The sequence below is a fragment of the Lissotriton vulgaris genome, chromosome 9, assembly GCF_964263255.1.
Source record: "Lissotriton vulgaris chromosome 9, aLisVul1.2, whole genome shotgun sequence".
NCBI lineage: Eukaryota > Metazoa > Chordata > Amphibia > Caudata > Salamandridae > Lissotriton > Lissotriton vulgaris.
This window is the reverse complement of record NC_141697.1, coordinates 295,401,596-295,473,684: the sequence shown is the minus strand read 5'-3', so window position 1 is coordinate 295,473,684 and position 72,089 is coordinate 295,401,596.

The window sequence follows — 72,089 nt, the reverse complement described above, 5'->3', positions numbered from 1 at the left end:
ACACCTGGTAAATCCCACAGGGTCCCCAAAGTTCTCCTCGGTGCCAACGAGGTTATCTAATTGACAATGATACCCGGTGTTGGTTGTTGTTGGCGTTACTGCACCACAGAAAACAGAAGCTGAATAAACAAGCCATTACGGGACATAGAAACACGAAAGAAAAGTAGTCTCCTTTGATGCAATAGCATTTATACGCACACCTTTTCCGGATCGGTGCCTCCCCCAAGCCTCAGAACAGTTTGGTGGCACCGACGGAGAGGTGAGAGAGCAGGCTAGATGGCTAGTCATTATAGCTGTTACATGAAGTGGTCAATTGACTTTGATTATTGTAAGGGATGATTTGGACTGAAGAACTAACTTTAGATTAAAGGAGTGAATATAACAGTACCTTTCACTACCTATAAGTGAGACAATTTTGTTGATTTAAGATGTAGTATGTGTTGTTGAGATGAAAAACAGGCGTTTCTGTAATGCTAGTCTATGGGGTATCAACCAGTTACTGGGGGTTTACTCTGTCATTGAGTTTAGTTGTGGACAAAAATGATGAATCCAGCAGGGAATGTAGATAGGCACCGTCAGATTCTACATAAAGAGTGGAGTTTTGATGCCTTCCCCTGTTTGCATATATTTGATCTCTAGTCCGGGGCCTCGTATACCTGAGCACGGTCCAGGTGAGGTGAGGTCCAGTCCCCTGTCATTTTGGGTGAGCAATAATTATAATTATTTTAATACATATAAGAGATGATGAGAGCACCCGTGTTTGTGAATTATGCAAGATTTTGGCACTAATATGAGTAACATATATACATTTTCCCTAGATCACGTTGAGTATCCATTGACAAGGAGGATGAGTACATAACTGTAGGTACAGGTTGTATTGTTCCTACAATTATTATATATACTCTTTTCACTTATTAGGTTGGCGTTTTATTTGCTTTACACTTTCAGAACAGTAGTAACTATTTAAGAGCCGTGGCCCTGATGAAAGCCAAGGGACGTTTTGCCCGGTAGGCAGAAACATGTTGGCCCAAATTGCGACAGTCATTTGTTCCATACTGTCGTTTGTGCTGTTCCTGTTTTTTAATTAGGGGTTGTGCCTTGTTCCCATCAAAGAGTCTGTTTAGACATATCACCCTATTTTATATTCACCACTTTTTGGTATGTTGCACTGTGTTTTCCCAATTTCTCTTCAACCATCATAAACTGGCCAACAATTGGTGGTTCATAGCTCACTGTGGACTTGATACAGTACCAACAACTTACTGTGTGGTATGGGGTCTAGATGATCTAAGGACCTGCCGGGTCACAGTGTGGACAGCCAAATGATAGGACTGATCACTTGGTTTGTTTGATGGTATTCCACAAATAAGATGTTCTGGATTTTTTTGACCAGTTTTTGAGTGAGCTCTAGATATTAGAGCTCGTGTTTCCTGCACACGTGTTTCTTGCTCTTTTTCCTCGCTTCTTAGTATTTGTTTCATGGTGACTGTAGTACCCACTGACATAGTGAAATACATGCCAGTTTGGCCTATATACTTGGCCCATAGACCTCCTAGGTTCTTGTTTGTAATTCATATTATGTAGCTGGGGAAGTGAACCCATAGTAGATCTTAATCTCTTTTTCCCTATGACACTTGTCCCTCTGTTTGTTGTGATCTTCTATGGGAATTAACAAGGGCGTATTATCAAGAGTATTTTTGCCATTTTATCGACAGTTTCCTGCCCATAAAATGTTGATAATTTAACACCGGTCCTTGATAATATACCCCTCAGTGCCATATTATCAGTAAAGGGCGATACATTATCTCCGCTTTTATCGGCAGGAAACTGCAGCTAAAGCAGCGATAATGGGCTTGATAATAGGCCCTTGTAAATTCCCATAGCAGCCTAGGTTCTAGTGTTGACCTGGGCTTCTATGGAAATTCACAAGGATAAATTATCAAGACCATTATCACCGCTTTACCGGCAGTTTCTGCCGATAAAAGCGGCGATAATGTATTGCTCTTTATTTATAATATGGCCCATAATCCCTTAACCCTTTCGATGCTCATGACGAGCTCAGCTCGTCATGATGCACGGGTGAGCTGTGCTGATGACGAGCTGAGCTCGTCATGAAACAATGGGAGTCACAAAACCACAGCACAGGACGGGAAAACGCCTAGCAGCCAAGGTGTTAATGTACAGAGATGCACAAACTGATATTAAACAAAAAAACATAACAGCATGCATTATATCAAAACACATTTACTACTATAAAACGTTTAACAACTGACAAATATAGTGGCATATTATCAAGACAGGCGATAACATTATCACCGCATTATTGGCAGTTTTCTACCCATAAAGCTGCAATAATATTATCGCCTGTCTTGATATACCCCATAATTCCTTAATGTACAAAAATGCACCACACACACTCCCACACAACTTATCAACTTACCTTTAAATTGATTTGTAGATTAAGAAGAATACCACTCACACAGTGGATATTCTTGTACAAAATCTCTTTAGTTCCGAGTTTGCAGCAGAACTGTCAAATGGAACATTTTCCCTCTCATTTTACACATACATACATATAAATAACCAATTAAAATCCTGCACACATTCATTTAAAACAAAACACACTTTTCTATTGATTCAACATTCCAAACCTTTCCAACTGACATAACTTTCCACCCTACCCCCAACAGATCATGCAAAAGTCAACTGTCAACAGAGGTCAAAAGTTCAGCACTGTATAAAACACTGCTCCTCAACAAATTTAGACTATGCCTAAGCACTTACTTATAAGTACCAATAAAGCAAAAACGTCTCATTACAAGCAACAAAGATAAAAACACATAAACTTAATAAATATCTGTAAAAGATTTATTTTTAATTAATTTTTCTTGCTTGCGTACACTTATGGAACAACTTTCAAAATTCGCACTGTACCTGCACAATAAATATACCATAAAAAAAAATAGCATACATCACTCATTTTTTACAATCACCGGACTCCCCATCCACCAAGCCTCAAATATAACGTTCAAGACCGTAGGTAGAGCCCCAAATCCACCACGGTACCAGCCAGGCTCCCTGCATCATTGGGGAACCGGCATTGTTATTCCTCACAGAGAGCAGCTTACATGCTTACATTCTAATTTCAAACATGATTTCAACAGTTTGTTATATATACTTCTACACTCAACAAACCAGAGTACACAGTTTAATTTAAAAAACACCCTACCACAACTAGTTTTTCAAATGCATTGTACAATAAAATGCGTCACAAAATAGGTTACATAAATGGGGACTCTATAACGTCACATAGAAAACAGAAGACCACTCTTACGCTACCAGGAAAACACAACAAAAGTACAAGGCCCAAACTCCCAATTTCTTAGTTGCAGGTCTAGTTGTCAGATCGATACACACACTCCCTCATGGCTGGTATACACCCACACCACACCCATTCAGCGCATCCGTCACTACACATGTGACCCTATCTATAAAAAAGACGGAGCGCACGTGTTGTACTCCATTTTATAGTTGTTCCCAAAGCACAGAACAAAGGGCCCACTACCACATGCGTGGCCTCTTTGGTCACTGAGTTAGTGGTGCCCGAAGCACTGAACGGGTGAAGAACCTGCGATGATGATGATGATGGGAGCACGAATATGTCGTGAGCCATAGAGGTATCAAGACTGGGCAACATGTATGAGACTTCTTTGTTGGAGATCGTGACTACATCATGAAGAAACTCGTTTCCACAAAAGATGAGCAGTGACACTTGAATACGCATCAGAAGGAGTCAAAGGGTTATAGCTGACTACATACAAAAAAGCTACTTAATATTTTAGACGAAAGCACTCCTATATAATGTATTAATTTACATATTACATTTTTTTCCGCAATAGCAGTCATCTAACATGAGCTTCGATTGGAATTCCATAGAGCATATTATCAAACCCATTATCGCCACTTTCGTGGCACTTTCCTGCCGATAAAGTGGCGATAATTTTGTACCCCAGGCTTGATAATATGGCCCACAGTACGTAGTGTACAGCAGCTTCTCTGTAAAATCAGATACTTTACAACAGATCCACTACGTTATTACGCCATTTTTGAGTCACTTTTAACATGGGTAAAGTGACGCAAGGAGCTTATAAATCTACGTCTGACTTTTCAAGAATAAATCTCAACTCCAGACTCTGCGACACAGTTTTAATGATGTTTTCTCTCTCTTTCTCGCTCTCACTCTTTGTGACATCATTTATCTTTCTCTTTTAAACTTATAGACACTGCTGTCTACTTGGACGTGTAGAAGAACAGCCCAACTGAAGTTGTGAATTCGACTGTTTGAAGTGTTTGGCCGCAGTCTTTATACAACGGTGAGCACAGAGGCCTAGATCTACAAAGCCTTCATAGCAATGCATTAGAAATAAGTCGGCATAAAGGGCGTCAGTAACGCAGTAGGCACTTCCATATAGACACCACTTGAACGCGGCACTATAACAAGTGAAATGTACCAGGTACACTGCACTAGTAAAAATGTAGTGTTACCTTTATTTGTGAAAGGAGAGAGGGCCATAATATCAAGCCTGGGCGACAAAATTATCGCCACTTTATCGACAGGAAAGTGCCGCTAAAGTGGCGATAATGGGTTTGATAATATACTCTATGGAATTCCAATCGAAGCTCATGTTAGTTGAGAAGGACATCTAACATGAGCTGCGATTGGAATTCCATAGAGCATATTATCAAACCCATTATGGCCACTTTAGCGGCACATTGAGATATTTTATTGACCGCTTGTACGTCATGCCTGTCTTCTCAAAATTGTTTGATTGTTTTGGACCGGACCGTTTGTTAGAGAACAGTCATCCAGCAGCGCCGGAAGGCACCCCTAAAAAGGACATGTATGTTAAATATGGAGTAGCCATTGTTGCTTATAGCAAACTGTGGCACAAATAGACTAGGAAGGACCGGGTAAATCAGTGGCCAGTGACGGGATCTTTTGATCTCGCTAAAATAGAAATATTAGAAAAAGCACTCCACAAAAAGAAAGCTACACCAGCCATGCTTGACAACTGTGGCCTCTGGCGAAAAGAAGCAACCCAACGAAAGAAAAGAGACAAAGCCAGGCAGGATAAAGAAATATGAAAGTCAGCTTACCAGACCTGTAAAAAGCTAGAAGATGAAATAAAAGAAGAGGAAAGTGATAAAAATGAACAAGAATCAAAAATATCAGGCCAGTACCCTGTTAGAATGCCTTCAACTCTTTACCCTGAGTTACCGGCAAACAGAGAATAAATGATGAACTCTTGTTGGGTCCCCCGATCATCTACATACCACCTCCTTATGCCCCTACTCATCCCGTAGTACAGCACCAAGAACAGCCAGGTACCAACGGAGACACTACAACTGTTTCCGCTCCAGTCGAGCCACTTGCACCTAGTGCCTCATCAACAAACGCATTAGTAGAAATAGGATCAATAGAAAAAGGGTTGCCCAGGGTTCCACGATTAAGTACGCATGAGCGGGCAAACATTGACAAAATAGTCAAAACCCTCATGAAGAGAAGAGAAACGGAAGAGTATGTGACTGACATATGCAATTCTTATGTCGAGAGCAACAAACAATTCTTCATTGTGCGCTTCTGCTACTACACACTTACTGCCTATGAAGAGAAATATCAGGATGTATATAGAAAAGTTGACATAGGAGATTGAAACTACAACAATGTAGCAGAACTCTTTTCGTCCACGTTAGAAGTATTCCGCCACCTCATAGAACTAGGGCGGATAGAGACAGACAGAGCATTGAAGCTAGTAACACCCCCAATAGAGAAGCTAGATAGCATGATGCTCATAAAGGAAGCCGCCCCGTATTGGGTTCCCCCTAGGGGACGAGGGACTAATGACAACATAAACCATCAGGACGCTAAAGGGAGGGTGGTCTACAATTGGGTGTATCAGCCATGGGACAGACAGGACATCCTGACGTTCCATAAGTCTCTGCCAGATTTACGAAATAATCCCACCGCCTTTTACACAGAACTAAGTACCACTCTGGGGTCCACAATAATGACACTTGCTGACATCGACTTGTTCTTCGGGTTATGTTTGCCAGCCGATGTGTGGAAGCAGATTAGGAGGACAGACCACACAGAATTGCTCGGTCATACCTGGGAACAACTCAGCACATTAGACAAACAGCGGAATCCTGGCCAAAAACAAGAAAAAGATAGATTGGTCCATAGTAACAGCGTGCCGCCAGAAACCCCAAGAGGATGTCTCCGAGTATTTCTCAAGATTCGAAACAGTGTTCTCCAATTACAGTGGGCAGGACATGTCCACTGCAACTGGACACCTCTTATTCGTGCAAAATTACGTCAAAGGACTGCTGCCGGAGGTATCCCAGAAACTTCAAACTAGCGAAAGTAGTTGGGCAGCATCTAAACCAGCGGCTATTCTCCAATCGCCCAGTATTATAAACATCAGAAAAACGAGAATGACAGGGCTACAGAAAAGAAAAAAGAAGGACTTGAAGGAAAGAGTAATGATAGCCCAACTCTAAGGGGTGAATACAGGGTGGGAACAATATAAGGGAGGATACCAACAGAATGTTCCCAGAGTACAGCTACCTAGAAATGACTTGTTGACACCATATGTACGACGCCAGGACTTAGGACAGGATTAATGCGCATTTTGCAAGGAATATGGACATTGGATATCCCAATGCCCAGCCTTATCAGGAGCTAGTAGGGGTAGAGAGATAAGGGAAATAGCATATGAACAGAGAGGAAGAGGACGTGGGAGAGGGTACGCAAGTGAAGCAAGCGAAGGAAGGCCAGGAAGAGTAAACGCATTTGACCGCCCTAGACCGAACCAGTGTCAACAGACAGATTACGACAACATGTATGACTTTGCATAGGACAGCCAGGGGCAAGGGAGGGATCCAGTCGAGCTCTATGTTGATCAGCGAAGCCCTTATGTTACCGCAAAGGTCCTGGGCACAAAGTCGCCATTTTTGGTAGACATAGGAGCAACCCGTAGTGCACTATCCAAACGACTAATTCCAAGAGTACCCTTGCCTGGCTCACATGTGACCTCAATAGGATTTGATGGTACTCCCTCCACCAACCCTTTGTCCAGACCAATCCCTTTCAACCTTGACAACAATATTGTTGAAACAACATTTCTCCTCTCTTCAAACATCCCAGACGCCATTGTTGGTCTCGACCTTTTGAAGCACTTCCATGCGACAATCAGGTGCTCGCCAGATGGAGTGCGTGTCATCCTATATGACAACTGCCAGCACCATAGAGATAGCCCTTCCCAGCACATGTATCCCATCTCTGAGACTGACACATCCCTACTGGACACTTTGCCATCACACTTATGGGCTAGAGCTGATTCGGACGTAGGGGAATGATGATTGACCCAGTACACGTGACGATACAACCAGATGCAATCCTACCAAAGGTACCACAGTACAAAATCTCACCAGAGGGTGAGAAGGCACTGACGGACATCATACACTCTTTGATGGAGGCAGGGGTGGTAGAGGAAGTAATGAGCAACATTTGTAACAGCCCCATACTACCGATAATAAAGAGACAGGGAGAGGGAGATGGATTAGCCTACCGCTTCATCATTGACCTGTGGGAAGTAAACTAAATTGTAGTACCACAGTACCCAGTAGTTTCCGACATCACTACCATTCTGACCTTAATTCCCTCAACTGCTACCACCTTTACCGCAATCAACCTCAAAAATGCGTTTTTCTCCATACCTATTTACCAAGACAGCCGCTATCTATTTGGATTTACCCTAAATTCTCGCTTATAATGATTTTGTAGAGCACCCCAGGGGTACACAGAAAGCCCGATCATCTATAGCCAAGCACTCAAAAGACAGTTGGACGCCATACAATTACCAGACGGCGTGACTCTAATACAATATGTAGATGACATCCTTCTAGCGGCAGACACCACACCATTAGCTGTCACAGCCACCATCAAACTGCTTCATTTTCTTTCCGAGAATAGTCAAAAGGTCTCCCGAAAGAAATTGCAATTTTGTGAATCACAAGTAACCTATCTAGGCTACCTCTTATCCAAAGTAGGGAGAAAACTCACACCCGACAGAATACAGACAATCCTAGACACTCCTGTCCCCAGAAGTCAGAAGAAGGTCCGTTCCTTTTGCCGACAGTGGTTGCCAAACTTCAGCCTCATCGTCAAACCCCATCTCTCCCTCCTAGCTAAAGACATCCCCTCACCTCTCCCCTGGACCCTTGAATATCAAACTCCCTTTAAAGAGCTACGTGATGCACTCTGTTCGGCCCCTGTCCTAGGAAACCCAGATTACTCCAAACCATTCTCCCTCTACACACACGAGAAGGAGGGATGTGCATTGTCTTTCCTAACGTAATCAATTGGTAACAAGCAGCGCCCTTGCGCATATTTCTCTGCCACCCTCGACCCAGTAGCCAGAGCTCTGCCAGCGTGTTTGCGTGCTGTAGCAGCCGCAGCAGTATCAATACAACAAAGCAAAGGAATAGTGCTCTCCAATCCCATCACTGTGTTAGTACCCCATGCAGTCGACACACTCCTGAACCAGACCAAGACCCAACAATTGACTAGCGCCCAACTGACAGGATATGAGCTGGCCTTGCTAGCGCCACACATTACCCTGAAACGGTGCACCACCCTCAATCCGGCCACTCTGTTACCAGTCCCTGAAAACGATCCTGGTGTGACTCCACTACTCGACTTTGTAACACTGACAAACAAACAGACCAAGAGTAGAGTAAACCTTAGAGACACTGCCTTTTCAGAACCAGACGGAGAACTGTGGGTAGACGGTTCCTGTATCAAACTCTCTGACGGCACCACCTCAGACACATACGCTGTCACCACAGCCCGAACCATTCTAGAGACAGCCCGTATTGCTCAACGCTCTACCCAGGCAGCGGAACTCATGGCGCTCACACGAGCTTGTATTTTAGCAGCAGGTACAACAGTCAACATATAGACCGACAGTCAGTATTCCTTTGGGGTGGTTAACCATTTTGGGATCCTGTGGATGGAAAGAGGGTTCCTCACTTCACATGTAACACCCATCCTACATGGAGATTTAGTCTCCACATTGACAGAAACAGTCCTCCTCCCCAAGAAGTTAGCGGTGATAAAATGCCAAGCACATAAGAAAGTGACTGATCTTATCAGACAGGGAAACGCACTAGCTGACATTACTGCCCGAGCTACGGCAGAAGACAGGACTACAACACAAATGTATGTGACCAGGTCACAAGCAGAACAATGGACGGATGCTAGAACCACTGTAAGAGACATACAAACGACAGGCACGCAGGACGAACTGACTAAGTGGGAAAGGGTGGGACTGAAGGACGAGGAAAATTGCTGGAGAACTAAAGATGGGAATAAATGGCTGTTGCCCAATGCCTACTTAATCCCTTTATTGACCATAGCACATTTACCCACACACATAGGCTCCTCCTCCATGATTGAATTGATCACCAGAGTGTGGCTTAACGCCAAGATAGCGGGATCTGCCAAACGCCTAGTGCAACAATGTATAGTCTGCCTACAACACAACCCAGGGAAGGGGACGGTAGTACCACTGGGAGGGTTTGGAGACCTTGACCACCCCTTTGAAGTCCTACAAATGGATTACATCAAACTAGAAAGGTGCCATGGTCTGAAATATGTCCTAGTGGTTGTGTACGCTTTTAGCAAATGGGTGGAGGCATACCGCACCCATGACAATACCGCCTTAGCAACTGCAAAGGTATTGCTCAAATAATTCTTCCCTCTCTATGGCCTTTGTAGAATTTTATGGAGTGATAACGGCCCCCACATCGTAGTCGAGGTGATACAGAACAACCTGAGAGGGTTGGGGGTAAAACAGAAGTTTCATGCCGTCTTCCACACCCAATCAGCGGGCCTTGTAGAAAGACACAATGCAACCCTGAAGCTAAAACTGGCCAAAATAATTGCCGCAACCGGGTTAAAATGGCCCGACGCCCTCCCATTGGCATTACTATTGATGCGCTCCACCCCAACCAAGCACAGACTAACTCCTTATGAGGTTGTCTTCAGCCGGCCTATGAGCATTTGGGCAGCTCCAAAACCAACCTCCATTAACGATGTGCCGGATATGCTAATGTCCGAATCTTTGTATAAACTGACAAACGAGCTAACGCTTATCCACCAACAGGTGCAGCAAGCCTTGCCAGATGTATCCAGGGGCCCAGAATACGAGATAAAGCCCGGAGACCATGTGCTTGTGAAGAACTTCCAGAGGACCAAGAGCCTGGAACCGAGGTGGACGGGCCCCTGGCAAGTCTTGATCACCACCTAAACTACCCTTCGAGTGGAAGGGAAGCGAAATTGGCTGCATGCTCACCACTGCAAGAAAATCCCTCCGACGCTGGCAACCCACGAAGAGGTGGAGGTGCTTGAGGAAGTTGTAAGGAAAGACCGACCAGCCCTGAGTTGCTATCCACAAGAAGACACACTGGAACTCACAGAAGTTCCTGACCCCACAGTGCCGTCCAAGAAGGGGTACAACCTGCAATAAACAAAAGGAGGGTGCTCCGACAACCAGGCCACTTACTGAGTCAAAAACCTCAGATCGGTAGCACAGCCAACGCTACCAGGGCAAAACGCTAAGACAAAGTCTGTGGTCCTGCCAGTCACTGAGCCCCTTGAAAATGATGGAATATATCGAACACGAGAAGAACAATCGCAAAGCCTCCAAGACTGCCAACTTGCCCAGCACAAAGACAATAGTATTTTCGGCAGAATTTCCCACCTGCCTCCTGCTAATGATCACAGTCTGGATCATTGAAGAGAATGCTTCTGCACACAGAACAATGTTTCCGATCTTGCAACTTACCACCCAGAAAGAACATTATCTGATATCACTGTCGCCGCACCTCCGAGAACAGCGGAAAGAGTTTTGGAACAACTCGTTTGTACAACTGTTGCACCAGCACAGTCTTGCCACAAATGCCGCCAACTGCTGGGTTTGTGGACTGCTACCACATGCCACTGAACGATCTATCCCATTCATCCCTTCACCCTTTTCCATTCATGAATCTTGCCTTGCCTGGATGATGCTCCTCCAAGAAAGTTACAGAGACAATGCCACTTCCGATGAAACAATTGCTCATTTCTACACAGTTCTGGCAGAACATAACAGGAAGAACAGCAGCTCCTTTCTGTCCTCACTCCACCAGCGTGACATTCCCAATGAATGTCCCTTCCAAAGAGCAAGTGGAAATCCAAGTTTTCAACAATCCTGTCAGAACAACCTTTTTCTACCTCAAGAAAAGAACCGCTGCAACGCTGACTGTGGCCCTATCTGTGATGAATGTCTCAGGCCTTGTGTGCATCAAAGGTCGTGGGACTAAAAATGTGGGGCACAGCACATGCAATATCACAAGGACAAGAACACTGCCGACCCTCCAGCAATTGTGGCCTCACCCAAAATTGTATTTTGTCTGCGGAACCAAGGCCTACACCTGGCTCCCACGAGGCTGGGGAGGCGCGTACTACATCGCCTTTGTTCTACCACCAACCCAAACGGCCCCTGCAGAGTATCAACGAGAAAGGCGTGTCAAAGACACTGACCAAGCAGACTCTGCTGCTTCACAATTCCTCAACGCCGCAAAATGGCTCGTTCCTCTATGGGGACCAATGGCAAACAGCCGAGCCATCAGGCACCTGACTCAGGGAGTTGAAACTGCCCTGAACATCACAGCTGGCATCCTCACCAACAACACTGCCGAGCTTCAGGCAGTCCGTCTGGTGGCCCTACAAAATCGTATGGTCCTAGACATGGTACTAGCGGACTGTGGAGGAGCATGTCGCATCAGCGGTGCCAGCTGTTGCACATACGTCCCTGACACTTCACCTTCTGTTTATGAAGCTATTTAGCATCTCCACAGACTGTCTTCAGAAATCCATCAAGGAACAGAGACTTGGACACTCGGAAATTGGTTTTGGGGTATCTTAAGGGAATGGGGTTGGAAGTTATCAATGATCCTCTTGATCCCAGTATTGGCAATATGTGGTTGTTGTTTATGTGTGCACTGTATACCGCCTCTGTGTTCCCTTTTTAGAAGCACCTTGCACCCTAAGACTGTGGACACTCAGCTGACAAAAGTTAGAGTGCTATTTAGCAAGCAATACAGGACATTATGGGGATCAAACTAAACTGACAAGCTGGCTAGTCATGTTCAAAGGGCAGACTGTGAAACCTGGGCCGATAATCATGAACATTACCTGCGCCATCTTGCCCGATGATCCTTTTCTACGCGCACATAGGCTGCAGCCATTTCGATCGACCGCAACCATTTTGTGTTCTGGTGTTCACCTCTGTTTCACCTGCACTCCCACAAGTATCTGTATAACCCTCTGACCGACTTGGTATGTGTGCTAAGGGCCATAATCTAGCGGACATGCCCACGTTTGATGTTAGCTTTAAAGGGACATTCTATTGCCACCACAAACCTCTGCCCTCCTTGTTCCTCCCCATCCCTGTGCAGATAACCAAAGATTGTAGATACCAAAAGGTCCCGCACTAACCTGGTTTATTACACCCCGAAGAATTCACCTCCTTATGGACAATGGAACTTGTTTTCCTATCAACAGTAAAAGACATTAAACCCTGACCTGCCTCGCATGTTCTCGACCCTGAGGCAAAGGCCAGCTGCCCGATAAGCATCATACATCCGCCTGTTTATGATTGGGAGGGTACGACCAACTTGTCCAAAATGTATGGCATCTTGTCCGGGTCGGGGGGTATTAAGCTTACATGGCACCGCTCATTAAGATTGTATTATCGAAACACTGTATAAAAGTAGCTCTTGAAGAGTTGAAGTTGGAACACCTCCCTGAGAGACATCCCGGTGTCTGTAGTAGACGTGCTCCCCACTGTAGAAATAAACCTTGTTGTTGTCTTTCAGTTTCCAGCGCCTGCCTCGTTATTTTCATAGAATCGAAGGTGAATTAAAGGTGACAAGCCAAGCAGTTTTGGGGGTCTCAAAGAGGGCTGTTTTTCAATAACTGTACATATAAAGCTGAATACATGAGAGAAGCCAAAATCCTCAGACAAAAACTAGTAACCAGAGGTTACCCAAACAGGCTAGTCAAAAGTTCGCTAACAAGAGCTTGGCACTGCCCTAGGGAGGAACTTCTCAAGACAAAAGAGAAGAAAAGCGTTAACAAAATAGTGTGTGTCACAACTTTCTGTACAAAATAGGAAAAAATATCAAAGATCATCTTGTAAGATCAGCCTCTGACATACGCGCAAAGTCTCCCAACACCCTGACAAGCGCATTGGGGTTACCGGCTATGAAAGGACATCACAAATGTGGCAATTGTGTGTGCTGTGATAATACATTCAACACCACCACCTTTGAACACGTCAACGTAAAACACACCTTGGAAGGCTTTTCCAATTGCAACACACGCAACGTCGTGAATTGCATTTGGTGCCCATGCGACCTGGCATACATAGGTCAAACACAACAAACAGTGAAGGCTAGGATTAGCCAACATAGAAGCCGCATACGCAGGTCTGTCCCGAATGCCCCTTTGGTGTCTCATTACAATGAAAAAAAACACACTGCAGATCAATTGAAATGGCAAGTAATAGCCATAGCGACATTCCCAGAAAGGGGTGGTGACCTGGCTAGTGTACTCCAACACACAGAATGCAAACGGATAGACAGAGCTAATCCCATTGAGGAAGGATTAAATTAAGCTGAAGAATGGAGAGGATACGTTACAACCTTACATTGACATCCTACCGATTTTGTAGTAAGCAACTCCTCCATCCAGTACTGCCCCAACTAACAACTATATACACCAGGCAGCTAAGTCTGTAGATTTTGAGCATGAACAAAGGTGCTTTACAGCTACCAATTGATTTAGGCCAATAAATCATGTAACTGACAAACTGTATACTCATTACACTGCTATGGAAGGGCAGACGGTAACATACGCGCATGGGTGGCCTGGTCACGTGTGTTTGTGTGTTTGGTTATCAGGTAAAAGGAAATTGTACATCATGTATATGTAAACACATGGAGTTTGTATATCCCATCACATACTACCACATACGTACTACACCAATATGGAAAGGGCGAAGGTAAAACGCGCGCTAGGGTGGCCCTGACACAGGTTGTAGTAATTGAAAAGAAAAGAAATTAGGCATTCCACCTATGCTGACCATACTGATATGGAAGAGCTGATGGCAACACGCGCGTAAGGGTGGCCCCGTGATGGAATTTTGGTTATCTTGAATGTATATGTAAACAAAAGGAAAATGTAAAATTTTTTACACTTACTCTGTTCCCATATCGCTGAGTTTTGGTAATTATGTGAGGAATAAAGTTGCTTGTCATGCAATGACCTACGCACACACTATAATTAATTATTTATATGCAGCCCATTCGGCTACACACATCGGCTCCTGAGCAACAAACGTCCGACGTGAGCGCCGTCAGACCGCACCTCGGTTACCCTGACAACGCAGAATTGAAGGTTCGATCAAACGTTGCAACTGCGCTCCACTTCCCTGCCTGCGGAGCCCACACGGGATCACAGGCAGTGACAGAGTTAAAAGGCATCCATCCGGCAGCGCTCGGTGTCACCGCACCAGAGCCACATCATAAGGCACATCGGCGGCCGGATCCTCAGCCTACCGATTACCCCGATGGAGATTGATTCTCCAACGTTTCAAAGTAAGTTACCAAGAACCATGTTGTGACCGCCCGGCACCCGGGCTCGGACCCCAATCCCCCCTCCTTTCCCTCTTCCTTTTTCCCGCTCCGCCCCCTTCCAAATCTCTATCAGAGATGACAAACACTAATGGAGGCATTATTTTAAACCCACAGTACTCATCAATCCAGAGTGTCCACCCTAAGAAATTACTGCTAATGAAATATCAGGGACAGCATAAGCCCTCAACAATCCGCTGAAAGAGCAAGTTTCACAGTACCCTCCTCCCTGTGAGGTAAGGCAACACAGCACCGTTTTTAATATTCTTAGCTAAAATTGCTAATTATTATTGTGAACAGCAGAAGTAACTGTGTCCCATTCCCTCCCTAAACCACTCAACGCAGTACCTGGCCTGGTCCTCACGTGAGTTCACAATTCCTTTTCTTCAACACTAACGGGACACTTCACATTTCACCTATGCTGCGCTCAATTGTAGAACCAGGTATTATTATCTTCAAAAGTACCCCTCTTAAGTCTCTCTCATTTGTGCCAGTAAACAGGGCCTAATAATGTCAATATTTCCTGTAGAGATCCCCACATCAACAGTCCTGAGGAGACCCCACACCCAGTAGAGGGGTGAAACGTCGTCGACAAAACTTACAGAAAGGACCATCTAATAGCCAGTGGCATCATACACTTTGGCTTTTCGCAATGTATAACTGAATGGTCACTTTTTGTATATATGCAAACCCTTTTGTTGTTATAATTACTCACTGTATATAATCACCTATAGTTCCATGCTTCACTTGGGGATACACTGCGCAAAAAATACCGCTTTTTTTGGAAAGTTTAAGATTAGTGATTTATACCATTTATTATGTGTACTCCTTATATTATATATAAAAGGTTTGATAAGCAAACTGTGCATAGTGTTCTCCTTGTTCACAGACATTACTTGGTCCCTTACAAACGTATAGCCATTGTGCATGTGTATTATTTATATTGTTGCTCTATTTTTCCACTGCAGCCATTGTTTCTCTGTATAAAATTATTACCCTGGTTCCTTGTGAGTAGGGTTCCCCTGTAGTCAAAAGTGAAATATCTTTTTTTTGAGAGACAGCCATTGCAAGGCCATGAAAGTGGCCTAAATGTTATCTTGGCACATCAGATTGGGTATGAGTCCTACCTCCTAGTTGTGGGCCTTTTGCCATTTGGAAAGATCCTTTTTTTTGGAAACCTAAATGAATGATGTTGTAAGCGAATTACAAAAAGAGACCTAGATTCTAGATACCGCACCTATCAAACTCTGGGTTATATTTCAGATGAGTGATGCTCAGATCAAGGGACCACAGCCTCCTGGATCCCCATAAGTGGATACAATCAACACACTTGTACAATAAAATAGATCAGCACTCACAAGGTATTATTAAACCAGGTATTGTGTTTTTTAGTTGGGAAAAAATTAATTGAGTGCAACTTTGAATTTAGTAATAGTTTACATCCGTATTTTATGATTCCATTCAAAGATGTTCAGGTTTGCTTGTGTTGAAAAATTATTTTATTGAAACTTTATAAGATATTCACACCAGCATTGCCAATGCATTTCGTACCTTCTCCTGGGACTTTTTCAGGGCTAAAAACACATTTACACAACAAGATTAAAACACAGAGCATACTGCTCTAGAACATGATTAAAACACAAGGTGCACTTATTTATACATGTTGCAGAGATGTGTAGAACATAACCGAGAGACACATTTGTATATACATTTATCCAATGAGAAGACCATAAATTAATAATTCTTACCATTTTTTCTTAGTGGTTTCACCATTGCACTTCACATTTTTTTATGGTAATATTCACAGGATTAGCAGTGACAAGTCCTCTAGATAAAGTAAAAATTGAGCGCCATGCTATTGACATTCATTGAGTAGATGGAGTTAAGAACAATGTTGCTACACAATCCTAATATGGTGTCTTGCAAGACCAATTTAAGGTCACATTTCAATAATCACATTTTCTTATATTTTATATTTACCTCTTGTAATGGATGAAAAACGTATCATAGCAATCATGTCTTTCTGCTAGACTAACAATCATCCAGTGACATTAATCTTTGGTCACTGTTAAACAGAATCTTTGGTCACTGTTTATTTACCAGAACAAGGGTGGTTGTGTCTATTGTTCTTGAGATTACTTTTTATAACTCTAGCATCCCTAACATTAAGTACACGCCTTAATAAAAACTATAACATTTACTTATTTTTAGAAAATGTTTAACTTTGTTCTCTTTCAAAAGATAATGCACAATCATTTTTTCGCATTAAATAATCCAAATGATCCTAGAAAAGAGTATAATCAATATTGTATCACAATTCTATTTTCATGTGATTAAAATTAATTAAGTAATTTAATGTGTTACTAGTTTCACCCACATACCTTAATTTAAAATATGGGTGTCTTTGTTTATTTTAAAACAGGAAGGATCAGAGTCTGCAAGTTTGTAGTCGTAGCCCATGCCTGCAAAGGAATCTAGCATAATCATAGAAAAAGGCAATATATAGGGCTTAGCAATTCTGGATTTTATTTCTAAACTCCTAAATTTGGAAACGCATTCATGTATCATAATCATAACGATTAATATATCAACAGCATCAAAAGGGTTTACATTTAGTGACCACTCCAAATGTCTGGTCCTGGGAATGATGTTCCTGAGGTAGTTGAACTAGGTACAGGGAGCACAATATTACTATGTTATCTTATAACATTGTGTCAATAAAGACATATTCAAACATTCAAACTCATTTGCGTCAGTGAGTTTAGCTCAACATTCGTACAGTTGGTTATATATGTATATTAATAATAACAATTAACTGGCACAATTAGCAGGGTGATTCATACAATTCGACAGACCCCAATCGGAAGGGATTGGTGGCTTGGCCTATCAACACAAATAGGTGTCAGTCAAAATTCAAGGGTACCACTGAAGAGTTTTCTATCCATAGGCCTGACTTACGCTATGTACAACTAGAACATCTGGGTTTGGTGACATTATACAGTGTTGGGAAGTTATGCCTCAATTGGCTAAGAACCTCAACCCTGTCCCAGGTGAAATGACACTTGTCCTTACTCTCAGAATACATAGATTTAAGGTATTTTTGCTCAGTCCCCAAAAGCCACGTAGTAAACGCTTCTTATATGCCATTTACAATGAAATTTGGAAAATCTATCAACAGGAAGCTGTAGAGAGACCTAGTGAAATTGACAGAATTTACTTCGAAAAGGCCATGGCAGTGGTTGACAATGGTATGATCACACTAACATCTAGGATTTATTCACTGGTTATATCTTCTGCTATAGTTATACTAGAATGCTGGATGAATTGAGGTCTCTGAGCAAAAATCAATCTCTTTGTCTAAATGTTATAGGGAAAGACAGCATCAGGAACCCCAGATAAAAATGCCTCTTATAAACTTGTGTGAAAAAAGATTTTTTTATTAGAAAAATTATGCTTAACATAGGTTTGGTTCAGTTAGCCAAATCAGACTGCACTAGGCCGCATTTATGAAAGTGTTTGTTTAAAAGATGTACACACGCATTTCTTTTCTTTTGCCTTTCTGTCAATCATTGCAATTCACCTGCACCCATGGTATGCCTGTGTATGTGCAAAAGTATCATTTCTCTAGGGGTCACATGTTTCAAAAATCCATTTTGCATTCCCTAAATAGCGAAATTTAGTTAATCGCTATAGAAAGAATGCAAAATGGTATGTACGTAAATAGTGATTACCTAATAACGATTCCTGCAGTCCCAATCACAATTAGATTATCGCTATTTGGTAATACCACTCCATGCACTCCTATGGGCCTAAAGGCGCATAGGTTTTGTATTACCTAATTCGCGATTACCGAATTGGTAATCAAAAAATAGGTAATGCAAAAGCGAGGGTGCCCGTAAGCCTAAGACCCCCATGAAGCACCTCCCAGAAAAATGTGCACATGTGCTACATGGCACTTTGAAAAATGAATTTTTGTGCATTTTCAAAAATTACAATTGATTACCATCGACTTGGAGTTGATGGTAAATAGCATTTCCCAAATACACAGTTTGCATTCAGAAAATGCTTGGTACATGTGCTTAAACAATTGCGATTTTCTAATTGTAGTCACAATTTTAGATAATCCTGAAAAAATAGCGATGAACTAAAATGCACTTCCAAAGCCTTTCATACATGTCGAAAGGCTATTTTGCTTTCGCAAACGGTTGAATTCAGCTTTTCAAACCATTTGCGAAAGGAAATATGGTTTCATACATGTAACTCTAGGTTCATAGCCAACAGAATGTCTTTGAAACAGTTCGAAGGTTAAAGTGGTAAACCTCTATTGCTATGTTTGTTGTTATGGAAATGCTGAATATTCCATAATATTAAGTTGCATTTCTCATGTATCAGTTCAATGTATATCATTTACAAGTTGGTGTTTTGGAAATTAACAATCTGTTGGTTTACTATGCAGGTAACATTTTAATACAGACTCTATACTTCATAATATACCATGAAATTGTCTGCTGTCTTTGTAAAATATTTGGTAAAAATATCAGCAAACACTATGCCATTATTGACAGTCAGACATTTTGCTTTAGACATTCTTGCATTGCAGCACTGGACGTTTAAAAGTGCTACCTGGAATTTTAAAAAGGCATTGGTCATTTTGAGTGTCGTTTGGCATTAGAAGTTTTGTTGATTTATTTCTTGCTCGCTCATGTGGCCTCTTTGTATTTGATTATTTGATAATGTGCTGTGGCTAACTCATTTCTTAATGCCACTTGTAATTTGCACATTTTACGAATTAGGCAAATCTAAATTACTTTTGCATTCTGTAATGATAACTGTGATGTTTGCTTGGATCTATAAAATTAAGACCTGGAAAAGCCTAGCTTGGCACATTTTTCATTAATGGTCTTGGCAAAGTAAATAATTATAATTGGAACCAGTTTACTCTCCCTTTTTCCGCAATTTAACCATCCTTCATCTCAATTGGATTGGAGCATCAACACTTGGTAGCAGTCTCAACTTAGTCAGCTTTTTGTCCAAGCAACAATAGAATCATATACCCGACTTGGATCAAAACATGATCCACGTATCTAACAGGCTTCTTAGGCCACTGTAATACCTCTTTGTTAAACAGTATGAAATGCTTTCTTGAAATCTAATTAGGCATCATTCATACCATCCCTGCGCCCTCAGACCCTTACTGGTGAGTAGCAGTGCTATCTAAGTTCCTGATTGATTGATTGTTCACTTGTGAGTTAGGAGGCATTTTCATCTTCAATAAAAGAAAAGTATACAGGCGTGGCTTAGAAGCCAGAGGGAATGGCCAGTGCCCTGAGAAGCTCCGGGAGAGCGTAGAGCGATGGGACTTGTCCAGGCTCCCAACGTGGATATGTGGTTCCCATTTTACCTAATCTCATTGGCCCGAACAATTGGGTTTTGTAAAAGTTAATTTATCATCTGATAACTCCAGAGTCTTTTTTAATATCTTTAGTAAAGCTTCCTCTCTTAATTACACTATTGCAGCTATAGCGTTAGACGCAGAGAAAGCATCTGATAGGATTAGATGTAATTTCATGTTTCAGGTGCTAAAATGGATGGAGTTTTCTCCAAAAAGTATATCCCTTATTTAATTATTGTACTCAGGTCCTTAAGCTTCTATTTTTGATCATTTTCCTCTTCTTAGGGGAGTACGTCAAGGATGCCCCCTCTCGCCTCTTTTATTTATAATAGCATTAGAACCCTTTTAAACTAAAATCAGACAGGATGCTCAGATTACCGGTTTTTAGCTTGATACTTCCCATGTTAAAATGTCTGTTTATGCAGATGACATTGTTTTATATAATCCTTCTACATCAATTCCCTATTTTATAAAACAGCTTGATATATTTTCGCAATTATCTGGTTATCGTCACAATTCAGACAAGTCTGAAGTTCTTCCCCTCAATGTGCTTTGTCTTAACCAAGATTTCATTTCAACTGGTTTTTCTTGGCAAACTTCCAAGATAAAATATCTAGGCCTACGGTTTATTTTTAAACATTGAAGAAACGCTAAAACTAAACTTTGACCACATAACTAAAACTTTATCTGACTCTATTGATCGCTGGCTCCCACTTTTTCTCTCTTAGTGGGGATGACTAGACTCCATTAAGATGATGCTTTTTCCTTTAATTCTATACATTATTTCCCTGATTCCTGTACATATTCTTGGATATTAGTTAAAAAAAATTGATTCTCTTTTAACAAAATTCCTTTGGTAAAACATGCCGCCCCGAATAGCTCTGTCTCCTTTGAAGGCGGACAAAACTTCTGGTGGTCTTAAATTTCCTGATTTAAAAAAAACAATCTTCCCGTTGTCTTTCTCTTGATCAGAATATACATCCTCCCATCTGGTTGACTATAGAAAACAACTTTATATCACCTTTCAAATTTAAAGAATCTATAGCTTTTACCAACAATGTTTCTTCCCTTCGTACTCCAATCATCTCTCACACTCATAAAACTCTTGCTCCACTATTACCCTCCTCTTACTATTCGTATTCTTTGGTAGATCAACAGCCCATGTGGCATAATAAATTATTATGAATTAAAAATCGCACCATTTACTGGAAATCCTGGAGAGCTAAGGGACTACTTTGGATTTCACAACTATTACTTAATAATATTCCTTTATCCTTTTTGGATCTTGAAGCACAATTTTCCTTACCATCTTCCTGTAAAACTCAATATGATCTTTTATATACTTCACTCTCCCAATACCTTCGATCCTTACCATTAACACCTTTTCCTTCCTCCAGCTGTTCCATGCTATTCCCCTTAACAGCGACGGCTAGTGGAGGGAGTTACGGTGGGGCAGGAGGGCGGGGAGGGGGAGGGGCAGGGCGGAGGTTGCTAAAAACCGGCATGTGGATAATTGCAGGTAAGTAAACAATTTAATCAATAAAACGAATTTCGTAGCTCGCACTGCATTGCATTTTGCAATGCAAGGCGCACTACGAAATTTGTTTTATTAATTAAATTGTTTACTTACCTGCAATTATCCATATGCCGGTTTTTAGCAACCTCCGCGCTGCCCCTCCCCCTCCCCACCCTCCTGCCCCACCGTAACTCCCTCCACGAGCCGTCGCTGCCCCTTACTATCTATTTCCTCCTCAGCTTCAGCTCTATATACATGCTTATCTCTTTCTTTTGAAAGACAAAGGCTGAATTGGCTTGGGAAAAAGATCTCATAGAATGTTGGACAATCACTTTTTGGGATAAGTTGTGGCTCAAAATTCATAAAACCTCCAGAGTTGCTAACACTTCTCAAACCCTTTATTTTGTTTATCAACGCCTTTTATTTACTCCTGCTAAATTAGCCGCCTTCTCTACAAACTCTACTTCTACTGGTTGGTCCTGCCCCTGCACAAATGTTGATTTAAAAAACATACTTTTTGATTATACCCCCATGCACCGCTTTTGGCAATTAGTTTGGTCTCAAATTAACAGCATTTTTAAAACAAAAATTCACTTATCCCCTTCTAATGTTTTTCTAGGTTCCCTATCACCTTCCTGGCTCCAATCTCCATATCATTTTAAACTAGTTGATTTGTCAATTAATAACTTCTAATTGGAAACAGGCCAACAAAGTCACTTTTAGAGCCTTTTGGAATGCCGTTTGTTTTCTTCACAGACATGATACCAATTACATTACCCCTATTTCTGTGTCCATTAAAAGAGACCTTTTATGCTCCCTATATCCACATACTTAAATTATATTCCTTCACATAGTGATCCATCAGTTAAAACATCTGAAGAAATTCGGAAACCTCCTTGATACACTTGTTGTCTTTTGTCTGTTTAAACAAGTTCTCATCAATATTCCCTTCAATGTTTTTCCTTATTATAACTTGTTGTTTTTACCTTTTAAATTGTCTTTTATGAATACAGGAATGAATCCCATGTGCTATTTTTCTTTTACGATTATAATAGTGTTAAGATTACAATAGTGTGTATATTTTTCTTTCCCTTGCTCCTCTTCCCTTCCTGCCTTCCCCCATCCATCTTCTCCTTCTCCACTTTTTCATCTAATGTTTCTTGATAAAATTACTACCTTAATGTAATGTACTTTATTGTGCATGTTGTTTTTCCTTGTATTTTGTGAATTGTTGCTGAATAAACTTAAACTTGAAAAAAAAAGAAAAGTATACATTTCATTTTTTTTATGCGCAAATTTGCTACAAGGTTGGCATTCCTCCTCTGAAAAGGAGAAGCTTTACCAACATTTAACACAACACAGTGAAGCAAGGCAACCTGCTGCACTGCAATGCATGAAAGGGAGACATCACAAATAAATGATATTTACCAAGATATGGCAGGTTTCTGCTGCCTCCTTGCTCTGGTGCACTGTGTGCTGCCTAGTGCAAATGCAGGCACCCTTGCACTATGGTGCAAGAATCCATCGGATACGAGCAGGATTGTTTTGAGGAGGAAGATAAACTTTCCTGCCCAAAAATATTTCTTAAGGGCATTTTCTGTGTGTGATGGGTTATGCACTACTCATGGAAAAAGGAAGAACAAAGAGAAATAAAGACATTTTTCCTCATTTCCCTTGGGTCCAGGAGATGTACCATTTAGATGCATTCCCAGGTTTACAACTATTTGTAAATCTTGGAATGCACCAAACTCCAGGTATGGGAACACCCATGCTCCACCCATGGAGCGTCTCACTGCCACAAGGTAATTCAAGGTAGTGAAAAGTCTTGGATTTTTTAACCGACACATAGCCACACAAGGTGCCTTTGTGTGACTTAGTAAATCCCTGGTAAAGGTTTGCATTGCCTTGCATTATGCAAGTGCAATTCAAGTTTGTTTTAAATCTGGCCTAAAGTGTTTTAAATTGTCAAGAGAATAAATAAATAATATGCGGTTATAGCATCCCCAAACATGTAAGATCCCTTTATTGGAGTGCGTGGTGACTAATTGAGGGATTGTGTGACATTCAGTCACTATATCTTTATACCACGATACATTCAACCATCACATCATCATACAACAAACTATCTTGCAATTATTTATGGTGAAACATCTCAAGCGGTTACAATAAGCTTGATTGCGCATCTCCAACCCCACACGCCCTCTGTCTCTCAGCACATACCTCATTCCAAGTTTATGGTTGTTTTCATTAAGTTAGAAGGAGAAAGCACAGTTTTCTCACTGATTTTCTTTTTACTGAGTACTCAGTTTTTGACCATGTGGTTGTCTTTTTATTGCACTGTATCTAATGCGTACCCAAAAATCGGCCTCTGTGTAATAAATACATTCAGCCTTTTGCAAAAGTTCAGTGTAGTGAAAAGCCTTTGAAGTTTAAACTACTGACGCCTCTAAAGCTGCAAAACATCAAGGGGTGGCAGACACTGTAAACAACCTGCAGATGCATATTATCTTCAGAATAAGAAATGTATGTAAATGCCTTAAACAAAGCAATAATGAGTACATTCTGTACACATTCAAGGCGCCAATGTGATGCATTGCCTTACGAAGAGGTGCCTTGTCATCTCTCTCTCTTCAGATGTTCCTCAGACAACATTCACTGGAGACTTTTTCACAAAAACTGCTGCATGCACTGGAGATAATTTCCCTGCCTTTTTTTCGGCAATTGATTTATTCTTTTTTTATTTTAGTAACATGCCAAGAATGATCCACAAAAAGTAATTTATGGAAATACATCACGTTGGTCAGAAAAAGTAAATGTACGCTGTGTCAGACAAATATTTGTAGTGTTGTGCTCTAGCCTTCCACCACCACGTCACAAGTTGGGAGCATGATGGTAAGGTGGCGTTACGAGCCGCGAGTACTGCGCTAAGGCGAGAACCGGCCCTGCACTCTCCCTCCATACAAATGAAGTACTTGAGCCTCCCGCCCATCTCAAGTCTCCTCATTTACAGGACGGGAGGCACATCTACAAGGTGACGACGAGGTGGGCATACCACACCCCCATGTGGTGCTCGATCCCCACCTGCAATGGCACATCGGGAGTCATGCTCCAACTCGACATTCCACTCTTGGAGGGAGAGTGCCACAGCGGGAAGCCTGACAGCCCGAGGCTCTTCCTGCCCTTGGTGTTTGCAGCCTGCTCAAAGCAACTACAGCTGGAGATGCAGTTCCATATGGGCACTTCATGCTGGGAAAGTGCAGCCTACAGTATCCCCTCAGTAAGTGCATGCCTGGGGCCACGTGCAGTCCTTCTCAAACATACTGCCCCCCTCGAGCACTTCAATCAAGGGGTACACACGCAGCACCAACAGCCCTTTTCTCATACCAACGCAGGGTGGTACCTGTCAATCACCGCAGGGGTGCACAAGTTCTCCACCCCACAGCCTCCAAGTGGAGGATCCAGGGCAGCCTGGTGAAGCTCTCCAGCCCTCTGCAAACTGGCCCTACACTGCGCAGCAGACAGTTGCCACAGGCCCTTCCTCATTGCGTAGTTCCCCTTTTGCACTCCTATACCACCTGGCTGTTGCTCCTGCATCTTTCTGCAGTGCCCCCTGTGTCCCCCAGCCAGTCCTGCCCCACAATGTGTGCACAGACTTTCTCCCTCACCAACCCTGTTCCATTCCTGCCAAAGCCAGGTGAACCGGTCATGAAATGGACTGATTGGAAGGGGTACTTCTTGAATTATCTCTCCGCCTTAGAAGATGAGGGAGAAGAAGAGTTTTCCAGTTAGTGTGGAAAAAAATTTCTGTTGCACAACCTGGGGCCAGAAGGGTTGAGAGTGTATGAAAACATGGTCAAAAAGACTAGGGCTCCCAATGACGACGACGTCTTTCAGCATGCATTGGAGGACTTAGACAGCCACTACCAGCCGGTCGTATGCACCGCCATAGACGTTATAATTTTTTACAGAGGAAACAAACTGACACCAAATCTGTGGAGGTATATGTAGCTGAGTTGATAAGACTAGCAGTGACTTGCAAGTTTGGCACCCTTCATGATGAACTGGCGTGGGATCAGATTATAATGCATACAGTACATACTAGCATCCAGGAGAAACTGTGGGTTAGTGGGGAAGCCCCCTCAATGAGATTATAGCCATTATGAAAAAGGTGGAACTGTCCAAAAGGTGCGCGGCCGCAGCCAAAAGAGACAGTTCGACCAAACCCACCGTTTGCAGAGTGAGTGATCCCAGAACACTTAACGACTGACCCCATCCACAGCTGGGACACGTACCAATAGGAAGCCAGCCCAGAAATCTACGGTTCCCAACAAATCACCTAGCGTCCCAAAAGGAAGTTGCTACAGGTGCAGGAGCCATTTGCACATGGCTAATGATAGAGGCTGTCCAGCCTTCTGAGTAAAATGTTAATTTTGTGGGGTAATGGGTCATTTTGGCAAAGTATGTTGAAGGAAACCCGGCCACGCAACTGTTAAATGTGTCATGTGAAATTCTGATACAGAGGGGGTGGAGGGAGCTGCCAATGATGACAGTGTCTTATGCATCAATGACCAAATCCTAGGTATTTATTGTAACAGCGTTAGGAAACCATCATGTTTGTTAACCATTGGGGGAGTCCAAGTTTCCATGCTAGCTGACTCAGGGTCCCCATACAGCATATTTCAAAATAACATTTGGGAAAGGGACTTTGTTCACACGTTAGGTGCTCACCTTCATCCCACTGACATCCACCCCGTCACCTTTACTGGTGAAAAAATTCCGATGGTAGGGTTCTGCCCACTTCACTTTGAATTCAAAGGGAGGACTTCAATGGGAAAGCTGTAAGTAGCAAAGAAAAAGGGCCCTCTGTGTTAGGGTGGGCAGACCAAGGGGCCCTAGGGATTCAACTCAACCTGGTGGGGAAACACAAGTGCTCATGACAGACTGTCCGCCAGCACCAGATAATATGAAACTTAAAAACAACTTTCCTTCAGTCTTTGGTGGCACCATAGGCAAACTCTCAAAATTCACACACAGAATCTGTCTAAAGGAAGGAGCCACACCAATCTGCCACAAAGTCAAAAATATCCCGTTCCATTGCAGAGATGTGGTACAGATGGAATTAAACCACCTGGAAGACAGTGGCGTCATTGAACCCATAGAAAATGCAGAATGGTTGGCGCCTTTGGTGAAGGCACACAAGCCTAATGGGAAGGTGCGCCTTTACATTGATCTCAGAAATTACACTTCAACCCGCCTGTAGGAAATTGACATCTTTTATCATGTCTTTTGGATGTTACAGATGTTGGCACATGCCCTTTGGCCTGGCATCCGCGGCGGCGGTATTCCAGAAACGTATGCACAAACTACTCAAAGACATCAGTAGTGTCCTATATTTCCAGGACTATATACTGATCATGGGGAGAACCAAACAGGATCATGACACTAAACTGAATGCTGTGCTCCAGACTCCGTCCATCAACGGCCTCACAGCAGAATGGGAAAAATGCAAGTTGGACCTCTGCTCCATCACATACTTGGGCCACGAAATAAGGAACAGTAGAATTGCCCCGAAGAAGGCGAATGTCGAGGCAATCATTTCTCCACCCACTCCAAGAAACAAAGAGGAAGTTCACTCATTCCTTGGACTGGCCGAATTCTACAGCAAGTTTGTACGGAACTTCGCCACCAAAACACACCACCTATGTCAACTCTTGAAAGAGAAGAATGCCTTCAGCTGGTCAGACGACGCTACTGTGGATCTTGAGAGAATCAAGACAGACATCTGTGAAGCCATTCCACTACACAGATTTGACAGCTCCGCTGCATCCATCCTGACCATGGATACCAGCTACAAGGGCTTGGGAGCGGTCCTGTCGCAGATGTCCACGGATGACACGGAAACCACCATCAGTTTTGCTGTCCAATCTCTCGCCCCCAACGATGAAAAGTTCAGTGTTGTAGAGAAGGAGATGCTGGCTGCAGTCTGGGCCATGGAAAAGTTCTGCCAATATCTCTGGGGATCCCAGTTCACACTTAGAACAGACCACAAACCATTGGTCAAAGTCCTCACATCTAGCGGACATGCCTGTGCCATGCCACGCATCACCAAGATGACTCTCAGGTTGTTGTACTTTGTCTACGATGTCACCTACTTACCAGGGATGCAAAACAAAGTGGAGGACTACCTCAGCTGATCAGTTGCTAAAGCGGAGGCACTGACTCCCACTAAATGGGATGAATATACCATAGCGTTGACGACGGACCAGGAGGAAGTCATCAGTGCACAAGAATGGAAGGTGGCATATGACGCAGATCCCCTCATGAAGAGCGTAAAGACATATGTGACACAGGGTTTGTAAGAGAAAAGACACATCAGCAACAACCTCAGGAAATACTGGGAAGTGCGAGATGGCTCTCCCCTGGTGATGATGCAACCTTCTTACTACAAGGGACCAAAGTAATCCCTCCCCAACAGTTACTAGATCGACTCCTCAATATCCTGCATGAAGGCCACTTAGGAATTGTAAAATCGAAGATCGAGCAAAACAATCATACTGGTAGCCCGCAATCGACACCCACATGGAGAGGTACGTGCGGGCATGTGAGCAGTGCGGGAATGTGGACAAATCACAGTCTCTGCTCCGATCACCCTAGGGAAAATTCCCCACACCCCACAATCCCTTGGAGGAGCTGTCAGTCGATATTTTGGGCCCCAGCCTGGATTTGTGGGGGGTGCCCAAGTACGCCATTGTTTTCATTGACCGATACTCCAAGTGACCAGAAGTGGAGATATGTGAAAAAGTTCATACAGACACCGTCATCGCATTCCTCTCCACCACATTCTTACAAGAAGGGATCCCGAAAAAGTGTCACATGTGATAATGGGCCGCAATTCACATCCGATAAGTGGAAAGCTTTCACAAAAAGAAATGGAATTACAACCAGATACACCCCGGTCTACCACCCCTCTGGAAACGGCCTAGTGAAACAATATAACTGTGTACTCATGGGGTCCATGCAAGCAGCCATCAGTGCGGGAAAAAATTGAGAGAATGAAATCAAGCACACTGTGTGGGCCTATCGCATTACACCCACCATTATGGGCTACAGGCTCTGAGGCCGAGAACCGTTCACACGAGATAACGCTGTGTGGATGAACATCTCGTTGCAAAGCAAATGGTCCCCAGCAATGGTCAGGAGCAACATGGAGAGGGCTCAGACAGTCTACACGGAAAATTACAACAGGAAGCACGGAGTTCGCACTGTCTCCTTGGAAAAAGGGGAATGGGTCAGGGTAAAGCTCAGCCAATAACGTATGAAAGGAGATAGCAAGTTCAGCGAGCCATTGCAGGTCAGAGAAACATACTCGCGCTCCACCCTGCTAAGCGATGGAAAGATATGGTCACACAGCAGGATGGCAAAATGCAACAAAGTGATCAATTGAAACAAAGCCAACTCATTGCTCACTGGACAAGCAGAGTGACAACTAAACGATGATGAAGACGAACCAAGTACGAGCATACTTGGCAATGACATGATAAGAGACAGCAACAGTGCGGTAGGCCACGCAAAAGGGCAGAGTAATTCAGAAGCCATACGAAGCAACACACCCCATGAGAGCCATGACACCTGTAACTCAGATACCACACAAGGCAGTACCAGCACGCACAACAGGGCCCGGGATGTAAATACGGGGGAACCCAGAACACACACAAGTGAGGCACAGAGGACACAAGTACCTCACACACGCACTTGCACAGGCAGAGCAATAGTGTTACCTTCGAGATACAGAGATTTCAATATGTAAACCCATCCCCTTGCATTGTACTATCCCTTGTTCTCCCCCCTGCCCTTCGTTCCCTTTCTATGCCTCCAAAACATGATGTATCATGTAATGTTATCTTATGCCCTATTGGGCACCGCCAGTGTCTGGAATGTGAACAATTATTGTTAGTATTTTTTTATGTTGTTGGAGGGGGGAGATATGCTGTGTTGTGCTCTAGCCTTCCACCGCCATGTCATGAGTTGGGAGCATGACGGGAAGGCAGCGGTATGAGCCGCGAGTACTGCGCTAATTTATTTATTTATTTATTTATTTATGCATTTTTATATAGCGCAGACTTTACCCGAAGGCGTCAGAGCGCTTCACATTCGGAACAGAAATGAAACATAATGAGAAACATTACAAAAGAGCAGATTGCTAAAACATACGTTACTTACATAAGGTAATAGTGTCAATTGTGAGCAAACAAAAAAAAAAAAAAAAAAAAAAAAAAACATGAGGTAGTAAAAATTGTGAGCAACCAAAAATACATGAGGTAGTAAGGGTAATAATGACAATTGTGAGCAAACAAAATACTTGAGGTAGTAAACATTGTGAGCAACCAAAAATACATGAGGTAGTAAAGGTAATAGTGACAATTGTGAGCAAACAAAATACTTGAGGTAGTAAAAAATGATGAACAACCAAAAATACATGAGGTCGTCAAAAGTGCACAAGAGGAAAAGTGACAAGTGTGCAGTTAAAAGAGAAAACAGAGTATAATTTGAGGTATAATACTGCAAGAAACGGCACTGCGCTCTCCCTCCATACAAATGAAGTACTTGAGCCTCCCGCCTGTCTCAAGCCTCCTCATTTACGGGATGGGAGGCACTTCTACAATATTGGTGTTCCTTCTATTGACCAATGCATGCAAAGTTCAAAGTTGGGACCACTCCCAGGAACACCTTTCCCAGTCATCAGAAGGCAACCCATGCACGTTACACTAAGGAAGGACTTGGAAGCCCATCTCTTCCTCCTTCTAATTTAACAATGACAACCTTAATTCGGAACTCTATCCTTGTGCTAAAAACTGCATTGTTAATTTTTCTTCTAAATAAACTTTTTATTGTATAATGTTGTTGAGTTATATGGACAGCCTGCGCTAGCACCTCTGTTAAAGGTACACACAATAAAAGAGTTAAATAAATGAAAAAAAAACTGTCTACAGTATTTCATAGCCCGTGCAGTAAAGATGTTATGTTCACCACCTCTAAGCTAGAAAAACATTGTTTTGCATTTCATGAATATCACTGAACAATGGAATTAAAAACAAAGTAAACAGATCATCAATAACGACAGATAAAGTACTTACAGTACAAATACCTTAAAAATAATGGATATTAGTCAAATGGAAAAGCTTCAAAAACAGAAGAGCAAATTATTTAAAGGAACAAAAACCCTCGAGAGCTTTACCAGTTCAATCTGTTAGTTCCAAGGCATGCCCGGTGTGAGGACATATAAATGCAATTGCAGGGGCAAGGGGAATGTATCAAATTACGGAGAGAGCACTTGGACATCCACAAAGATCAGAAAAAAGTAGTTTAATTATAGTCTGATGAAAAAATATTTAGAGTACAGACAGTTGCATAATGAAATAGGCTTTCACAAGCCTCTGTAATAAAAAAGGCAACACTCACTGGAAATAGATAATGAAAATAATTGTATTATATTACAAACACTGGCACATCTGTAGATGTTTAAAATTCCATTAACACCTGGTCCCATTTCAGCTCACTTGCTACTCAGTCCGCACATCTATCAGTTGAGTAGTCATGATTAATAGCATTGAGAAACACTCTAAAGAAAACACATAGCTCGTATATTCCATATTTAATAATAAAAATTGCAGAAAAAATAAAATGGATTATGTATGTTTTTTTCTGTGAATACTATTGGAAATGGCAAATGAAAATTGTGATCATAATACAATGACACAAGCTCAGGTGTTTTTTCGCCAATTATTTTAGAGAAATGTATCATGAATGCTGCCCTTCTCAGCAAAGTCAACCTTAATTATTAGAAATTAGGGGAGTCTTAAAAACTGTTCTTAAGATACAAAACAAAGATATGTGCAAATTCCAGGCATCCCTGGGCACACACCGCTTCATGAGACATACACATCTTAAGGAAAATGTAAAACTCTATTCTTAGAAAATGGAATTCCTGGTTGGCTGAGGTATGCACCCAGACCAGGCAGGAACCACCATTCTAGTCAGGGTTAGCTAGATACACACTAAAAGATAACTTGTACTCACTCTCTGGTACCTTTACACAGAGCAGTGAGGCTTTTCTAAAGAGGCAAGGTGTAAAGTATTTGTGTAACACACACAGCAACATAATGAATACACCACAAAAACACCCGCACAGGTTCAAAAATAAATTATTACATTATGAACAAAACAAGACCAATACAACAAAAATCCAATGTATAGAATATGAGATATTGAATTTTAAAAGGAAAAAATGCAGTAAAGTGCATAGAAGCAAATAGGGATAATGGGGTTACTTTAGGTCACTCTGGATTGGGGCAAAGCCAAAGTTTGGGCCAACCTTGAGAAAATGCAGGCCAGGTACAGGACAAGCAATGAGATGCGTTAATCTACTCCACTCAGTAAAGGCAATGTATCAATTTTGGACAGCCGCCGGATTCAAGAGGCATCAATTGATGTGCCGGATTCTGCCACTCAGTCGAAGGGATGCATCAATCTCACCAAGCTCCAGCAGTGGTAATACGCTGCCCGATGCATCGATCTCTGGAGACAAAGGGATGGTTCAGAGGTTCTGATTTTACCACTGTAACTGGGTCGATGCAACAGTTCTGTTACACACAGACAGGAGATGCGTTGAAATTTGTGTTGCAAGTATCCGGCCACTTCCAGTGGACCAGGCACAGGAACAGGGATAGAGGATTTGATATCCCTAAGTCTCAAGCAACAGGAGGCAAGCCAACAAGCCCTTAACAAACACTTGGAAGGAAGGCAGAGTCTAGCTCTCCTTAAGCAGTCTCAGAGAGCAGCAGGCAACAGGGAAACACAAGAGAAAAGCAGGCCTTCCACTTCTGCACTCCAAATATGAGTCCTGTGAGCAGCACACAGTAATCATGGCCAAGGTTCAGTTAAAAATCCGGAAGTGTCTGATTTTAAGGGGTCAGAGACTCAGTACTTATACCCAAAAAATACCATTGATGTGAGGAGTGACTTCACAGCAGCTCACTGAAGTGCAGAAGTATCCCTTTCAACCCAGTCCTATATGCCAGGCAATCAATGGGGTATGACCAGTCCTTTGATTGGGACAGGGCACAGCCTATTCCAGTGAAGTGTTAGCCCCTCCCTTCCATCCTGCCCAGGCAAGACCATCTGAATGCAGATGATGGGTACTCAGGCACAACTATCCTTCCTGTGTTGGGGTTGTCTAGAGGGAAGGCACAAAGTGTAATTGCCAATCACCCCTGTCATGTATTGGAGGCAGGCTGCCAGGCACACCGAGCAGTAAGTGCATAGAAATGTCCACTTTCTCAAAGGGGCATTTCTAAAACAGTAATGTCAAATCCAGCTTCATCAGTAAGGAGTATTTATCATTACCATTCTAAACATAGGAAATATGAAAAAGCTACTCCTCTCAAATCAGGCATTACAGCTAAATAGTGTATTAAGGAATTCCAAATGCTAGCCTAAGAAAGGAGTAGGTCTCATAGGATTGAAAAATGAAAAAGTCTGTTTGCCACTACCAGTACAAGCAACACATAAAGGTACATGTCCTACCTTTTTCTGACGTAGCACTCTGCCCTTACGGTTACTTGGGCTTACCGTAGGGGTGACATATGTAAATAAAGGGGAGTTTAAAGCTAGGCAAGTTGTTTTAAATACCAAGTCAACGTGGAAGTAAACTGCACACACAGCAACTGCAGTGGCAGGCCTGGGGCAGGTATGAAACACTACTTAGGTGCCACAATTAGTGCTGCACGCCCACTAGTAGGGTTTGAAATAAAGGTCCTGGGTATATGGTATACCACTTTACAAGGGACTTACCAGCACAACAAATGTACCAATCAGGTGTGCACCAATGTCATCATGTTTAGGGAAGAATCACATGCACTTAGCACTGGGTGGCACTGGTAAAGTGACCAGAGGCCTATGGCCAACAAAAAGAATCAGCAAAGATAGGAGGTAAAATGGCAAAAAGCCTGGAGGAAACCCCCCCTAAGGATGCCAGGTCTGAGATGTGATCCCCCAGTTGAAAGTAGGGGATGTACCCAACCTCTGGGGAGTTCTCATCACTAAGGAAGAAAAAACTAGATAGGCCATCAGCATTGGTGTGGTCTATTCCAGGTCGGTGTTCCACCATGAAGTCCATACCCTTTAGGGAAATGGACAACCTCAACAGTTTTGGAATCTCACTCCTCATTTGCATGAACCATCTAGGGGGCCTGTGGCCAGTCTGAATCAAGAAGTGAGTGCCAAATAGGTAGTGACTCAACTTCTTCAGCGTGCACACCACAGCTAAAACCTCTCTCTCAATAGCACTCCACCTCTGTGTCCTGTTGAGGACCCTCCTGGAGATGAAGGTGACACATTGGTCTTGGCCCCGCTCATCTGCTCATTAAGTTGGGATAGTAATGCAGCTAAGGCGTGCTCTGGGGCATCTGTCTGAATGATAAACTCCTTGGAGAAGTCAGGGGTCTTGGGCACAGGAGCAGTGCACATGGCCTGTTTAAGGGAGTCAAATGCAGTTTGCATTGCCTCTGTTTAAATCACATTCCTGGGCTACTTCTTCAAAGTCAGCACAGCCAAGCGGACAGCAATGGTGTCAACTCCCTTGATAAACATCCTATAGTAACCCCTGAGGCCCAAGAATGCTATAAACTCAGTCTGGGTTTTGGGGGATGTCAGACATGATGGTTTCTATCTTAGCCTGAGGGTGTTGCACCTTCCATCTGCCAAACTGGTATCCCAAGTACACCACAGACCCCTGCCTTATATGGCACTTATTTGCCTTGATAGTCAGGTGTGCCTGTTGCAGAACCTGAAGCGGTTCTTAAAGGTGAAAACGGGATCCTTCCAGCTCCTACTAAAGACAGCTATGTCATCCAGATAGGCAGCATACAAGTCCACCGTAGCAGCAAGAACCTGGTTCACCATCCTCCTGAAGGTGGCAGGGGCAATCTTTAATCCAAAGGGAAGCACTCAAAAATGATAGTGGCCCTCTTGAGTGGAAAAGGCTGACCTCCTTGGCTCCTTCTGTTAGGGTGAACTATCAATACCCTGATGTAAAACCAAAGGTACAGAGATACTGGGCAGCCCCTGACCAGTCCATCAGCTCATCAACCCAGGGTACGGGGTGACCATCTGCCTTTGTTCCTGAATTTAGCACTCTGTAATCCACACAGAACCCAGTACAGGTGTGGTGCCCGGTGGGGCAGCTTTTGATACCAGAACCACAGGACCAGACCAGGGGCTACTGGAGGGTCCTATCCCCCTAACTCAAGCATTGTGGACACTTCAGCCTTAATGCTGGATGTCACCTGTTCTCACAACCTGCAAGACTTATTCTTAACAGGAAGGTAGTCCCCTGTGTCCACATCATGGGTACACAGTTGAGTAGTCACAGGCATAAGGGAGAACAGAGAAGAATACTATCCCAGCACTTGGTGGCAGTCTATCTGTTGTTCAGGAGTTAGAGTGGGATAAAGGATCACTCCTTCTATAGACCCATCCTTCTCTTTGGAGTCCAAGAGTTCAGGGAGAGTTGCACTCTCCTCTTTCTCTTTTCCATATGTCACCAACAGAATGGTGAGCTCAGACTTCTCAAAGTGTGGTTTGAGGTGATTTGCATGCAGCACCACATGGGGTTGCCTAGGGGTCTTATTGAGGTCCACCAGGTATGTGGCCTCACCCTTTCTTTCAATCACATCATATGGTCCATTCCAGTGGTCCTTGAGGGCCTCAGGGTCTACCGGCTCCATCACTCATACTTTTTGACCAGGTTAAAACGCCACAGTGGTATAATTTTTGTCACACCACTCATTCATGATTTCCTGGCTGGCTTAAATGTCACTGGATGCTTGCCTCTATAACTTAGCATACTGGCTTCTACAGGCCAGGATGTAGCTCACTACATCCTCGGGTACCTTCTTGGGATCTTGCTCCCACCCGTCTTTCAGCAGACCCAGAAATTCTCTGACTGGGTGCCCATACAACAGCTCGAAGGGGCTGACACCCACTCCTCTCTGTAGCACCTCTTTGTAAGCAAACAACGTACATGGTAAGTGGATATCCCACTTTTTCTCAGGGCCTCAGGCAGACCTCTGATGAGACCCTTCAGGGTTTTTTTAGGTTTAAGTATTTTTATTGAAACAACATAAAGAGACAGGACATTCATAGCATATATGATATTAGGTCGCTGCGGATAGGGTTGCATGCATTGTATTGATTGTCCCAGGAGCATCTCAAGTTCAAACCCCTCCACAGCAACCCCTCAGGATATACAGTGCCATATTAAATGAACAGTTCCTCTCCCCAAACACCCCCAAAAAACCCTTCCCTAATCCCCCCCCCTGTCCCCGTCCAGTGCGCAGGCCCGCCCCTCGCCCTCCGCCTCAATCTCCCTGAACTGAGAAAAGGCTAATTCAACTGTTAATCAAGAAGGTGACTCTTCAGGCGTCGTAAGCCTTTAAAGGCGTAAATATCTGGGGCAGGTGATTTCCCTAAATTCGGAGAGCAGCAGAGACCGGAATGGTTGCCATAGGTCGTCAAATTGCTCTATGTCCCCTGCCACTGTGAGCGATAGTTTCTCCATCCCTAATACATGCCACAGTCTATGAAGCCAGCCCGTGATAGAAGGAGGTGTGGTAGTGCGCCAATGTAGTAAGATGTTCTGTACCGCTGACCCCAGCGCAATAGCTATCTGTCTACCCCTACGGGATTTAAGGGGATACCACAACCCGTTCGGGAGCCCTAGCAATATATATGCAGGGAAGCGCGGCAGTTCGGTGTCAAAATGGGAGTCAATCTCATCTAGTACTTCCTTCCAGTAAGAATCCAGGAGTGGATAGTCCCATAAGATATGTGTCAGTGTGCACTCCTGTCCTCATCCCCTCCAGCAAGCGCTATCCTTACTACGGTCCATCTCGTGAACTCTCACTGGGGTATAATACCAATAAGTGGATACTTTAGTCAGATTGTCAGTGAGACCCATATGGTATGCAGAGTGCCGTGCTCTGTATGAAATCTGTTTCCATTCTTTATGTGTCAGTGTCCTGCCCAATTCCCTCTCCCATCGTCCCTCCCCGGATTATAGAGGTGTGAGGAAGGCGGCTGTAGTAGTTTGTACAGGTCTGTGATTAGTTTCGCATCCGACGAGCGGGTCATAAGCCACCTCTCATAAGGGAGGAACTGCCTATCCGCTGCGTCTCGCACCTGTGGGTGCAGAGCCCAGTGGCGTACCTGCACATAGCGAAGCCTCTCGGTCTCTTGGAAGGAGTATTCCTGTTGGAGGCGCAAGAAGGTAATGACACCCTCTGAGTCGTATATATGGCACAGTGCCCGGCATCCGGCCGTTCTCCAGTGGGTGAAGGCCCCTCTTTCAGTGCCCGATGTGAAGTCCGGGTTATCTACGATGGGCGTAAGGGGCGATGGGAACGAAGTGAGATTGTAATTGATGTTTGTCGCATCCCACACCCGCAGGGGCACTCTGGTAACGAATGAGGCATAGAGGTTCGCAGGCCGGTGAGCCTGGCGTAGGAATGGCACTTCCTGTAAAGGCCGGCCTGCCACTGCCTGGTCTTGAAAGAGCCTGTGCTTGTCTGACTCCCACCTGCTCCATTCTACCAGGTAGCGTAGTTCTGTGGTTTAAAAATACTTTCGGAGATCCGGAATCCCAAGGCCTCCAGACTCAGGTGCCAGCATCGAGAGTGATCTCCTCATTCTGGGCTTTTTGCCCTGCCAGATAAAACGCACGAGATCAGCTTGCATCTGTTGGATCCACCCAACGGGCGGCTGGAGCGTTAAAGCACGGAAGAGGTATAGAATCTGGGGCAAAACCGTCATTTTTACCGCAGCTATTCTGCCCAGCCAGGAAATGGTGCTACGATTTCATTGCACGAGCTCCTCCCGAATCTTCTTGCCCAGAACGGCATAGTTAGCTGTTACCATAGCCAACAAGGTAGGGGCCAGCTGGATCCCAGGTAGACGACCAGAGCATAGGAAACATGCCCTGTAGATACGCCCTAGTGGCTGGATCAAGTGACAGGTCTAACGCCACCGATTTCCCCATGTTCATTTTGAAGCCTGCGATGGCAGCAAATGAACACTGGGAGGGCAGTCCGGGGTTTGTCCAAGGACAATATAATATCGTCAGCCTAGAGGCTGATGGTGTGAGTGAAACCTCCGAACCGTATCCCTGTCGCTGCCGGATTCATGCATATCCGTTGGGCAAGGGGCTCCATATGTTATGTTATGTTATGTTATAAAATGTTTTGTAGCGCGCTCTGCTACTGCAAAGTATCCTGGCGCAATATGTAAGATTGACCAGAGACATCAGTCAAGGGGTAGATTAGATGCTGAGATTGAATAAGTGGGTTTTGAGCCCTTTTTTGAACCCGGCCAGTGTGGGTGATGCTCTCAAAGAAAGCGGCAGAGAATTCCATGATCGAGCTGTTTGAACAGAAATGGATTGACCGCCCAATCTTGCGTATCTGACTTTGGGCATTGTCATCAAATGCAGATTAGCCGATCGGAGAACGCGGCGAGGGGTGTACAAAATGAACCTTTTATGCAGATATTGTGGACCAAGTTGGTTCAAGGCGCGATGGGCCAGGACCAGCGATTTAAACGAAATGCGATGGGCCACTGGGAGCCAATGAAGGTCTCAGAGATGGGCACGCACACTGGTTCTTCTCGGGAGATGAAACAGGAGTCGCACAGCCGAGTTCTGAATAATCTGCAACCGTTTTATGAGGTATGCGGGGAGACCACTAAACAGTGCATTGGCATAGTCAAGCCTTGCCAAAATCAGGGCCCGCAGAACAGTCTCTTTTGCCTCCCTAGGGAGAAGCAGAAAGAACCTATATAAAGGGCGAAGAGCAGGGGCGAGAGTGGACACCCCTGTCTAGTGCCTCTCTCGATGTCAAAGCTCCGTGAGCTATAGCTGTTCACCCGCACCACCGCCGTTTGAAATTTATAGCAATTAAGGACTAGGGAGCAAAATTTCTCACCAATGCCTGCCTTCAGCAGGACCTTTTCTAAATACGGGCAGTGTAACCGGTCAAACGCCTTTTCGGCGTCCACAGCCAACATCATCCTTTCTCCCGGAATTCGGGAGGCCTTCCCGATGAGGTGGACGATCCTTTTAGTGTTGTCCACTGTTTGCCTCCCAGGAACGAATCCCGCCTGATCCGGTTCTAAAAGGCCTGGCAGGTGGGGAGCCAGTTGGGCAGCGAGGATCCCCGTGTACAGTTTGAGGTCTACATTTAGGAGAGATATCGGCCTATAGGAGCCGCATAGCGTCCATTCTTTTCCTGGCTTAGGGATGACTGTAAGAGAGGCCCGCAGGAGGTCAGGCGGGATGGCCCCCGGGGTTGCAAACGAGTTAAATAGGCGAGTGAGGATCGGAGCCAGCAATGCACAGAATGTTTTATAAAAAAGGGACGTATATCCGTCCGGGCCTGGAGCTTTGCTGTGTTTAAGTTTGGCGATAGCAGAGATCACTTCCTCAATTCGAATATCTCTATCTAAATGTTGGGCCTGCGAGGGATCTAGGGATGGGAGAGTGATGGAGTCCAGGTATGCCGTCATTGCAGGTTCGTTCGGGGGGTCCCCTGCATACAGATTAGTGTAAAACCTTCTAAAGGTTTCAGCTATTTGGGCGTCTTCCGTGACCATTGTCCCGGTGGGGTCAGAGACCTCCTGCACCATTTGACGCTGGTGTTGTACCCGAAGTCTGTTTGCCAGTAGGCGACCACAGTGGTCCCCCCCAGCGTAGTAGGCATGACGCAATCGCAGCGCAGCGTATTCCGCACGGTCCATATTTTGAGCCAACAGGAGTTTCCTCGCCCCCTTGAGCTACTTCCATACCCGGGGAGCCCCCGTCCGGCGGTGTATTGCTCGAGTCCGCGGACCCGTTGAGTGAGTTCCTCCCTTTTACTTTGCCTTTCCCTATTTTCAGCCGACGCGATGGCTATAAACTCTCCTCTAAGTAAAGCTTTCAGGGCAGCCCACTGTGTCGCCAACGAGGTTTCGGGGTTATCATTGTGGGACAGATACTCCTGCGTAACCTCTGTTATGCGTTTAACCACCTCTTTCCTATGCAATAGTGTGTCCCTAAGGCGCCAAACCCTGGGGGTGCAAGTCACCGGTGGCAGGCTTAGCGTAGCGAGAGCCGGTGCATGGTCCGATATGGAGATCACCCCCATCTCAGTTGTCGAGGCCAACGCCTTTACCTGGGTCGTTACCAAGAGGTGGTCCAGTCTCGCATACGTCTTGTGCGCATGGGAGTAGTATGAGTACTCCCTATCAGTAGGGTGAATGCAACGCCAGAGATCATGTAGGTTTACTTCCGACAGCTGTGCTTTACATCTGGCCGAGAATTCCCCAGTCTGTGGGGTACGCTGTGCTGATCTATCAAGGGCCGAATCGAAGACCATATTAAAGTCGCCTCCGATGATAATGTGCCTGTCCTGCAAAGCAGTGATGTCCACCAGCGCCGTTCGTAGGAACTGCTCTTGTTGGTCATTAGGGCTATACAGAGATCCAACCTTGAACGGGATTCCCCCCATCTTAAATCTGTAGGCCAGCAATCTGCCTTTGTGTTCTGCATGTTTATGAAGGACCTCCCCCTTAAAATGTCGCGCCACTAGGATTTCCACCACCGCGGTCTTAGTGTTGCTGGAGGAAAAGTATTGTGTCTGGAATTTATGGGAGCGCTGCCTATGAGAGTCGCTAGGTAGCAGGTGGGTCTCTTGAAGAAGACAGATATCTGCTTGTGTGCTCTCTAATAAAGACAGTACTGCCCTCCTCTTAACTGGGTTGTTGAGGCCTTTGACATTCAGAGTCACTATCTTAAGAGACGTGGGAGGCATGTGAAGTGTTGAAAGGTAAGCAGAAGACACCTGCCTGAGCAGGGCAAAATGCATTTATGCCATTGGCGCGGCTAAGATCTGCATAATTCATTGGGCGAAACCTCCCCTTCACCCTATTCCCCAAAACCCCTACCCTCAACCAAACTCCCCGACCCCCCTCCCCTGAAAACAACCCGCACACCCCTCCATTCCCACCCCTCCCGCCCTCAACAAGTTCCAGAACGGCATAGTCCCAGGCCGGTCCTCAAGGGACAAGTCTGTGGTGAGTCACTGATGTGGACACCCAGCCACTACACTTCCGCCCGCCACCCCTTCCCTCAGAACCCCCAAACCTGCAATGCAAAATAAGCTGTGTTGATCTCCCCTCGAAGTCGACTTAGGCTGTCATCGCGACGTCACTCGAGGTAGTGTGACCGGCCGTTTCTCGGAGAACCCCGTCCATTCCGGCCTGAATGTTAGGCGAGTACGGTCGAGCAGAAGAAGTAGAGGACAGGCGCTCAGAGATCCTCTGCCAGCCGTCTCTGGTGACAAGCCTTTTACGTGGTGTGTGCGTTTCTTCGTCCTTCGCAGTGATTCCCAGCACCTCGCAAGTGTCCTGGAGCGATCGGAGCTGGTGTAGGACGCCATTCCACCGGAAGATAAGACGGAAGGGGAGTCCCCAGGAATACTGTGTCCCATGGGCTCTCAGAAAGTCTGTTGCTATTTTAAAGGTTCTGCGTTTTTGCAGCGTGATCGCTGATAAATCTTGGAAAAGTGCAACTGGGTGCCCACGGAATTGGAGTGATTGTTGTTTCCTCGCTTCACGCAGGATTCGCTCCTTAAGTGGAAAGTCCGGTAGGAAGGCGAGAATATCCGGCGGGGGCGCCGAGGACCGGTGTGTTATGCCCACTCTATGCACCCGGTCGATTCTGATAGGAAAGTCTTCCGGCTCGCCCAGTATCTCCCTAAACATGCCCTGCAAGTATCCAGTAGTGTCCTCTCCTTCCTCTTTGGAAGGCACCCCCCAGACTCGGATGTTGTTCCGGCGGGACGGGTTTTCAAGGCCCTCCGTATGGGCCTGGAGGTCCAGCTGTTGTTCTCTCAGGCGCAGCACCTCCTGTTGCAGAAGTCCGACCTCTTCATTCCTTGAGTGTCCGGTTTCTTCCATGCTGGCCAGCCTTTCACCCAGGCTATCAACCTCTCTCCGCACCTCTCGGACTTCTCCGGCCACCTCCTGTTTTTGAGTCTGAAAATCATCCCGTAGTGAGCTGAAAAGAGATTCTAGGAAGGACCTAGTGACTGGCCGTTCTCCCCCTCCTGCCTCTGGCGGGCTTCGTGAGGGGCCCGGCGACTGTTTTCCTTTATCTTGTTTCGATGATCCCTTGTTTAGCATCTCTGGTAAAGTCTGTTCTCCTTTCTTCACCCCCTGTTGCCGGCCATCGTAGAAGCAGAAGCTGTTGGGTGAGGCCTGTCGGGTCTTCGGCTCTTGGTGACAGCCTGCAGTATGCAGGTAGTCCGGGGAGGCTGCCCTGTCCCCCACCAACGTTCAGTCTGACCTCCCTGGTGGGCGCCGCAGGCCGTCCGGCTCCGTCTCAGGTCACAGGAGGACTCGAGCACCCGTTGTGTGTAGATGCAGTGCGGTACCTGGTTCTGCCCTCCGGCTTGCCACGTGGTGGTCCGTCTTGTCTAATGCGGCCCAACCCCTATGAAATTGGGGCCGTTTTCATGATCTCGGTGGTCACTAGATGTGTCCGATAAAGGTGTCTGTTTCGGGGGCCCGCACCGGATTCTTTGTTATACACCAGCCCGGCAGTGATCTTTGGGTGGTCTTCACTGCTGTTCACAGAGACCTTGTGGGCTAGATATCTGCCTTCTCCCCTCCTCAGTACCGGGGTCGCTCCTTGTTAGCCACTCATAGCCAGGCCCTGCGCAATTTTACAGGCCGCTCCAACAGGCCGCCATTGCTCCCAACGTCGTGGGCCTCTAAGGGATGCGTCTCTCTCGGGCTCCTGCAAATGGCAATTTCGCGGCTCTGCTGCCTCTGCCAGCTGCCGGCGCCGATCCAGCTCGTGCTCCATGCTCCAGCTTGTCCACCTCGGAGCCCTCGTCCTCCGCCTCAAGTTTGGGGCCACCTTCAGCAACACCCCTGCTCCGTGCGTTGGCACCGACCGGAAGGCCTTGTTGCTCTGTTATCGTCGTCGACGCGACCTTCCCTTCGAACACCGTGGCAAAAAGCCTCACCTCTATCACAGTCCCGAGGCTATTCCAACCTTGAGGGGCCCAGTGGGTGTTGGTATTTTCCTGCGTCACAACCGGTCCCACAATCGGCCTTGTGCCGGTGAGGCCGCACTCCTTTGGCGTCTGTCTGGGGCCTAGTCCTTTTCGGCGACCATTGGGCTTCGGCTCCGTAGCGGGGCTGCGTTCCTTCGAACTCCCTGCCCCACCGGCCCTGCGCCTCTCCTCCGTCGATGGTGGGCACTGCAATCTCCCGGATGGGCGCGGGAGTCCGAGCTGCCCCGCCCACAGGCCGCGTCCTCGGCCTCGCGTAGAAGTTCCCAGCCGTCGTGAGAGCCTCGGCAATGCTGCCGGTCACCTCCGGTCAGCCTGCAGTCCCTGGGCCTTCGTCTATGGCTCCGTGGGAGCCTCTGCTGTTCATTCGGCAAGTCCGCACGTCTAGATCCGCCAAGGGCCTGGTTACCGCATCGTCCAATGCTCCGGCAGGCTTCGGTTCACAGCTCCCTCCGCCTCCGGCGTCGGCACCGGCCTGCGCCGCGGAGCCCCTCCGGCGCAATCCCCGGGATGGATGCTGGTTCACAGTGAACTGTCGACGGCACCACTGCCTCCGCTGCAAGTTTTAGGCTGATTGGGGGGAGATCGGCAAAAAAAGAGGGCTCAGGGGTCTAGGTTCCGGGGAGCTCGCAGAGAGTGCGTCCGCTCACCTCGCCATCTTGGCCACGCCCCCAGGGTTTTTTTAACCTCTCAACAATCCCATTGGATTGTGAATGGTAATGAGTGAAGAACTTGTAAGTTCCACATTGACTGTATATAAGTAGACATCAAGTTTGTGATCCTATCAGACACACCTACCTCAGGGAACCCCACTTGAGCAAAGATCCCATGCAGGGCCATTGCCACTGCAGGTGTAGTCATGGTCCTCAGAAGGATGGCCTTTGGGTACCTATTGGTATGATCCACCAGAACTGGGATAAACGTGTTGCCTGATGCAGTCTGGGGATCGATCTATAGGCCCTACAATGTCCATGCCGGCCCTCTCATAGGGGGTGCTGATGACAGACAAAGGATTAAAGGGGCTTTAAGCCTCTGCCCTGTCTTTCTGTTTTCCTTGCATGTCACACATCTCCTACAGAATGCATCTTAGGAATTCTTGATCCTAGGCCAATAGACGTGGGTGACAAGAACTTGAAGTGGTCTTTTCTTGGCCTAGATGTTCTGCCAGGGAAAGTTCATGGGCAAGCTCCAGTAGTTAGGTACTGCATTATGAGGGGACCGCCAGGGCACCCTCATGCCCATGCCAAGGAGCCTAGGAATACTGTAAAGGAGGTTGCCCTTCCAGTAAATGCGTTGACTACCAGAGGCATTACCTGCTGCTCGAGTTTCAGTCTGGGTTGAGCCCTTCTTTTATGCCCTACAGAAGTTCTCCCTGGTAGGTCCTCCTTCCACGTGCCATTTACAAACCTCAGGCAGGTCACCAGGGGAAGCAATGTCCTATTCTGTGGATTCCGAGGTAGGCACTGCGGGTGCCCCATCCATCTCACTGGAGGTACATTCAAGGGCTGTTTTCCCATGCTCTCTATCCCTCCACTTCTTAGGAGCTTGCTGGGCCATTGTTCTAGGCTCCAGCCCTTTTTGACTCCCATCCTGGGCAGCAACTCCGCAAAGTGGCCAAACAAACTGTGATGTGCTACGCTGAGTTCGTCAAATGGCAGAGTGCGTTCATTTGTGCTGATTTATAGCATCGGGTGTTTGCCCCTCACAGGAAAATCAGGGCAAACTGCATCATGTGCAGTGCAAGAGGGTGCTGCTTCTATCTGCCGCTTGGGTAGATATTCTACTTGAGCGGCAGCAAGGTTTCTCAATGTGAGTGGTAGCTGCAATCCGCGACAGCCTGTGTTGATAAATCTCTCTGGGAGGTGGTCTGTGGTAAGATTTTCCTCACTTGTGCTCGCCAACTTAACTTTGGCGAGCGCAAGCGAGGAAAAAACTCTGCTCCACTACATGAGCAAAGTGGGGAAATATCCACAAACTCTGAAAGTGGAACGGAATTTCATGTCCAGGCCTAAAGTATAAGCACTTTTTTCTAATTTATGTTTTGTTGCAGTTAAAATAATACAGCTACTTCCCAACAAATATAGGAACTTTCACCAGTGTTAGGAGGAGTGGATTAAGACTAGTACATCTGACTGCACCCTTCAAATATTTGAAAGTATAACTTATCACTCTACCATGCACTGTGTACTGACAAATTGTGATTTCAGATGCCATACATGTTGCTATCAAAACTATAACTTATGTAATATACAAGGGTGCAACTAGTTTATGAAGAAAGGGCAAGTTGCCGGTAATGTAGTGTGATGCTTGAGATGACAACACTGTGTTTGAAGGTGCACCATTTATTTAATTTGTAGGTAATGTGTAAGTACAAATGTGAGTTACAACTATGACTTGTAGTAATTTGAAAGTGGTTCCAATATCATAAATGTAAGTTATAACTTTATCTTTAGAATTTCTAATTTTGTGTAGTTCAAGTTGGGTTTGTATACACAGAAGAAATATTTTTTTTCCAAGTACAACTTATCCTTAATTTTTATTTATTTTTTACATGGAATGTCAATGGTTTTTAAAACTGTAATAATGCTTCTCATAATCACACAGTTTACAGTTGTTGAGGGGAGTTCAGTTAAACAGTGTTGTAGTGTACTGTTGTATAGGACAGTGGTGTAGAGTGGTGTGCAGTAGAGTGGAATGAGGTAACATGGAGTGGCGTAGACGGAAGTGGCATAGAGCGGGGTGGTGCAAAGTGTAGTCGTATGGAGTGGAGTGGCATACAAATAAATAGCCTCTTTCAGGTTTCCTCTGGGTCTCCCCCAAAATTGTCTTTGGTGAGAGTGTGCCTACCCTTTCCCACCATACCCGCTTATACCCTTTTAAAAAATGTTTTCAGGACATAGGACTGAGTCTCTGTGTCCTCTAATCGAAGCTGCCGCTTTTTTTTAAATTGTGGCCACCTTATTGGTTTACTAGGTACTGAGGAATCAGGACTACATCTTTGGTATCCAAATGGCCTAGGGGAGGAAACGCTCCATTGGCCAATCAGAATGTCGTATTTGTTAAATTTTTTGATGGACCAAACGTCCAGATTTGCTCAACTTTTCAACCTCTTCAACACCAACCTGAGACCCTCTTTAAACTTTAATTTCTCAAAAACGACTGAATGGATTTACACCAATCACAAAAAGCCTGCTGTCTGTGTAAAGTAAAAACAATTCGGCAAAATTTATGTAATTCCACTCAGCCATTTTCTGTGGATTGGAGAGCAAAGATTCCTTTGCCAGTTAGCATGGAAAATGAATGTTTTGGAACCCCTCCCTTTTTCATGGTCCGTACTGAAGGGTGCAAGGTGGATGCACATTTTTATGTTGAAAGTTACATGTAATTTCAACAAATGCCACCAAAGTTATCAACGAAACAAAAAATGCTCTTTGTCTCAGTGAAACATGCAAGAACATCTAAAGTGTTTTGGCATGTAGTTTTGCCCACCAGTGACATCACAGAGTTTAAGTGCAAATTATTAGTGCAAAGTTGATTAACCCAAACAAAGGAACTCTCTCTCAGGAGAACATATGGAAAATCTTGAAACACTTGTGAACAAATAGTCACTGTGCATTGTTCTCAAAATAAACAAGATATAGTCATGGGCTGACTGTCCCACATAGATGGTAGATATTGAAGCACAAAACCCCAGTGGTTAGATGATCCCATAATAACACATATATCCAGGTTGTATACCTGATATGTCATCATAACAGCTGAGATGGGCACCATCTCATAGAAGATCTACATGCCTGCTACCGAAACTACTATGTTTTTTCAAAATTAGAGAACATATATAATCAAGAGGGATCCTTAAATATATTTTCATGAATCCACTCAACAGTTACTGCCTAGCTGTCCTCATGAGAAAATAATATTTCTTCTGTAGAATTAAACAAAGGTATTTTTCAAAAATAATGTGTCAGTCTTACTCAGTGTCAACAGATGGCAGTGTCAACAAAGGACAGAAAACAGCACACAATAAAACAATTAAACAGACATCCAAGACCAACTGGGCACCTAATGCATTAGTGTGAAACATGTCCTGATGTCACACTTCACAGAGTCCCTCTGGACATAATTTACAAAATTGTTATCTGAAGATGATGTTATTTGAGGCTAACAACATTTTTTCTTTGCCCATGCCATGTCCCTTATAAAAAAACTCTCTGAATAAGAACAATATCAAAAAGTTGAAAACACAGCTAAAACAATATTGAAGACCACTGTTAAAAACATTTAATTATTCATAGCTCCAGAACTGCATACTGCTGCAATTACTCCAAGACTATATTAAAGGACATTAATCTCCTCTGACGTATTAAGGTCTCTAGGAATCCTAGTTTCTAACTGAATAGTATACCTTCATTCAATGCATCTGATACAAACTCCCAGTTGCAGACCCTTCTCCAGTAGAACCGTCAATGGCATAGAACCTTAATAGGTCACTTCTACTGTTATGCGTTTCACTGAAGAGATGAGAAACCAGATAATGGGCTTTATTGTGATTAATACAGGTATATAAACATCTTTAGCAGGTATATGTTCCAGTAGAACCTTTTTGTCTGGCCAAATTTCATGCCACATGTTCCTGAATTTATTTGTTAGAACGTGGAACAATATAGGTTTTATTATTGGTATTAATTGAAACACCCACCAAAACAAGTCACAAGACTCAAAATGCACAATCAAAAGGTTGACATGAATACATTAGCCAATAATAAGCCACCTTTGCACGGAAGGACTCAGTCCTGCTTACGGTTCCAGCAACTAAGTCTAACTCTGACCACCCTAAATGTTTTGACCAAGCCTGTCCTAAGTGCCTTTGCCACCTGAAAATCTCCTAGAGATAAGAAACCTGTTGTCAATTGTAATATGGTTCTTATGAATCGTTAACAGATGTATGTGAAGCTGCTTGGGAGGACTTAGCCCAGGCATGCAAATTGAAAGACTGCACTCTCTTCTGGCCGGTGAGCAATAAGCCTTGTTTTACTAAGCCATCAAATCCTGCTTTGTGTCATCATATTTCGACAATGCAGTGGGTGGTCCACTTTAAGGGCATAAATACTGTAGGCCTCCAAGATGGTATGGCGGACCAAACAACCTTAATGTTAGGGAGAGCTAACCTGTTTGTTATCCTGGATGAAGTTTCCCAATATATCTTGGCCCCAGGATCTGATGGTATACCCCCTGATCTATTTTGAGATATTATTGATGTCTGGGGGCCTGTTTTAACCTGGGTTTTACATGCTGCAATAAGGGAGGGGGCTCCTCTTTCACAGTCATCTGCCGTCATTGTACTGATTTTTAAAAAGGGGGTCAGGATAATCCACAGAACTCCCATCCAAAATCCCTCATAGATGCTGGTATTAAAGTACTGGGGAGGATCCTAATAAACAGACTCTTCTTGTGGGCAGACAAGAACAACATATCGGCCGGGTAGGTCGACCACTGATCAGGGTGTCAGCCTAAACCTACTTATAAACAAATACACTGTTGCTCAGTCTGGTTTGTTGCATTTAGCATTCGTGGACCTGAAAACTGCATTCAACAAGGTACATCATAATAAGCTCTGGGATCCACTGCTCTCGATGGGGGTGGACCCAGAAATTGTTTCTCTCCTATTGAATCTCCATGCCAGCACCTCAACTGCGGTAAGGTACTCTCAGGGGGTCACCAAAATAGTGTTCGTCAGCACTGCATGATCACAACTTTTTTGTTCACCCTTTATAATAATGGGTTGGAACAAGCTTTTGTGTCAGCGCAGGTTGACTGCCCAAGGGTAGGTACAAGACCATTGCCGGTATTGTTATATTCCAATGATGCGGTGCTTATGGCAAATAATGGCAGTGGCTTTGCAGTCCATGTCGGACAAGTTCACCAACCAAGTTTGAACCTGGCTGTTAATTTTTCCAAGTCATATGTCTTGGTAACTGGCCCTCTGCCCACCGGCTCTAAAACCTTCCAGGTTGGGAATAATATTCTAGCTAAATTCCTAGCTTTTCCTTTCCTGGGGTATTATTTGATACCAAGTTGAGCTGGAATCCTCTAATGCAGGGCAAGATCTGTGATTTGACAAAGACCACTGGTGAGTTTGCCAACTTTGCCCAGAGGATGGGCTCATGGCCACTGTCTACCTTAATTAAATTGTATCAGTCCAAATGCATCTCCAAAGTGTTATATGGAAGTGAGGTTTGGGACCACAGGCGGGTGGACAGGATTTAAATAGTGAAAAATAACTTTTTGAGGTGGATCTTGCGAGTACTGTAAAGCACCCCACTGTTTTCGGTGCACGAGCACCTGGGTCTCAGATACATTAGTGATCCTTTAGCTCTTAGGCCAATGCTTTGATGGTTTGCGATATTGGCTGACGAGGGTTTGAGCTTAACAGGTTGATTTTGTTGGATTGTTTACCTCTTGACCGCATGCATAAAATCCTCTGGCTAGCACATGTAAAGGGTACCTTAACTAGCCTAGGGAGGGCAGACATGCTTTATAATCATTATTTTTTGTGCCCCGTGGAGAAAAAAGGCTAATGGATCTATTCTTTGTCTGTGCTTCCATGCAATGTGAACAGCGGTAATTGGGAAAACCTATGGTCCGAAGGCATTTATTATTAAAGTCGATGCAGGGTATGGAACCTTATCTTTCTCAGTTATCCAACAATAGAGATCGTTTTGTGGTGTTTCGTTTTAGGTTTAAAGTGTTACATTACCTAGTAGACTCTCCAAGTGGCTTGGTCAGGCAGGCGCATTAGGACCCAGTGGCTACAACAATGTGTCTCCAGAGGATACCCTTCATTTTGTATTGCTTTGTAAATATTGTAGCATTCCTAGGAAGCGTTTTCTTTTACCAATTCTGAAAGCTATGGATTTTATCTAAGCCCACTTTGTGCTCATGTATTTACAACTACTTCCTAATGCATATGTTCTTGCCGCGGTTTCTAGTTTTTTGCATGCTGCTGTAGGTCTAGTTGTTCCAAGCAGATTAACAGGGTTAGGGACATAAAGCTCAATTTTTTGCATCTGTATGATATGGTATTTAAATTTTACATTTTGTTTATCCTGAAATATGAATGAATTTATGGTTTTATGTGCTTTTATATTTATATTTACAACTTAATAAAGATTTTATGAATGAATGAAGTCACCTTCACCAAGGAGCAATAGACAAGCCTCCATTAGTTTGTATAATACACTGCACACCTTGATGAGATGAGGATAATATCATACATCAATAGAGCCATGCTTAAAATCACACTCTGACTTAGAAAATATGAAAACGGGCACCCCTAGATGGTACCTTCTCGAATAATGTGAAATTACCCAAAATCCTGAGGGTAGTTTGGCATGAAAACAAGAACACTTCATAAACTTAAGCTTAGCATACAATTTGCATATAGCTTTCAATTAAAACTTCATGGGATGGGAGATTGTAGTGTCAGCCATGTACAGATAAATAATCTTTTGTGAAAATGAACTTTCATGTTTCATAGGACCTCTAACATGGAGAGCAATACTTGGCTTCAGGGCATAACGTATGCCTATTACATGCATCAACACTTGTACACTGTAGTAATCAGAAAGAGACTTCTTGATGGTTAGATCCAGTTTATTCCTAGGAGACAGCTTACACAACCACCACGAACAGATGCACAGCTGTAACTGATACTAGTAGAACATTACACTCCCAAGGATCCCTAAGAATCCCCAGGCAGAAAGAACCAAAACAATTCTGAATAGAACATGGGAAGGGAAGTACAAGAATAAGAGGAGAGTAAAGCACGGAATGGAATACTACACACCTTCCCCCCTAAAAAAAAACAAAAAAACAAAAAAAAAAACTTAAAGGTAGTAATCATGCAACTTTACAGGAGTATGTTTTACACAAATGCTTTTCCTAAGAGAAGAATCATCATTAGGAATCACAGGACAAGGTATGGGAACATTTCCACTAACAGGATCGTCGACATGGCTAGAAGATGGTTCAGTGATCTGGTTGCTATTGTCAGGCATGGACGGACTGCAATTACCAGGCACAGGAACAACACGATCAACACTCTGGTTCTCACAGTCAAAAGAGTTAAACAAAGGAGAAAAAGATGCATCATTTTGATCGCACAAAGGCTTGGCAGTGGTAACATCATTAGAAGAGGATGGTGCAGAACAGGGTTCAGTATTAGAAGAATCTGAACCTTTACATAGAGAAATCCTTCTAAAATTCCATATTTTTCCATCCTCAACCCTCACAGCCTTTGAAAATACTTCAATAACCTTGCAAGGGTCTGACCACTTATTCCACTTATTGTCAAAAGCTCTGCCTAATTTCACGCGGACGAAATCACCCACCCTGACCTTCTGACCGGAGCTTTTAGTGGACAAAAAATTAGCTTTCATTCTTTCCTGATATCTCAAAACTCTGTCCTTAACACAAGCAGGATCTACAGAAGGATCAGCAGGTATCTTAACTTTCATCCACCAAGGCAGGAGTTTGGAACCAGGCTTTCTGCCTCTAAGCAATTCAAAGGGTGAAAACCCTGTGACAGAGTTAGGTGAGGTGCGGTAAGACAGTAAGGTGGAACGCAGGGTTTTTTTCCAGTCTAGATTGCTTTTAACAGCCAGCTGAATAGACTCTTTGATGACACGGTTAAAGCGTTCCGTCTGACCATTGGCTTACGGATTATAATTCGACACCCTTTTGTGCACGATGCCGCACCTCTGGATGAATGACAAAAATTCTTTGCTTATAAATTGCGGACCATTATCCGACACAATCTCCGCGGGAATTCCTTCTCTGCAAAAAACCTCATCAAGAAATTGAATAATTTGAGTGGAGCCAACTTTGTCGACAATTTTTAGCTCTGGCCACTTTGAAAAATAATCGATAAGGACCAGGCCAAATACATTTTGATGGGAAGACAAGTTAAGAGGTCCAATTATGTCAATGCCCAATTTCTTCCAGGGGCAAGAGACAAATTCAATAGGAGAAGTGGCAACAGACAAGGGTTTAACAGTCTTGTCACTTTTATCACAAGGGGAACATGAACGAACCCATTTGTCGACCATTCTGTCTACACCAGGCCACCAGTAGAACTCGCGGATGCGTCTTTTGGTGCCAGACATGCCCATATGGCCTTCATGGGCCATGGAAATAATTCTTTCTCTCAAGGAAATAGGGGGAATGATTTTATTGCCACGAAAAACAAAACCTTGGTCAAACATAAGTTCATCATTTACCTTGAAAAAAGAAAGAATGTCCCCAGATAAGTATCGCTCTTGAGGCCAACCATATTGTAAATGTCTGGTTAAAGAAGCAAGGTCAGAATCATTCGCCATAGCTTCCCTCCACTCAATTTCGGAAATGCTAGAAGAAACACCAGCTGGACCACAATCGTTGACATCATCGATATTAGAAACAACATCTGATTCATTGTACCAACTAACAGAGAAAATAGAGTTGACTAAAGGCAGCCTGGACATGCAGTCCGCGTGCACGTTTAACCGCCCAGGGACATATTCAACAGTACATTGAAATTCTTGCAATTTGGCTGCGAGACGTGCTAGGCGCGCTGTTAAGGTTCTGCCACCACCAGCTGCCAGCATATTGATTAGAGGCTTATGGTCGGTTCTTAAACAGAACCTGGTTCCCCAAAGAAATTGCCTAAAATGTTCAGAGGCCCAGGTACAAGCTAGTAACTCTTTTTCAATTGTGGAGTAATTGAACTCAGCGCCCCGCAAGGTTCTTGAAGCATATGACACAACGTACTCTTCACCTCTGTCTTTTTGCATTAAAACTGAGCCTAAGCCAACATTGCTTGCATCCACACACACTATGCATTCTTTTTCTAAATCAAAAGGTCTTAGGAAAGGAGCATTAATAATTTCTTGTTTCAGTAACTCAAAAGCATGTTGCTGATCGCTATTCCACACAAACTTCGCATCCTTCTTCAATAACACCCTGAGAGGATGAACTTTGGAAGCATAATCTTGGACGAATTTGCTATAAAATTCTGTGAGACCAAGAAAGGAAACAAGTTGATCTTTGTTCAAGGGAGCAGGGGCTTTGGATATACTCTTGATGTGGTTGAGTTTAGGTTTGATCCCCAGAGCTGAAATCTCATGGCCGAGATATTCGACCTGACTTTGTCTGAATTTACATTTCGATAATTTAAGTGTCAGCCCATAATCTTGTACACTTTTTAAAACTTTTACCAAATTTTTATCGTGCTCCTCAAAATTTTTTCCGTGTATTAGGATGTTGTCCTGAAAGGCGATTGCACCCTCACATCCTTCTAGAACTGTCTTCATGAGGCGTTGGAAGACGGACGCTGCACTAGCTAGGCCGAAAGGCATACGACAATACTGAAACAAACCCTCAGGTGTAATGAAAGTGGTTAAGAATTTAGAGTCTTCGTGTAAAATTACCTGATGGTAAGCGCTGGTTAGATCTAGCGTGGAAAAAACACAGGCGCCAGAAAGGGTGGAAATGAGCTCGTGTATGTGGGGTAAAGGATGTCTGTCAATCCAGATCTCCTTGTTTAGGCTGCGGAGATCTACACACAGACGAAGCTCGCCGTTGCTTTTAAGGGATAAAACAACGGGCGAAACCCATGGGGATGACTCAACTGGTTCGATGATCTTTTTGGAAACTAAATCAGATAAGATTAACTTTAATTTATCACGGTAGGCCAAGGGTACATTTCTGACCCTATGCCGGACGGGAACAGCTGATTCCTTAAGGATAATGCGGTGTTTGAAATTAGCGAAAACCCCCAAATTATCATTGAAAATACAGGGGAAATCTTTTTTTAATTGAGAAATAAAGTCATTTTCCGGAGGAACAACATAGACAGGGGGAGAGGCATTGGGATCAAGTTTGATTCCTAAATCAAACTGATGGGGCCAACATAAGATGGATGCCCCTTTCGAGGAGACGTAAACCTTCCCCCTAGTAGTTCTATCTTTAAACCTGATCTCCGCCCACATATAACCTTCAAGGCCTATCTTCATCCCAGTGTACCCTCCAGGGTGTATATCAGGTGGTAAAAGTTCCTTTGAGGACCAAAACTTGTCAAAAACATCCTTGCCAATTATGGTGTACCAGGCACATGAGTCGATAAGCATGGAGATTTCTACACCATTAATAAGAATAATGTCACTTGGAAAACCTTTGCACTCAGTATCACCAACACACAACATCGTATTAATTTCAGAGGGTTGTTCACAGTCATCATACTCCTCATGTGATAAGAAATTAACTTTCTGCGAGGACTTACACATTTTGGTGAAATGACCTGACTTTTTGCATTTGACGCAAATTTTGTTCCAAGCAGGACACCCTTTATAATTTCCCACGTGATCATTAGCGCCACATCTATAACAAATTATAGGAGACCTTCTTTGGAAGGGTCTATTGTCCCTGCCGAAGTTGTCCCTTTTAGTGGAATTGAAGGTAGGTTTCTTGTAATTTGGAGGATTCCTGACTAAGGAAACTTCCGGAATAGTTACTTTAGTTTTGGTTTCATGGCCTCTTATTTCGTTAACAAACAATTCCGATTGCTCAATACCTTTGGCAATGTTTAGGACAGCGTTAAGAGAGGACTCAATGCCCATCCACAAACGTTCCTGTATCTTTTTACTCTTAGTACGCATCATGATTTGATCCCTTAAAACTTGGTCAAAATCAATAGTTTCAAAGGAACAAGAACTAGCTAGAGTGCGTAGAGCAGCTACATAGGTTTCTATGGATTCATCTTCTTTTTGAATTCTAGAATAGAATTTAAAGCGTTCCATCACTGTATTAATTTTCCTTCCAAATCTGGTGCTTAATTGCTTAACAACCACTTCAAAAACATTTACATCACCAGCAGCAGTATTGTCAATAGGTGGTAGACTTTCCAATTCTTTGAGACCGGCACCGCCTAGACAATTTTTTAACAAAGCGAGTTTCCTTTTGGGGGAACAGCCGTCTTCTTCTACCACATCTACATAAGCTAAAAAGGTTGGATACCAAAGGTCCCATTCTACTTTGGTATCCCATCCTCGTCGCCAGAATATGTAGTAATCAGAAAGAGACTTCTTGATGGTTAGATCCAGTTTATTCCTAGGAGACAGCTTACACAACCACCACGAACAGATGCACAGCTGTAACTGATACTAGTAGAACATTACACTCCCAAGGATCCCTAAGAATCCCCAGGCAGAAAGAACCAAAACAATTCTGAATAGAACATGGGAAGGGAAGTACAAGAATAAGAGGAGAGTAAAGCACGGAATGGAATACTACACACACCCAGTTATCGCTACCTGTACATCAGTTACCAAGACAATTTTTTTTTAATTATGCAGGGGTTTATGGAGGAATGTGATTTTTTTTATCATTGATGATGCCATCAGTGATGTTACCAATGATATCACTTATCATGTCAAGAGTGATGTCATATGTGAAGTTATTATGTTTGCATGATGGGGGCGCAAGTTATAGTTAGTTCACTAAACTATTCCTGGCCAATTAAATTGGTTTTTAAGTTTTTAAACACAAGTTCTTATTATATTTCAGCACCTGACAATAACATGTTTTTTTATTCAAATTGCTGGGTTTCTTTAATCTATGTTAAGATCTCATTACCAAACCCAGCTATACCAAAACTATAACATTTGTTTTTTTCACTGAATATCTGTGCTTTTCCAATCATATTCTAGCTTGAGCATAGGCAAATATTTACGCAGCTGGACCTTTTGATGCCTGTGGTGGTCGGGGTGTAGTTTGCCGCCCTGTGATGGCCGCAGGTTAAGAGCACAATACCAGTGCCACTCGGGATGGACCGCACCCCTACCCACTTGCTATGCCATTGTGTGCAACCAACCAGCACTGCCCACAGCTTCCAACTGTGTGCAGCAGCAGTTGGCTGCATGCACCTCATGACAGATAGTCCCCTTGATTCCGGGTAGTTTTCTTCCGGAGGGAGAGTTTCCATGGGCCCTTCACTCAGGGAGGCTTGCATCCATTGGCATGGGTCTTGGGGACGCCAACCCCTCAACAGAAGGGCCTATTTAGTCTAGGAAGCTTGCACCCATTGGTGGGAGTATACATGGGAAGGCAAGCCCCTCCAAAGCCAGGCCTCTTGAGTCTGGAATGCTTGCACCTATCAGTGGAGCTTCTGGGGGTAAGCAAGCACTTCCGCAGCTGGGCCCTTTTACTCTGGGAAGTTTTACCCATGGGAGGAGTTTCTGTTGGAAGGCTCAGCCATCCGCGGCTGAACCCCTTTAGTCTTGTATACTTGCACCCAACAGTGGAGTTTTCATGGGCAGGTGAGACCTTCTACAACCTTGTCTCTTGCATCTAGGAAGCTTGCACCTGTTGGAGGAATTTCCAGGGGTGGGCAAGCTCCTCTCAACCAGTCCTCTTGAGTCTGAGAAGCTGCAACACATCAGCAAAATGTCCTTGGGAAGGTGCAAGCCTTCTGTTCTGCAACCTTGAACCCTTCAAGCAGTTTTTACAGAGGCAGATAATCCCCTCCACAGCCAGACCCTCTGAGTCTGGGAAGCTTGTACCTGTCAGTGGAGTTTTTGGAGGCACCCATCAATCTAGTTTTCATGGGTGGGTGAGCCCCTATGCTGCCGGACCCCTTAAGTCTGTAAATCTTGCAACCATCTGTGGAGTTCCCTGAGATGGATTCCCACATCCCCTACACAGACTAGGATGGGAAAGCCTTTTTTCAGCCGGGACCCTTGAGTCTTGGAAGCTTGCACATGCCAGCGGAGTTTCTGGTGGCAGGCAAGCCACTCCACTAAACCCATCAGTACAGTTTATATGAGAGGCATGGCACTCTACAGCCAAACCCTTTGCGTCTGGGAAGCTTACACTTATGGCAGAGTTGCTGTGAGCAGAAAAACCACAGCAGCTGGGCTCTTTGAGTCATGCAAGCATGCACCCTTCAAAGGAGTTTCGGTCGCAGGAAAGCCGGCCACAGCCAGGCCCTTGAGGTTCGGAAGCAGGTACCTGTCAACCAAGTTTCAGGCTAGACAATTTCATCCGCTGCTGGGCCTCTTGATTCTGGGAAGCTTGCAACTGTTACTGGAGTTTCCGGAGCCAGACGAGCCCCTCTACGTGTGCGCTAAATAGGTCTGGAAATCTTGCTCCCATTTGGTGGAATTTCCTGTGGTAAGTACCACCCCAACGCCTTCACAGCCCGGCAGCTTGAGTCTATGATCTTACACTTGCAATCAAAGTCTCCAAGGGCGGGTGAACCACTTCACAACCAAGTCCCTTGAGTCCAGAAAGTTTGCACCAGTTGGCAGAGTTTCAGAGGGTTGGTGATCTCCACCTCTGAAAGGTCTTTTGAGTCTGGCCTAATGAGTCTTGAAACCTTCCACACATTGGTGGAGTTTCTATGAGTGGATGAGTCCATCCACAGCTTGGTCCCCTAAATCTGGAAAGTTTTCTCCTGTCAGCGAAGTTTACAGCAGTGGAAGACCTCTTGCCAGGCATGCCTCTTGAGTCTTGAATCCTAGCATGCCCCTCTGCTGCGGCCCCTTGTGTCTGGATAACTACACCGTTTGATAAAATTTCCATGGGTGGTGAGACTCTCTGCTTTCATTCCGTTGACTCAGGAAGCTTGCACCCATCGGCAGACTTCTGTGTATAGGCATTGGGTTTGGGGAGAGAGTTCCAGAGTCCTGTAATCATGGCTGCAACATTTTCTCAGATGTTGCAGCCATCAATCATATGTTCGAGTACCAGGATCTGACGGACTCTTGGCACTAACTGTCCAGGTACTCAAACTTTTTACCAAAGTTGACCCCTTCATGCTCACCCCATGCACAACCTTAAATGCAAATTTCTCAAAAGCTACTAAAGTGATTTATAATAAATAAGAACATCAGTTTATGATAATATATTTAACTTTGTGCCCAACCCTCCTGATTTCACCTATGACTAGTCCTCCGATTGGTCAAGGCCCTTGGATACAGATTACATTTGGAACCCACTTCCAAATTAACAAGTACGCTTTGTCTTGATGTACATATTGTAAAGCTGAGGACCTCATTTACTGATATATTGGTAATTCCAAATTTTTCAACTATGTGAAGCAAACGTTGCCCTCCAGTACACAGGACTGGAAAGCATCTGACCAAAAGTCTAACTTTACTTCTTTTGGGTATTAAGAAAGGTAAACATAGACCAAAAGTATAACTTTAGTATTAGTAACTCATTTTTGTGATTGCCAAAAAGTAGTAAAGTTAGACTTTTGGTCTAAGTTTACTTTTGTGGATACCAAAAAGTAGTCAACTTACTCAAAAGTGTATGTTTACCTGTGTGAATTGGGCCCCACATGTTTTGCGAGTAGTCACGTGTCCCAAAGGCATGTGAAATGGTGTGATGTTGTATTAGGAGTGGGTTGAGGCTTCAAAGGATCAGGCAGCTGAAAGAGTGGCTAGGAGACAGTTTTTCTTTGGCTTGTAGTATTTTATGTATTGTATTATGTGATATTAGAACATTGGAATGTTGGTAACTTCATTGAAAACAATGGAGAAGCTCTGGGCTTATAATGGCTGGTATAAGCCCGGAGCTCCAACATTCCAATGTTTCTTTGTTCATAGCTCTGGCTGTGAACAAAGGCTTCAGGGAGCTTGAAAGGATTTCAAGCCCCTCGCACTCCCTGAAGGCTTTGTTTTTATTTGTTAGAACATTCTGCCCTCTAGTGGCAGAATGTTCTAATAGCCTTATAGCCTTTCGTAGCAGGGCTATGCCGGCTACTAAAGTCCCGCTGCCTTGTTAAAGTCCCCTGCCTTCGGCTCGGACCTTTAACGCTGCAGCGGGCCTGTAACAGCTGGTACAGCCAGCTACGGGGGACTATAAGGCTATATTAGAACATTGGAATGTTGGTAGCTCCATTGAAAACAATGGAGTAGCTCTGGGCTTATAATGGCTGGTATAAGCTTGGAGCTCCAACATTCCAATGTTTCTTTGTTCACAGCTTTGGCTGTGAACAAAGGCTTCAGGGAGCTGGAGGGGATTTCAATCCCCTCCCACTCCTGAAAGCTTTGTTTTTATTTGTTAGAACCTTCTGCCCTCTAGTGGCAGCATGTTCTAATAGCATAATAGCCCTTTGTAGCAGGGCTATGCCGGCTACTAAAGTCCCACTGCCTTGTTAAAGTCCCTTGCCTTGGGCTTGGGCCTTTAACGCTGTAGTGGGCCTTTAGTAGCCGGTGTAGCCCGCTACAGCGGGCTGTAAGGCTATATTAGACCATTGGAATGTTTGTAGCTCCATTGAAATCAATGGAGTAGCTCAGGGCTTATAATGGCTGGTATAAGCCCGGAGCTCCAGCATTCCAATGTTTCTTTATTCATAGCTCTGGCTGTGAACATAGGCTTCAGGGAGCTGAAAGGGATTTCAATCCCCTCGCACTCCCTGAAGGCTTTGTTTTTATTTGTTAGAACATTCTGCCCTCTAGTGGCGGAATGTTCTAATAGCCTTATAGCCCTTCGTAGCAGGGCTATGCCGGCTACTAAAGCCCCACTGCCTTGTTAAAGTACCCCCCTTTCGGCTCGGGCCTTTAACGCTGCGGCGGGCCTGTAAAAGCTGCTATAGCCGGCTTAGGGGCACTATAAGGCTATATTAGAACATTGGAATGTTGGTAGCTCCATTGAAAACAATGGAGTAGCTCCGGGCTTATAATGGCTGGTATATGCCCTTAGCTCCAACATTCCAATGTTTCTTTGTTCACAGCTCTGGCTGTGAACAACTGCTTTAGCAAGCTGGAGGGGATTTCAATCCCTCTGACTCTTTTTTTTTTGTACTCTGATTTCAAATTTTCAGAATTGCAATTTTGACATATTCACAACCAAGCTCATTTCTCATTTCTTCACAAATGTTTTGACATAAAGAAACTGAATGACTTATGGACACCTAAAAAAAGGGATCCAACCACAGAAATCGCCGACAACCCGAAAGAAACTCTCGACAAAGCTGAAGAACCGCACCGGTTTGACCGTACAAATAAAAGGTACCCAGGAAACTCACGTCCCCGAAGACCAAGAACCCACCCTTTACCCTAAATTCACAAAATCCAAACATACCCTCCTTCCAAGCCCACCGCATCAGGCCGCGAATCCACACTTGAAAATCCGGGGAGACCTACAGACCACCATCCACAACCACTCGTCCAGCAATGGGCCACCTACATCGAAGACACCACAGACCTCCCAAGGAGTCCAAACAACATCAATGAACATGTTTCTGAAGAGCGGACCCTCTGCACGACCGATGCGGCTGCCCTGCACACCTCCATTCCCCATGCTAGTGGCCCAGAAGCAGCCGAATGGGCACCGCTAAACCAAGAGAACCAAGATGCACCAAACTGCTCCACTCCTCAACCTCCTGAACCCTGCCCACACAACAGCCACCCAACCCGGAAAGACAAATTCTCCACTCAATCAAATGGAACATGCATGGGATCCCCAGGTGCACCCGCCCACGCCAGCACATTCACGAGCAAGTTCGAAAACGACCCCATTCCATCTGATGTGACATGGAGAGAAGGCCAGACCCCCCCAAGACACATAGATGACGCATTTCCAATTTGGAAGGGCTCGAAGACACACCACCAAACAACACATGTCCATTGAATCTCACGGATCCAAGAGTCCAACCCACGCACAACACTGACAAGAAGTCACCGCCCTTCCCGGACGCCCAGACTGAACTGAAAGCTGGAGCAACACACAAAAGAGTCCACACAAAAAAACAGACAAAAACAATGCCCCACCATACAGCAGCTCCCATCCTCCATCTCTCGCCAACAACCCACCCCCACCACAATCTCCTCTCATCCGCCGCATCCCACCAGATCCCAAATCCCGCGAAGAGACCCGTCCACAACAAAAACAAAACCACCCAGACAGAGGACATCCCGACCCTCTTGCACAAAGCAAAATGGAAAAAGCGAGACAGACACCGAGACAAAAATCACCAGAAAAAACTGAAAGATTGCCATCAAAAAGAACGGTGCCCGCCTCCAAACACTCCACAGCGTCTAGAGACATCAAACAGACCATCATGAAATGCTGGGAACCATCGGAAACAGAAGAGGATCTCAAACAGCCACTCAAAAACAAACCGCTCCTTGCGTATACCAGAGCCCAAAATCCCAAAGAAATTCCCCCCAACACGAGCAGCACCAAAACTGACAAACCATACCAGAAACCCGGCACACTCAAATGCCGGAACCATACACACTGCAACAATGCCACTCCAGGGGACACTCTCCCACATCCACAATCAGGAAGCAAAACCAAACCACAGAATCACACCACCCATGACTCCGAGCACCTGGTATACACCATCAAATACCCCTGTGGACCTCCACACGTGGGCAAAACGGAAAGGAAAATGAAAACCCATCCCTCCGAACACAAAGTAGGACACGAACTGGCAACTCGACCTCCCCAACAGCAACCCACTGGAATGAACAACGCCTCAAGACAGCTCAACCAAAACCTCAGACGATCGAACAGGCCGCCAAACAACCCGGCGTGAGCAACTAAAAAAACAACCCAGAGAGAAGTGCACTGAACAAAACAATTGTGAGCCTTAACTCCACTAGGACCAAATGACAAACCGGAAACGTTGTGCCTCCTCCAACAGCATCCCCCCACATCCTCCCCATCAACCGACAAAGGACACACACCTCACAGGTTCACCCACAGCACCAAGACTTTAAAGAAACACATGGTGCATTTTTTTTTAAATATCTTTATTCAAGTTTTTTCTCACAGTTATACACCCGCCCTACCCCACCCCCTGAAACCAAGGTATTGTTTCATACCATACAGAAAACAAATAAAAAACAATAAATACATACAGAAAATACATTAAGTATATTCAAAAATACATCATGATCTAGGTGGCAACAAACTACTAGGTCTACTAAATCCCTCAGATTTAGGTGTGGTTTTGTATCCACTGACGTAGTGGGCCCCAAATCTGCATTCCTCTTTTCTTTTTATTAATACCCTTGGTTTTATATATGGCCACCTCCAAGGCAAATATCGCTAATAATCTTGTCCTGTAGTGTGCGAAAGCCGGTGGGTTTTGGTCAAGCCATGATGAGGCTATGCAAAGTCGGAGAACAGCCATGGCCATGACAATCAACCCTTGCATGTGAATAGGCCGCTGGTTATTGGCTACTCCTAACATTATTTCTTCCGTTGCAATAGACATTCTTACATGAAAAATCCCTGATAAAAAGTCAGATATTTCATTTATCAAATTAAATAAAGTGTTACAAGAGGCAAACATGTGAGTAATATCCGCTGCATATAGTGAACACTGCAGGCATGTTGTTCCCTTTCTTGATGCCCATTTTGCGATCTTATGAGGTGTATAGTAGAGGGAGAAAAACGTTTTATAGAATTGTGCCTGCAACTTTATGGACATTAGACATGTTTGTGATAATTCATACGCACGCTCGGGGGTTGATGGCTGGATTACTAGTTTGGTCTGCCAATCAGCTAACTGTTTGCCCATGTCATCTGGGAAAGTTTCACTTAGTATTTCATAGATTTCCCCGATATTAGGGGTGTTTTGCCGGCATATGGTTTCTTTTGTGGTGTTATTTTGGAACTTTTCCCGTCCCCCTACTTTCTTTAACAAAAAATCCCTAATCTGCAAATATTTAAAAAAATCCCTATGGCTGATGTCATATTCAGATTGCAGCTCTGAGAAGCTTTTTAGGCCACTTGGTGTATAAAAAGAGCCTAGTTGGTTGATATCTTCCTCTATCCACCTAGTCATACAACTATCCTGAAAAATCACTGGTAGATCATTATTGCGGTTAACTGGTGTGTAGCATGAATAACGGCCCAACCCTACCAGTTTTCTTATATTACTCCAGACTTTATGAATGCTAGAGATGCTTTTAAGTTTCACTTTCTTAACGTAATTATCATTGACATGTTGCCATAGACAGCCCTCGCATCCTGCCCCCAGGATCAATTCTTGCGGAGTTGGAATAGGGTGGTTGCTATATTCTTTCGATATAAGCATCTTACAGTATCTAATTACCATTGCCCAGTAGTATAATTTAAAGTTAGGCATACCTAGTCCTCCTCTTTCCTTAGGCAGCATAATCCATTTAAAAGCACGGCAAGGTCTCTTAAAGCCCCAAATAAATTTTAAAAACATAGCTTCAATGATTTTAAACTGCTGAGGAGCAAACTCCAGACATACTGAAATCTGGGCAAGAAAAGCATTTTAATGACATTGCACCTTCCACCGATTGTGAGATGCAGATTATCCAGTTGGGTTATTTCTTTTCTGGTGCAGTTAATCAGTGGATCAAGGTTTAAATTCACAATACTGTCTACCTTTGCACTTATATTAACTCCAAGGTAAACTGCCTGACCTGTTACCCTGTTATCACTCATCCTGAGTTTATTATTGATGACAATCTGGGTTTTCCCTGAGTTCAGCTTGTATCCTGATACTTTTCCGAATCTCTGGGCCTCCTCCTCGATCACTACCATAGCTTTATTGGGATCGCAGGTGACCAACGCGATATCATCAGCGTATGCTAAAACTTTTGTGTCATGATTGAATATACTAATAGGAGCCACTGAGGGGTCATTTTCAAGTTTACAGATGAATGCATCAATATAAACCGCAAATTGGAGAGGTGAACAGGGACACCCCTGTCTTGCTTCCCTAGTAATAGTGAATTTCTCCGACAGGGTCCCGTTAATGATGACACTAGCTCCTGGGACAACATATAATCCTTGGGTGGCTTTGATGCAGCCTCTAGTAATCCCGCACCTTATCATAGCTGCCCATAGGAAGTTCCAGGAGACCCTATCGAACGCCTTTTACGCGTCAAATAGAATTAGCGCCATAGGGTCTCCTGTTGTTTCCGTGAAATCAAATAGTGAGATCACTCTTTGTACATGATCCGTTGTTGATCTCCCTGGGATAAAACCGTGTTGGCGAACTGAGACAATTTTGTGGATAATTGGCGCTAATCGGGTAGATAGGAGTTTTGAGTACATTTTTGAGTCCCCATTTAGGGGTCCTTGTTTTTTTTCAGGAAAACCATAATTTTCGCGGCTGACCAAGATGGAGGTGGATTCCCGCCACAAAAAATAGAGCTGAATAGTTCCAGCATTATTATTCTAAGCTGGTCTGTGAATTTCACAAAAAATTCCGTAGGTATCCCATCTATCCCAGCTGCTTTGCCATTCGCCAATGAATTCAGAGAGAGCAGAATTTCGTTCCACCCAAGGGGATTATCTAGGTTAGCCTGATCCTCTTCATCCAGACAGCTGCCCTCGCATTGTTCTAAATACTCCTCCGGGTACTCCTGGTCACTGTCTGGCTCTTTATATAGTTCTTGATAGAACCGCTGAAATGCTGTTCTAATTTTGGATGCTTCGGTTCTCAACCCTCCATCTAGATCTTTAATACTCTTTTTAATATTAGCTGTCAACTCTTCTCTTGTACGAACCGCTAGCTGGTGCCCAACTTGTTCGCTAAGCTCATATGATTTCTTCTTGTATATTGTGGCTTTAGTAATGGCTTTCTCTATAAAGATCTCTGATACCAAATTTCTTGCGACGGCCACCCATGCTAGTTCATCCGTTACCTGCCCACTCTGTGTCTCTGAGGAGCTCTATTGGTTCAGTCTTTAAATGTTATATTACCCATTTTTCTCTACAGTACTGGAAACCCTTGATTTTTATAGCACTTGTATGTCTTTGCCTCACTGCAACGCTTTACAGTTAACAGCACCCTTCCAGCACTGCAGGGCCACAGTGTAAGAGGAAAGAGGCAGTGGCTGTAACACACAGGAGTGATATAATAAATGAGACATCAGCAATTCTCTACAGCATTAACTGCTTTAAATGAGAGTACCAGTAACCCTGCTGAACTGCCGTGCTTTGAACTGAACATTAGCAAAAATTATTTTCAGAACTATTAAAAGACAGAATGAATGTACCATTTTCAGGGTCATGTGTAGAAACTATCACTTCTAATAAATGACACAATCTATTACAGTGAATTGCTTCCGGCTGTTAATAAATATGTTTTTTTGGTATATTAAAGAGTCTCTATCATATTTTTAGAAGAGAATTGTTATGTTATGGCTGCTAAAGCCAAGCAAGAACAGTAGAGCAGCTCTCCTTTTTAGGTCTCGCCTACGGAGCGCACATGAGCTACATAGGCAAAAAGTCCTATTGCTGTTGCTTCGGCTTTTCAGCCAAACACATGCACGCGTTCCATTTCCTTCAATGGCAACACGTGCACGCTTGGTGATTCACTTGCGGGAGCGAGCGCCGCCATATGGTAGCAATTATCGCTCCTGCAAGTGAATCGCGCAGCCCTCCTTCTCCCCCCCTTCTACTGCGCGCTTGTTTTTTGTATACTTTTGTCTTTCTGTCAGGTGCAGTGCGCACATGTGGCCACCAGAAGTCACTGGTAACGGGCAACACAACACATGAGCAAGGTTAACTGTAGGAACATTCCACCAGCAGCGACAAAAGTAGCGTGATATCTAGTGACAAAGTTCAGAAGAAGAAAGGGGATGGTGAGACGTTCTGCACATTAGTACTATTAAGGGAGTAATTAGGGGTGACTCATCCAGCGTTTCACTGCAAGAAGTGGCTATGAATGTATAACTTGATTCTGCAAAGTGTTGCAGCAACCACCTTTTCTTTCAATCTTTCATAGGTATACATGTATGTAAGCTTCAGAAGGGTGCGCACGAAAGGGGCCCTAATGCTTTGAAAGAAAAAGAAGGGGCTCGCTCTCAGTCAGGAATCAAAGCGGACATTCCTAGTCCAGGCTCTACAACCCTTGCTTCTCCTTCCCCTCACCACGGGGGGGGGGCCTCGTGCTTCCCCCCATGGGCCCAGAGGCTGCGGCCAGGCTTGTTGGGCTCTCCCTTGATGCACCTGTGAAGACCCCAGCCTCTGCGTGCCTCTCCCGCGTCACACTGACTTTGGATGTTGTATTCTTGTCTGTTTAACATCCTGCAGGCTGGCTTGGTGCTCTTCTCCCGTTACAATCATGCAAAACATGGCCACAGTGATTCAATGACTGCAGAGCTTGTCCTTCTTTATTTGCTCCTCTTTACACTGACTGCAGAGTGGAGCCTCACCGCCCCTCTGCCGGGGCACACTGGCAGAAGAGACTGGCCTCTCTGTAAGTACCTCCCTTGGGCCTCATATGCTGCCTGGCAATCATCAGCTGTAAACCTTGATACTGGCGTGCGGAAGTATGATTTCCCAAAGCAGTGTCCTGACTGTCTGTAGCAGAACAGGATCTGGACAATGGCGGCCTCGTCCATCTCACACAAGTCTGCTGCTAGCTTCTTAAAGCTTCTCTATTTGCAAACCATTCAGTTATTAATTCACAGAGATAAATTTGGACTTCACTGATAGAGCAGCAAGGGCTTCCCATGACCCCAGCTGTGCACCCGGCATTCTGCGGATTGACAAATGTTAACTAGGAAGGAGTGTCCCCTCGCCCATGTGTGCCCACTCCCGAGGATGCCAGGGTGCGAGAGAGGAAGGCCCGCTGTGATAAAATGCAGTACCTCTGATGTCCGGACCTGCTGAGCTCTTTCTGATCGTGGAGTCCAGCATCCTTTATCACTTCCGCTCTGGTAGCCAGGAGCATCCCTGGCCCTTCACACCCCCACCCAAGTGCAGATCTGTCAGGACTCATCGCTGCAGAGTGTGGCCTGCTCAAGTGAGCCTTCCCTACAGCATTAAGGTGCTCCAGCACAACTGTTCATGTTACTCCTCGAACACACTGTAAAGGAGAGTTGGGGAGAATGGACAGTGAATGAGGAGCAAAGTGACCTTTTATCCAGCAGCAGGTGGGCCATGCCAATCTCAGATTTCCAAAACTGATAATTAAACTTTTTGTTGCCACCTGGGGGATGAGTATGTTTCTTTTCTTTTATTTCTGCTGCTAATTTTGAGAAGAAGTAAAACATTTAAATAAATGAGCTCCCGTGCACATACATGTGTTCTCCAGCCTATGCCAAGTTACTTAGCTCACACTGCACAAGAGACATCCACCAAGCCATGAGCGAATAGGTCTCGCCTTTGGGACCATATAAGTGTTTAGCCATGCAACATTTGATGTTGTTGCACCAAGGATGTTGTACTGCATAACTAAATACTTATAAGGTCCCAAAGGCGAGACCTATTGGCTATGCCAATGCTTGTTTAACTTGCAGCCTTGCCCACCTCCACTTCCGGATCCGTATCATGATCCAGCTCTCTGCACTGCTTCCGCACAGAAGGAGTCTGTGCATTTCTTTTTCATGCCTCCAGTACATAAATAAACACTAAAAATATTCGAGTTAATGCATGCTTTGCTGAGAGCAGAGCTCTGAAATACAAACACACAATTACAGCCCTGTGGGCTGGAGCTCTGCTGTTTGCAGCCTGTGTACTTATAAGATGAGTTTGTAAATTGATATCTGCAAAGAAGACAAAAAAAGAAATGCTGTAGTAAGTAGTCTTCATTTTCAGGTCACCCCCTTCCTGTCGCTTCTACTTTTACCACCACGCAAGCAACCAGAAATCAATTTTAAATTACATTTTGTAGTTGAATTTCAAACTGGATGGACTGTTCAGGCAATGTTTGTAGTGTGAGATGCATTTTGAATAATTATGCATAACCTGCATAACTTTGCGGCAATTTCATATAGTTATGTTGCAGTAAATTACACTCATTTTACACACACCTACTTAATTAAAATAATACCCCTTAGGCAATAATGTTAAATTAAATTATATTATTTAAATAGTAAAAAATATAAACAAAGGTAAATTAATATTTAAAATATTTATAAAATAGGACATGCATTATTCAATGGCCTTTAGAAGTGTTTTAACTAGACAAATAGACATATAAATTAAAGGAAAAAAGGGATATTACAAAGGTATAATGCAATCAATCATAATAATATCAATTCAGAAGTCTGTAAACATACTTGCAATCACAGTTCCATGACTGTAAGTACTATGTGTCACGTAACACACTTCGGTCACTGTTGCCTCTTAGCTAAACACAGGAAATTCATTTGGTTCAGAACAAGACTCCGACATGCCAAAACCTGTTGATCGCATCTTTTGCTTTATTAAGTCCTCCTGAAACTCCTGTTTGAGTGCTGATCTTTTTTGTATGGTTAAAAGACTTCAGAGAGATTTCTTACGCACTGGCAAGTGAGAGTGGCAACACCGTTGGCATTTTGGAGCATGCCAGCTATCTTGTTTCCAGAGCTGTGTGATATTGTAATATGTCCACTGTTTTGAAAACCTGCCTGTCCCACAATGGAAAGTAGAATGGTATGTAAGCCTAATAAAGACTTTAATGGTTCTATACAGCTGAGAGTAGGGGAGTCATTGAAGAGACTATCAATTTTTATGGGAATTTGGGCAAGGAGGCAACTACAAATTTATGGCAAAACGAGATTTCCTATGATCTGGGAGGTTCAGGATTGGATATCTGGTCCTGTTTACCCAGTAGATGCATGTATCACACTTTAAGAAATTAAGGAACCTCACAGACCTAAAGGTTGTCTTTGTCTCTGATGGGTTTCTGAATGAAGGAAGCATATACAAACATCTCTAAAGATAAAGGTCAGTAGGAGCTTGGTGGCACTTAACACCAAGGAATGGAGAGATTTGTATATTTATTAGTGGGTGAGGTGAAATACTTAGGGTGATTTTCTGACCACTGTTCCAAGATGAGCTTCAACAAAGAGTATGCACAATTTTTATGTTTGATTTAGGGAAGACAAAGGAAATATGATAATTGGACCTAAATTCCTGGTTGACTGGGCTGTTAGGATGGTTGACCATGTAATCTCTGATGTGAAGTTCTTCCTTGGTCCATGCTCTGATGGAATGTCTAACAATTCTCTTAGCATTTTCTCCCCTTGAATAAAAACATGCATGTAATCCTGTTATTTCTCCAAAGAGCACATCAGACATTTTTCCATCCCGGTAAAGATAAAAACATTTCCAGAGTTGTACTTTGTGACCATACCTCCCTATTACCAAAACATTGCAATGACTGCAAAAAATCATCAATAAGGTGGTCCCGTTGAAACTGAAAAGAAAGAAAATGAAGAGATTTGACACTTAGAAGATGGCCAATATTAACAACAGAATTGTTATTGTAACAAAATAAAGGAAACTTTCAGCCAAAGCAAGCTTTTTTAATAGCCATCACATTGAGGTAAAAATCTAACTTTGACTTTTTACATATTTATTTGGTTTTTGATGTCCCTTGAGCTTTACATAGCATATTATATACCTTGCATCACAAGGTGTGACTTAAACCTATGCACAAAAAATGATACACACTGGAACATAGTGAATGTTATGATTATTAACCACTAGGATGCACATAAGTTAGAGCATAGTCTGAATGTTCAATAACATAGAATTACATAGGCAAAAGTAACATTCTGGGCCATAGGCTACACCCAACATAAGTGCATGTAACAAAAGGGCAGCAGGTGAAGATCTGGGAATAAGAAGGGATCTAAGTATGATTTGAAGGGTTATAAGAAAATGCTGTTTAAAAATGTTAATGGAAAATGAATTAGTGGGGGCCTGTCTGAAGTGCATTGTGGAGACTTACAAATCCAGAGTGCATTACATGATAAGGAATGTTTCATTGTGAACGGCTTTTTATGTTTGTGTGTGCCAATCTTCGCTAGGGGTCAGTTTTGGAGAGATCTAGCTTTACCAAAACACATAAAATATGTGAGAAAGACATTCAAGAGTGTTACGTGGATTACATTATGTATGGTACAGACTGTTTTGTAAGCAAATCATGGCTCCATTCTATGAGTATATGAAAACAAACAACCCCATGTGCAACTATGAGAGAAGTACACCAGTAACTTAGGCACAAAATACATTACTTTGCACATACTATTGCTTAAAAGTCCTCGCTGTACGGAAAATGTTTCTATGCCCAATCTTAAAATATGGTATTGAAAATCATGCAAATGCAGTAGACTTGTTAACTGAAATGCGCTTTCTGTATGTAGCATGTGCAATCGGGACATTTATGCTCAAAGCTAAAAAAGTTTTAAAAAGTCTATAAAATTTGAGCTTTTAGATATTATATTTTATTATGACATGTACCCAGCTTAAAAAAATAGATATGTTAAGCAAGTTAGCATTTCATGGTATTTTATGTAAGGTTTTACTTTATTTATGTAGTTTATTTAATGGGATAGATTGTCTGTAAGGGGAGATGTTTTTATGTGTTTAAGGACCAATGGTCTAAATAAACATTCTTTTTGACTGACTGATTGACTTCATTTGCGACTGCAATGTAATTCCAGGCTCTGCATATAAAAATGTGTCTTAATGCTTATCATAAGACTTCTGAAAGTAAATGAAAATTAAATTGACTTTCTCCTTCTCTTTGAAATTCCGAGCTTCCATGTGACTGAGAAATGAATACATGAAATCCAGCCAGTTGGATATCAGTTTTTAATTGGAGAAACAGTCAAGTCATCTGACCTTTGTATAGACAAAAAGCTTAACCTTAAAACACATATTCAAAAACTGAAAAAGAAGGTATTTTTTCAAATCAAACAAATCTGAAACTGAAAATGCTTTCTACTAATCAAATCAAACAACTTTGAAACTGCACTACCATCACATTTACTCTGATACTTGGACTCGGACAATGTCCTGTTCAGCGTGCTTCCTGAAAAGAGCCTACTGCATTTAAATACTGTCTTCCATTGTGGGCCTTTGTTGGTTTCAAATGCCTATAAATGTAACCCTACCTCACCTGTCCTTTTCTCCCTTAGATCTCTCCTGGTTGAGGTGAGATAGAGCTACAAACTTATCTGTATGAATTACAAGGCACTACCAATAAGTACCCCAAATTAAAATGTTCCTAAACTAACAACCTATAGGAGTACCCACATGGTTAGAAATATATCTTCACTCTGATGGATCCTAGTACTCAAATGATACTTGAAAAACATTTTATAAATGACGCTGAGATCAATGTAAATAAATGCAAATCCAGCTAATCCCATTGAGAAACTGACATGTGGGACAGCATTTGGAATTGTAAATTGATGAACTTTTTTGTTTAACCACCCCCACTCACATCATAGTTTTTCCTCATCTCACTTTGGTAAAAATAAATGCACACTCAAATGTTTGTCATTCTTGTAAAGTATCTTCCAATCTTTTTGTTCATCCTCAAAACTATTGTTATAAAATCTATCAAAATACTGTAAAAATGCTGTAAATATGTGTATAGCTCTGATCATACAATGTGCCATATCAAATATCCATAATAAATATGAAGAAAGAAAAAAGTTAAATAACTTATAAATGCTGTAGCAAATGTAGCTTGATTGAACTACATATTGCTAAAAACAAACAATTCTGCTAACCGAGTTTGTAGATTAGGCTTTGGAGCCTCTCCTCTTTTTAAGACAGTACATAGAATAGTTATTTACTTTTATTTACTTTTTTAACAAAAGACACCACAGAGCGTGGGAACGGAGTGTGTGAAAATGTAATTAGGTCATTAATGCAAAACTCAGGGTGGAAGAGATGGGTCATCAATTTTGTGTGAAAGATCTCATATTGGTTTCGTAGCCAAAGTGCATTGGTCAATAGTTTCAGATAGAGGAGCATTTAGGTGCAAAGACCTGCCTACCCTAACGATTTTAATCTTGACAGGATTAAAGAAAGAGGGTACTGGAGGACAACCTTAGGTGTTTGGGCGTGCAATGTAGAATGAAAAGTTTGAAGCAGTAGATCAGTGCTGTGCAGTTAAGCCCTTATGTACCAAGCAGAGGGTTTTAAATTGAATTGGGGAGAGGAGTTGGCCTAACAGCCACTTCGTGGAGAAGTGTGGCTCACTGGTAAGAGGAGGCAGACCTGGAAGCAGAGGTCAGCCCGGGACCAGGGTTCAATTCCCGACTCGGCGGGGTCTTGAGTCCTAAAACGTCCTTGGACTCGACAATTCTCGCTCCGCTGCCTACTCGATTCACGGGTTCACACTCTGCGACTCTGGGCAATAGCTTGCTTAATCTCCACAACAGCCCCTCGCCTAGCTTTCACCTTGTGGATACCCTGCCGGGGTTATCTCACAGGGGAATACCAG